The sequence below is a fragment of the Brachionichthys hirsutus genome, chromosome 2 (assembly GCF_040956055.1).
Source record: "Brachionichthys hirsutus isolate HB-005 chromosome 2, CSIRO-AGI_Bhir_v1, whole genome shotgun sequence".
Classification (NCBI taxonomy): Eukaryota; Metazoa; Chordata; class Actinopteri; order Lophiiformes; family Brachionichthyidae; genus Brachionichthys; species Brachionichthys hirsutus.
The window spans coordinates 8,836,864-8,900,894 of NC_090898.1; the positions used below are offsets into that span (position 1 = coordinate 8,836,864).

General features: G+C 42.5%; 2 protein-coding genes across 2 annotated transcripts; both read right to left on the reverse strand.

Annotated features, from left to right (window-relative positions):
- Positions 1-622: 622 nt before the first annotated feature.
- Positions 623-36,596, reverse strand: huwe1 (HECT, UBA and WWE domain containing E3 ubiquitin protein ligase 1). The gene is made up of 81 exons (XM_068754178.1): positions 36,500-36,596; positions 35,371-35,417; positions 35,147-35,216; positions 33,603-33,701; positions 32,492-32,698; positions 32,226-32,378; positions 32,075-32,137; positions 31,823-31,900; positions 31,586-31,636; positions 31,335-31,503; positions 31,150-31,250; positions 30,834-30,984; positions 30,605-30,732; positions 30,135-30,275; positions 29,913-30,018; positions 29,692-29,796; positions 29,500-29,601; positions 29,300-29,380; positions 28,873-28,979; positions 27,784-27,961; positions 27,607-27,698; positions 27,320-27,522; positions 27,136-27,193; positions 26,878-27,054; positions 26,267-26,512; positions 25,999-26,132; positions 25,803-25,915; positions 25,534-25,716; positions 25,201-25,417; positions 24,977-25,099; positions 24,619-24,856; positions 23,942-24,304; positions 22,601-22,723; positions 22,418-22,513; positions 22,046-22,315; positions 21,715-21,867; positions 21,501-21,628; positions 21,294-21,375; positions 20,975-21,151; positions 19,949-20,500; positions 19,439-19,634; positions 19,127-19,294; positions 18,865-19,013; positions 18,710-18,776; positions 17,981-18,204; positions 17,687-17,898; positions 17,393-17,575; positions 16,859-17,031; positions 16,631-16,770; positions 16,357-16,432; positions 16,153-16,251; positions 15,429-15,556; positions 15,186-15,345; positions 14,722-14,950; positions 14,419-14,597; positions 14,244-14,333; positions 13,727-13,887; positions 13,576-13,618; positions 12,436-12,798; positions 12,061-12,271; positions 11,515-11,639; positions 11,192-11,412; positions 10,160-10,551; positions 9,374-10,019; positions 8,548-9,268; positions 8,359-8,450; positions 7,843-7,999; positions 7,621-7,753; positions 7,214-7,416; positions 6,895-7,133; positions 6,194-6,296; positions 5,667-5,816; positions 4,891-5,136; positions 4,687-4,804; positions 4,202-4,342; positions 3,821-4,108; positions 3,550-3,655; positions 3,211-3,328; positions 2,617-2,798; positions 2,304-2,494; positions 623-2,203 (listed from the first exon to the last, which is right to left on the reverse strand). Exons 3-81 carry the CDS (start codon positions 35,189-35,191, stop codon positions 2,101-2,103), a joined length of 13,719 nt encoding a protein of 4,572 aa, XP_068610279.1. The 5' UTR covers positions 35,192-35,216; positions 35,371-35,417; positions 36,500-36,596; the 3' UTR covers positions 623-2,100.
- Positions 36,597-40,062: 3,466 nt separating this feature from the next.
- Positions 40,063-49,332, reverse strand: phf8 (PHD finger protein 8). The gene is made up of 21 exons (XM_068744742.1): positions 49,235-49,332; positions 48,995-49,080; positions 48,780-48,906; positions 48,281-48,441; positions 47,944-48,085; positions 47,619-47,805; positions 47,342-47,504; positions 47,147-47,234; positions 46,732-46,838; positions 46,393-46,484; positions 46,057-46,146; positions 45,651-45,932; positions 45,456-45,541; positions 45,183-45,352; positions 44,056-44,141; positions 43,229-43,350; positions 42,739-43,070; positions 42,526-42,621; positions 41,950-42,059; positions 41,492-41,849; positions 40,063-41,403 (listed from the first exon to the last, which is right to left on the reverse strand). Exons 1-21 carry the CDS (start codon positions 49,330-49,332, stop codon positions 41,315-41,317), a joined length of 3,072 nt encoding a protein of 1,023 aa, XP_068600843.1. The 3' UTR covers positions 40,063-41,314.
- Positions 49,333-64,031: the final 14,699 nt, after the last annotated feature.

Below are 64,031 nucleotides of genomic sequence, written 5' to 3' on the forward strand. Positions count from 1 at the left end.
TGTTGCAGATCGAGTTTATTCCTGCTACGTTTAATTCAGCAGAAATTTACATGCATTCTATGATAAAAAAATAAAAAATAAAGCAGATTACAGAACAGACAAATAATATTAATTCTTCAAAGTCAGAGTCTGTCACGAGAGCGTTCAATAACTAACACCCAAGGCTGACAGGGGCGTGAGGAGACATGATCGCCACTCAGTGGAGAGGACTGCACGGTGCATCACAGGAGAGGAGAAGAAGCCGTCAGATCCTCCTCCAAAAAGAAGACATCGAGAACCAAAGCAACATTCTGCTGCAGAGGTTTCAGCTTAGACCAAAGGCAGAGCACAAAGCATGCCTGTTTTGAAGCTTCTCCAATGTCAATAAAAATAATAATAATAATTTTATAAAAGGTACCGGTAACTTTGCGCCACACAGGAACTCGAGATAGCTGCTTCTCAAAACTAAGGCGTTCAGTGATCATCGCTTCATAAAATATTTTTTCGTCAGTCATTACAACTTCAAGTGCTGTATTTTGTGCTTTGGGAAGTTTACCTAATTGATCCCCTCATTGGAAGTAACAGATATACAAAAGTTGTACCATAGAATCCCAAGTATAGAAGAAAAATAAACACATAGGGTACATGATTTTTATTTTTGATGGCCATTCCGTAACTAACGAATCTCTTTAGGTGGGGGAGGCTTTAAGGAAACAGGCAGTAATGATGGTGGGGGATTAATTTCCAATACTGTAGTAGGTCTACAGGAACAAATTTGAATGCTAGATCAGATTAAAGAGGAGGCAGCTGCACGGATGAGGCAGTGCATATTCTGTCCGGGCGTTAAAGGTCACCAGGTATTCTTACACCTTTGCGTTCCATGACTATGACAGGAATCCTGCATGCATTTCACTGATCTGGAATTAGTTAGAAATACACTTGAATGTAAAGTGTTGTGGGAACCTAAGAAGCACATGGACACCCCCCTAAACTATTTACATACTGGTGTGTTATCCTTAGAATTTAGTCATCGCTTCATTTTGCTTTTTATTAGACAAAAAACGAACCCCAATCAAGGCCTGAATAAAAGGAACGTTTGTTTACAGTTGCACACACGCTCAGTTGGAACACCGACGCAGTGAGACGCCCACTGATCAGTTCTTACTCCTGGCAGATCATGAAACATCTTCATGGGCTCCAGGATCACTTATTTTGCAAAGAGGGACAATTTGATTGATCTATGAGAGGATTAAGGGTTAACTGAGGGACCGCTCACCCCCCCCCCACAAAAGCGTAATTGATGAATTACAAAATAAGTGTAATCTAACTTTAACAAAGTATTTAGTGCAATTACATTTAGTGAGTGTTTAAAACACTATTCACAGAGACCATGGATGCAATTTTTATGCATTTATTCATGTCGTTTTTCTAGTCCAATTCAAAGGCTCAAGGCTCAGTCAGCAATTTAATGGGCAAAGATATGCTAGAATTTGTGTTTTTTAAGCGCCAGAGTTTCTATCCATTTTTTTTTGTACCATCCTTCCTTCCTTAAAAATGCCACAAAACTTTAAAAAGTGCATTTTTGTGAATATCAAACCTATTCAAGATATTCATATACCTCTTGTAAAAATTGCTTGTGAGGTCACGAATTTGCATCAAGAAACCACCACCATTTTTCCCCAAAGGTTTTATAGCCATCCTTTCAAACAACATTCTCTTTTCTTTTTACACAACCAGAGAACAAAAAAGATTAAACATAAACTCCCAAACCGTTTGTACAGAGAACTCAAACTAAATGAAGAAAACATCTCTTATATTAGTCCATGTTTTATGCTCTCAATCCACTCTTGCATTTGTCATTAAATTGGAAAGGGAGACACATTTGTGTGTCAAACATGAGGCTCTCTGTGTTGTACGCAGTTAATCAGTTCAGCTCACTCACTGATTTCATCTGTTCTATGTGGAATAGAAACCAGTAAGGCTAGGCCATTCAACAAGTAATCCAGTAATGCCTATGATCATGTGTGCGTGCGTTGAAGATGTTCAGTGAAAGTGTGAGGAGTAGGCAAACCAAAATCAAGTGTCTGTATGCATGTTTGTGTATTTTGAGAGTTTTAACGTTTAAGCCAGTCCGAATCCTTCTGAGCATTCCTGAATGGCCAACAGCAGCATGTGTCTCAGCTTCTCATAGCTCTCATAAGCTGGGAGGTCAAGCTGGTTAAAGCTGAAGGAGAAAAAAAAAGAAAAAAAAAAACTAATGTTAGCGTTGCACAACTTTGGTAATTTATGGTAATAAAGCAACTACGCATGTCTGGTAAACTTACCATGTATGAGCAGATGGCAGGCGGTCGGTGGAGCGATCGTCACGGTGGATCTGGAACTTCTGGATGCCGTTCATACCCTCCAGAGCAGCGAAACCCTGGAGCGGAACCTTCGATGTGCCAGTGACAAACTGAAGGAACTTGGCCCGGTCTGCCTGGTCAAAGGAACGCAGGGCCCTCCAGAACCACTGGATCTGAAGTGCAACAACGTGGAAGACAAAAAACAGCTGAGTTATAAATACCTTTCAATAGAATTTCTTGTAAACCACCTGGATATTTTCTATACACACATGCAGCAGGTATTAATTGTGCATACCTGGATGGAGCTGGACTGGTACTTGTGATATTCAGTGTTGGCCTTGAGATCATCGATATCTATGGTGGGCAGACCAGAGATAAGCAGTTCCAGCTCCTGCTCAGTGAAGATGGAGATCAACCTCTTGGGAATAATCTCGTAGAATCCTTCCAGAAAGGCTGCCAGCTGCTTACGGATTGCGCCTATAAAACAGACAGACATGCTCACTTGGGGGTCCGCCCCGCTCTGACTCCCAAAGAATAACCCGTCTAACACTGATGTCTGGTCGGTCTTGGGTTGCTTCTTAGCAAGATGACACAAAAAGTAGTTTGACAGGTAGCAAGGAAGAAGCCTAACGAACGAGTCCCTCGATTGATTAGACGCAATTCTGATTGAAATGTACCTACATTTGGTCGGCCTCAATCAAAGCCAAGCAGTCTATATATATTGATTTTACTTTATTAAAAGCACTGCTGGGTAGAGGTGTGCGTTTTATTGACCCCCCCCCCCCCCAATTAAGCATCCTTTGTGTATATCTTAAGATTTTTCCAACTCTCTCAGCATCATGACTTTTGTTGTGAACATTTTATTTTGGTGAAATAGCCACAATCTCACCTGTCATCTTCATCTGGCATACCAGGTGCACATACTCTTTTTTGTTTTCCTCCGTTACCAGGATATTGGCTCCATTAGGTTTTAGGTCTCTCACTTCACACACACCAAACTCCTGGACCTGTACAGACAAGTGCGCACAAATAAATAAATACATTCAGTGTTGACTGAATATCGGTCTAATTCTAGTCTGTGACGCATGCGTGTCCATGAAGAGCATTTTAAAAAGGTTATCAGAAATACAGCGCGTTTGGGATTAAACCTTGAGCGGCCCAATCCAAAGATAAAGCAGTGAAGGAGAGACTTGAAAGGAATTTAAATATCTAATGAACAGACAGAAACCTCTGTGCTGAATGTCAGCTCGTAACCCAGCGTGGACACGTCATTCTCCAACAAGTACACCAATCCCTGGAAGAACGGGTAGTCCTCACTCTCCATGTCAGTGTACCTGGTCAGACCACAGAAATACAGCCATTATATTCAGTCATGGAAAAATACAGCAAGACAATATTTCGTGTTCCATTAATAGGATGTTGGTGTAACTGCAGCATGTCTGGAACATTTACGGTACGCGTCTGAGACCACCGACAGCGCGACGCTCGGCATCACGTACCTCACACTCTTGCCAAGGATATGCTTGTAGAAGCTGCGAGTGAAGTAGCACTCCAGTAGCCGGTTGTCGTAGACGGCTTTGGCCACGACGCGACCCACAAACTTAAAGTAGCTGAGATGGTTGGGATTGCAGTGGGATGAGGGATTGATGGTGTAGGTGACACGGTCGCCTGGCGACGTGCGAAACAGGGCGTACATTGGGTTGAACATCTCCCGGGATATAATCATGTACCACTCCCTCAGCAGGCCCCCCGCGTCCTGACCCTCCTCCCCTTCAAACACAATGTACCTGCAAAGGAAAGGGAACAGAAGACGGACTCGGGTTGAGCAGGCGCGAATGGAAAGGACGAACAATCTAAATGGAAGGCGAAGAAAGCCTTACAGCCTGTTCTTCATGTCCTCTGGGCTCTTGCGGTGCAGCTCCCTGTAGGAGTCCTCAAAGACATGATCTCTCCTCACATGCACAGCCATGTCCTCCTTCCTCAGGCCTTCGTCGAGTCGCTCCAGCTCTTGGCGGAAGTACCTGCAGAGGCGTCAAGAAAGAAGAGCATGCCGGTGAAATAAGAAAACGTATCCACAGGGTCGCATAACCCCTGCTACAAGAAAGGAAAGAAAGAAAGTGAATTAAGAGCAACTGTCATGAAAACCACAAAGGGCATATTTAGGCACAAAATGTTAAAGCAAAATGAAGAACTTAAAGAGAGGAACACCTTTATGGCTCCTACAAAGCAAGCATCAATGTTTTAGTTGAGACAGATCGACTAATTCTGTTACGTATGGACAGAAAATGGTAACGAGATGCGCCCACTGTGGTGTAGGCAAAATAATATAGTAACCGTATAATACAAAGCAGTGTGATCCCCTTACTTTCTCTTAACGTCAAAGTCCAGGATGCGTATGTAGTCCACGAGCACAGCAAAAGGTCCGTCAGCCAAGTGAGTGGTGGACTGGCGCAGGATCTGATTAAGAACCGTGCGATGGGTTTCTGAAAGAAAGAAATGGGTCTCGTTAAGACACTGGACCGCACATCACAACAAAGCTGGATCAGTTTTGTGAAATCACTTGGCTCACCGGCAAAACGGAGAAACTTCTGGGTGTCTGGCGGAAGGTTGGAGGAGATATGCATTGAGGATGGTTCCCTGGAGAAGAACGGGTCTAGGGACGACGGTGTTGCTGGTGTAAGGGGCGCCGGCGACAGCGGTGGCGGCTCGTCTTTGATGTGAGAAAGCTGGCTCTCCCGGGTGTCCCTCACAGGCGGCTTGCTCTCTCGCTCTGTGGCATGAACCAGGAAGAAGGCCTCCACAGCGGGCTGTAGAACTGCAGAAACACATTACAATTGAGCAAAAGGTTCATTTTTTCCTCCCATAATTTAATCCAAACAGTGAAATTCCAAAGTGATCCACAATCCAGGATCCAGGATTTCCTGGACACCTCTGTGTTGTGACTCTTGATGCTCTGACGCCAGTTTCAGTCCACTGCTTGTGAGACTCAGCAAAGTTCTCGAATCGTCTTTGACCATCTTCAAGGCTGCGGTTATCCCTGTTGCTTGTTCACCTCTTCCTAAAACGCTTGTCCTTCCACTGAACTTTCCATGAACAACCAGCTCTTTCAGCAATGACCTTTCGCAGCATCCTCTCCTTGCAGTCTCGCCCATGATTGTACTCGTTTGTACTGAAACTGACTGAGACGTCCATTATATTTATACTGTATAGTGATTTACTAAAACTTAAACATTCTAATTTTGAAATGCGTTTGTTTTCATTTAATTTTTTTTTTATATGTACCTTTCTAATATAAATTACAGAGATACTTAAGAACAGCTTTCTTCCTATAAAGATGCCACTCACCCAGTACAGCATGCTGGTCATGGGACTCCTCCAGCTCTTTCAGACACTCCCCGAGCATGTCCCACAGTTCATCCAGCAGCAGCTGCTCGCTCAGCAGTGGGAGGTCTGGAAGTCTCTCGTCACACTCTAACTGACCATTACCTTCTTCATCTGAGACGAGACATGACAATAGTCGGATTCATTACATTATTCATCTATACCCATTAATAGACTAAAGCAATAACAACTCAAAGAGTTTCCATCAAAAAACGCTGCAACGGGATGCACTTTAGTTACTTTCTCCTATGTGACATCACAGACGTGCACATTGTGTGGTCAATGCCAGCCTCGTATCTGGCAGTGGAGGTGTGGATTCTCCTTTGACTAGTTTTAAAATGTCATGTCTGCACTTCTATTTCATTATATGCCACCACTCACTTTCAGTTTTTGTGCCAATGCTGGCCTACATAAATCAAAGCACACATTGTGTTTAATGATGTGATCTTTCTCTGAATTTTAATCAAGTCATCAGTGAGTGCGAGTCATACCCAAAGATGTGGGGTCCTGGTCTAGAGGAGACGCCTGGTCCACATCCATCGGAGAGTCATCTCTCTGGGCCGCCTGAGCCTCTGACATCGACTGCACTTCAGCCTACAGAAAGACAAACAAGGAAGGACGAGCAAGGCAGAGACGGACAGACAACATGGAAAAAACATTAGCAATTAAAAACACGTATAACCTCCTTGACTGATGTTGTCATGCAAGATGAAATTCCATCGCACAAGTGAAAGGAAAGAAACTCAGAGTAAGGTGGAAGCCCAAAAGCACGAAGCCATGTCAGCCAGAAAATAAATACAGTGGAAGAGCGAGGTAGCACACCATTTAAAATGTAAAATGTCAATGGGAAAAGAATGAGAGAATGGATCAAAGGTGTATGTTTATCTGACTGGGTGCCTGATGACTGTTAGTTATTGCAGATGCAATTTATTCCAAATAAGACGGATATGCATGAGAAGTAATGGGTTAGCTCATGATTTACCAAAATGCATAAAGCCAATACAAGCAAAGCTAAATTACAAAAGCCCCTGGATCATGTTATGCATTTTTTCCATGCTGACCATCACAGTAAATGTTGAAACAATTATACCGAAATGATCATAATATGTAGACGACGTGCTTTTTCAGTTTCAGATGGTTTAACTTTGAGTGTGTGAATAGTACGCCTGCTGTCAGAGCAGCCCATGCTAACCGTGGCGGCAGGAGCAGCTGCGCCAGCAGGGGGAGCAGCACCAGTGGGGGCATGGGGGGCAGCCACAGAAGACCCGGCAGTAATGGTTGCAGAGGCAGACGGGGCGGAGGGTGGGGGTGCCTGCTGTAGCCGACGTGCACGCTGACCCTCTCTCACCATTTGGATGATTGCATCGGCCTCAGCCTCGAGCTGACGCACTGCAGCCTGAATGCTGCTGGCTGATCCTAAACTGGTGGAGCCTGGAGGACAGAACCGTTTCATCATTCAATACTATAATTGGTATATTATGCATCGTGCGGCCTTTGTGACGTCTTCATACCTAGTCGCCCCGTCTGTTTGGCTTTTTTGTTGGCTCGTCGTGTATCTTCACGGAGCTGGATAATGACCTGCAGCACTCGCAGAAAGAACTTCTGCGTCGACGTCTTTGAGGTAAGTGAGCTCATGCAGGGGAGCTGAAGTTCACGTCCGCCGAGAGTCCGCTTCTGTGCTGCCACAATCACGACATTCTCCGATCCATCAAACCTTTGCCCCAGCCAACAAACGCAAACAAAGTAAAGGGAAAGACTATAAGCTAAAACATATCCTCAAATGCTACAATGTCATATGGTATGACAATATATAATATATATATTATAATACATAAATAGAGATTAGACTTAGCACCAGCCACAATCTCTGCTTTGTGTATTTACAAGGCTATGTTGCCCAAAGCCATCACTGGCTAACCTGCTAGTCATCTTGCCCTTGAGTCTGGATGAGATGGAGGAATCCTCGGGAGGAGCATCTGGGGAATGTGAATCAGCCTGCGCCCGTCTCTGCTGCTCCAAATTGTATTCTCTAAGTTCAGACAGCAGCATGCCTAAAAAAGATTTTAGAAACGCACGTGAAGAGGAATGATCTTAAATAGGAGCATGTGAGCAGGCATCTCTGTACGAGCCCAGCACTGACCTATCTGTTTGCAAAGAGTGTATCCGAGGTGTCGAGCGCCACTGAGCAGCAGTCTGAGCACAGTATCTCTGGTGGCGCAGTCTCCTCTAGACAACTGTAACAGAATGTTAGCTGCATCCTCCAAACCCTCCTCTGAACATGAGTGAGATGTCAAAACCTTGAGATAGAAGATAAGAAAATAAATACATGTTAAACAATTGATTAATGTACATGTGCTTAAAAACAATGTATAAAAATACCTACGAACTCTCTTGACAAAAGTTTCTAATTGAAAAGTGTCGTTCAAAAATGTTCTAAACAATTCTCCAAAACGTTAATACTTCGACTTCCAATCATCATTAATATCGGGCAGTCTCAAGGAGACCTTTTTGCACTGGATTGGCTTGAACGGATGGCCGATCCTTCAGACCAATAGTTAGATGAACTGAGTTTTATTTTCTGTTTTCCCATGAAATGCATTAGATGCTAAAGTTTTATGACGTTAGAATGAACAACATTTAATTTGGTCTTCCGTACCTCCACAGAAAGTTGAAGCTGTTTCTCCGTGAGTCCAGCGGAGGCCATCTTGGTGTCAACCTCTGCACTACAAACAGTGACCTTCGGTTTTCCTGTTTTTGCCAAGAAACACACATCATTACATCATCCTCTACTGAGAGCGCATGCAAGTGAATCGCTGACACATTGCTTGGGCTCAATTAACACTACCTGTTGATGTCGTTCCAGTGGATGTGGGTATAGAGATCGTAGTCGAGGATGTCTGAGAAGCTACGAGACCCGTCCCCGAGGACGTCCCTTGGGCTACAGCTCCCACAGATGTGCCCGGGACCGCCACAGTAGTCTGAGCGGCGCCTGCTGACACAGTGCCCTGTGTTGGAATTGGGGCTGTGGCTCCAGTGCTCGGTGTCATGCTGGGGTTGGCGGCCTGTGGGGTGGGGTGTCCAGCAGGCACCTCAGTAGCCTTGTTGTCAGGCAGGGCAATAGAAATGAGGGAAAGCAGGCGCAGCAGCTTTTCAGTGAGCAAGGAGCTCCTTCTGATGACTGGGTGGGACAGCATGTTCATCAGCTGCCCCAGAGGGGAAGTCTCCAGGCTTAACTGAGCCCCTTCGGCCTCCGCACTCCCCCCAAGAGGCACCGTTTTCATAGACGCCTTGCCCTTGCGGCTGACATTCATATTGTCCAGCTTGACTAGCAGGTCCCAAAAATCAGTGGAGATTCCTAGAGACTGGAGAGTAGCAGCAGTGGAACCCAATGAGTTCTGGGTATTGGTGGAATTCGGGGTGGAGGTATTTTGAGACTGCAACATTGACCTGGAGCCAATTCCTCCACCACCTCCTGCAGAGGAGACTGAACAAAGACGAGAGTCCAGATCGGGGGCGGACGCAGACAGATCCTTGCAGCGCTGCTGGGTGAAGTGGCTGGGGAAAACCTGCGGGGACACAAAAAAAAGAAAACAGATGCGTTTCCACTAATTTTCACTTCAATGACTTAAAAAAAAGAAAAGGAAAATCTGAACGTTGATAAGCAGACTCACCTTCGCTAACTGGATGAGGGTGTCCAACACGTGCCGACAGACTACTGGAGCCGCTTGTGGGTGGATGTGAACAGTGGAGCCTCCGCCCCCAGCACACGTGACACTCGCAGCACCACCTGACACGCCTCCTCCCAGTGTCCCTGACCCCATAGAGCCCCCAGCTGAGTGACGGTCAGCGTGCTTTCGGCCTGGTACTCGTTGAATCTGAAAAATGTTTGTCCGGCAACCTAATGCTGCATCCATGGAAACGGAGAGCCAAGAAAGCTGATTGGAACTACGGGACTCAACCTTGTTCAGTAGCTCTGAGGAGGAAGATGGGGAAATGGAAGAGAGGGAGGAGGAAGCGGATCCTTTCCCTCCACAGCCGCCCTGAATGCTCCTCTTGATACGGGAGTCTTCGAGGCGCGAGGTCTCCACACACACCTCACTCTCGCTGCTGCGTTGGAGGATGGACAACAGGCTGCGAATGACCCAGCCACGCGTCTGAGAATGGTAGCAGAGGTTCCTGAGCACACGGTGCAGACGGCTCGTGTTGAGCTTCGGCTCATCCACGAACAACAGAACCAGCAGGCAGGACAAGGCTTCGTGGTCCAACAGCAATCGGCCACGCAGACGCAACAAGGAGTCCATGTTAGAATTGGATGGTCTAGGTAAACAGAGCAACGACACAATCTGTTTGCAATCCAGGAGCACAACACAACTTCCATTTTATAATTTTCAAGCAAAACTAAATCAAAAACAAACCAAATGGGAAAGAATGTGAATGAGATCACCATCTCCACTCACCTGTGGTTTGGTCCGCCTCCCATTTGAAACGTGCCCCCTCTCTGCACTGCTAGCCGTGTGTACTGAACTCCACGATTACTCCCTAAACGACTAGTGAAGGCTGGCGAACGCAAGATGGCCGACAGGGCCGACGATGAGCTATGACCAAACAACCTCTCGTGCATCAGTTGCCTCTGACGAGCCTCTTGCTCGCGACGCAGCGCGGCAGCTTCAGCGGCGATGTCTGGGGGCATGACAGCCAATACGCTGTCCTCCATGTCTTCGAGGACACTGCGTCGGAGCTCTGAGGGCAGCGTCTGGATGAAGGTGACGGGATCCAGAGGGGTGTCTCCCTGCGTGGGCTGTTGGGCTAGCTCCCTACGTTGCTGCTCTGCACGTTGCTGAGCAAGAACCTAAGATAAACAATGGCGTACCGTAATTAGTAAAAGTCTTTAACTGATTTGCTTTGAAATTCTGTTTTATATTGTTAAATTTGTTAGGACTATTAAAGTAATAATGGAAATAATGCATCGGATGTATAATAGCGCTTTTCTAGGCACTCAAATCCATTACAATGAAAACATTATTAATTCACTCCAGTCACACCAAAGGTGGGAAACTACATCTGCAATCACATCTGGCCTGAAGTACAGTAATACCTCCAAATATGAACAATTTTATATACGAGTATTCAAAGAAATGAGATCAAATTTGAGAGTACATGGGGCCCCACATGCAAGAGAAAACTCCAAGATACGAGGCCTACCTCCGAATGCCATCGCTAGGTGGTCGCAGCTTGCAGCTTCCGCAAGCTCACTCGCTCAGTTTACGTGTTCATTCCGAAATAAACGTAGTGCGTTTTTGTTATTTTACATGTTTATTTACCTTATTTAGGGTTACTTTCGGGATGGTATCACTCGTAGGGTTTTATGTTAATTCATGGGGATAATCGCATCGACACACGAGCATTATTAACATACGAGCTGGGCAAATTAAACTCGTGTGTAGGGGTATTACTGTAACTATATGTAGTATTTTTGTGGAGTCTGTCACCTCCTCCTGGATGGCAGGTGGCAACGCAGCCAGGAACTCCGGGCTAACTTCAGTAACTCCTGGCCCTCCCAGTACCGGCACTGTAGTAGAAGGCAGGCTGGTGGTACCAGGAGGACGGGAGGGTGGTCTGATGCCAAGTTGATTCTGCAGCACCTCTCGACGGATGTCCTCAGGAAGCGCCGCCAGGAAAGAGGGATCCACACCTTCTGGCAGACTAATACCTGCAAAGACAAAAACGTCGGCTGCTTCATGAGACGACATTTTAGTTTTCTCTTTCGCTTTTGTCAATCTACACAAAAGCCCAGTGCAGCTGTTCATTTTACCTGCAAGTGGATCTTCGTCCTCATTGCTAGTGGATGGGAGGGGCTCTTCCTGAATGGCCTGAGATTGGCTCTCGGCACTATCACTCCTGGGCATCGTTTCCCCAGGCGATAAGACAAAAGTGGCGCTTTACATAAACAGAAAGATTTATGATCAGTCAGTGAGCAGAAATGTGTGGACTGCCCAGAACCAAGACCTGCAATGTTTAGAAAGGTATTGTGACCAGGCAGTGTTGCGAACGTGCTAATTAGAAACAATTGATAAAAATATCTAGCAATAACCTTCACACATATCGTCAGTGGGTCAGAAACAGCCACTTCTTAGAAGTTTATAAACGTGTGCGCCGCACACACGACTGAAATGATGAGAATAATAAGGAGGTTTTGACATTCAGCTCAATTTTGTTTTTGGGGCTGAACTGGATAGGATTTTGCACACATGCATAAACATCCTTCTATACTTCCTTCTTTTATTCAACCTTTCCATTTGGTAATTTGGTCAAGAGCATTACGGTCTTTTGGTCAGGGATGATAATTGAAGCTACTCACTCAGCTTCTGCCTCTGTTTGACTGTCCGTTAGCCCGCTATCCCTGCTGCCAGACAGTTCTTGAGAGAGCTGAGTGGGCTGTGCAGGGTTGGGAGCCGGGTCTTCCTGAGTAGCAGAGGCAGGGCTGCTGGTGTCCATGGGCGACCCTTCCAGTTGGGACACACCTATCACCGCAGGCTCCGAGGTCTCCACAATGTCTGGACTCAGTGACGCTAAGAGGGAAATGCGGGGGAAAAGAGATTAAAGTAAAATGTGTTTATCAATGCACTGTAGCAAAACTCCTTCGCTATCTGATTTATAATTCACTATTAAATATTTTACGACAGATGTGTGTCCTTGTGGTTGGCTGTTTAAAAAGTCCCCAAATTTAATCTACCTTCCCTGCCTTCATCCAACGCTCCTCCTCCTCCTCCGACTCTCTCACCGATTGTGGGCGCAGGGGACATTTCCATCTGAGATGCCTCCGCTTCACTGTTTGACCTGTCGGCAGCAGACAAGGCTGGGTGGCCTGCCCCTGCCAGAGCAGCCAGTGAGCTCGCATGCGACTCAACCAGTAGTAGATCAGCAATTGGCTGGTGGACCTGCTGACTGATGGCCGTCTCCAGGGAGACAAGGGCCTGTTCATGGGGAGCATTTGTGGTGGGAGTGACTTCTCCAGATGGGGGTGCAGTAAGGAAGCCTTCTGAGACCCTTGGCGGGTCGAGACATGACAATGTACCACCCTGAGCCTGTTCACCTTCTGCAACATCCAGAAGAAGAAAAAATACTAGAGTTTTAGACATTTTAGAATAAAACATACATAAATAGCAGCGTTTTTAAACAGTTAAATAGCCATTCTGACGTGCCTTTTTTCCCTTATGGTTAACAGCTACAGCTGCTTACTTGTTTAATAGTCCCAAAAACTATTCTAAGATCATAGACAAACATCTTATCTACACAATTGTAGACATTTTCCCCCTCAAAAACATTTAAAGATGTCAGTGACTAATGTCCAAAAGGAAGAAGCTTGAACGAAGAACACAGACTAGAAACAGGAAGTAGCTGTTAAGTTGTCATTTTCTACAGAGATGGCGAGGGCCTTCACTGAGGAAGGCAGTAAGTTGTATGGTTATCTCCTGAATGGGGCGAACAATCCTGATCCCTAACAACACAACTTACTACCTCACCACAGCAAAACCAGCTGCAGAATAGGCCAAACGTAGGAACGTGGAACAAGGTCCCAGTGAACAGATCGTGAAAATTAACTGATCGTTTAAAAGTTACGAGTTGAACTTCTTTGCAGTGGATGACGACGTTGTGCTGATATAGCATTGCCATAGGAAAGACAGTAGACTGTATAGTTATCTCCCAGATCTGGTGTGATCCTAAAACTATACAAACTACTACCTCATCCCACAGTACGCTCTGCTCGCTCCACTCTTCTGAGTACCGGTACCCATCTCTGAGGCGTGTCCTTGCAAACAAATGTTTTTACATTTAGGCAGAGACCAAAATAAATCCACACAAATGGCAGTACCTGCAGTGTTCTCTGCACCATTAACTGCCCCAAGGCCTGAACCCTGTAGGCAAAAAAGGTTACAAGTCAACAACAATAAAAAACATGTCTTAAATAAATTTTTAAACCTTCTCCATAACAAAATAAATAAATACACTTATTATCTGCCCACCTGCAGGCTCTGTTCTCTTGCCTGTTCTGCTCCCGAAGCTCTCCTCTCATTCTGCTTAGACTCCTCTTCTTCAGCCAGCTGTTTTCTCCTCTTCTCCCTCCTCTCTTCAAGCTCCTCATCCCGCAGGCTCTCCAGATGCTGCAGTATAGGCACCTTTACCACTGGAAGCAGACAGATGTCAGAATACACTCCTTGGCTGCGGTTTAATTGAAAGATGTGACAAGTCACAAAGTTCAATTAAAGTTTCTGTAAGCCATTAGTCTTCGACGTTAATGATGACTGTGTTCAACCTCCACTGACATTGGGAACAAAGGAGAGCAACAGAGTAAATATGCAATAAAGTAAAATACTTCAGAGTGCAAGTGCTGCCATGATTAGTACATTCTGAGACAACAGGCCCGATTATTACTATTGATGCACCGTAATGTTCACCACATTATAAACCCTGAAGCAATGGGGGGGGTCCATGAGAAAATGTTAATTTGTTCCAGTGAAAGTCTCCAGTCAGACAACCTACCTGCTACACAGTCGTGCATGCTCTCAGCATCCAGCACTTTACACTCATCTGTCCATCTCGTTAATGCAGTCGGAATGCTGGAGAGAGTGCCTTGGAACGGAAAGAATATTCATGCTCACAATTCCAATCATTATTATTCTAACGGACCATTACAATTACCAATGGGCATTACCACCTGCTTGTCCTCCAGTACTGCTCTGTTCATGGAAAAAGTCATCCAACAACTCGTCATCAGAGCGAGCGATGATGTGCACGTCCTCATTTCCCACCAAAAGGCGAGCACGGCCACGAGATTGTAGCGGCAGGGAGCTGGATAACTGTAAAATATCTGCTGCAGCACTGGGGCCCAACAATCTGAAAGTAATCACAAGAAATTCACATTTTAGTTAGCGTCCCTGCTATAAACAAATTTATTTGTCAATACATGCGTTATGCAGAGACAGCAAGCACACACCACTCAACCAACCCATAAACTTACCGTTGCAGGATAAGCGGCGGGTTGGGCTGGCGGTTGCCGGGGTAGTGCACATGGATAGTGTGTCCACTGTTGGCAGTGAGCTGACGCAGCGTTCGTTGGCTGCGCCCCATGCCCTGCGCCAGACGGCTGCTGGTGCCAGTCACACCGAGGGTGAGGGAACCGTGGTCGGCATGCCGCACCATCAGTGGGTGGGAGCTGGGAATGTTGCCTGGGGAGGGTGGGATGTCAGCTGACGGGGAAAAAAACAACAACAGAAAATAGTAAGCAGACATTGGTGGGGAAATAATGTAGTGTTTAGCAAACACTAAAAATAAAAAGATCTGCATTTGAAATAGTAGAAAATGAAGATAAACCTGTTGTCAATACAATATCTTTAAAAACTCATATGGAAATTGCAAGTCACCATTCTAACAAATAAAAAATTTGACTTTAGAAAATGTTAGTAACAAAATGTTCCTGCTTACCGTTGTTGGAAAACATGTTGTCAAACTCTATGATGAGGTCATCATCCCTATCAAACCTTTCGAAGCGAATGTGCGGTGCAGCATTTATGTCTGGGAAGTCCTCGTCTAACTCCATCTCTGAACCTTCGTCATCATCATCCTCATCTCCTTCTTCATCATCCTTAAAGATAAATACAAGCAATGCGTGTTAAGAATAAGCTAACAACAATCAGGTTAATTTAGTGAACCTCAATGAATACATGCCTGATCCTCTTCCTCCTCCTCTTCCTCCTCCTCCTCCTCATCCTGACTGTCTTCATCATCATTGCTGCCACTAGAATCTTCCTCCTGTGTGTGCTCCTCGTCCTCTGGCTCAAGGATATTCATGGAATCTAATGGAAGTGAAAAAACAAGATTCCCTTTAGAAGACGAGAAAAGCACTGAGCACAAACCTCAGTCAAGCAGCTCATCCTCCTCGGAATTGGATTTACACCGTCCACATGGTGATCTGGATCATCACCAAAAGGTTCTAAATTGTTTTTGGTATCTTGATACACCAACCATGAAAAGTAAAAGTGAATCGGAGTTGAATCCATAAATGGGGTTTTCAATGTAAAATGTTTATATTTGTTCCTGACCTCGTTCTGGATCAGATCCAGACAACATTTTGCCTGATAGTCCATATCGGACCCCTTTATGGCTAATTTTTGGTGAATGAATTGAATACATATTATACATGATTATTTTGAAAGAGCCTCCATTATGAGTATAAATGGGACATTCTGGATTTGTTTGTATTCGTTTATGGGATCTCAGTTAAACCAAGACCCACTTTCAGATTATTATTTGCCATCAAGATTCATGCAGCAAATTTCCAAAAGCTGATAAGAGTGTTGACTACATACACAAATCATTTTAATGTTGTCAAAACAAACTTTAATGCAATGTAACCAATGTAAGCACAAATTTTACAGTGCTAATGTCTTACCTTCCCGGTTAGCCTGAAGAGCAGATGCCTGGCTAATACTGGAAGGAGCCTCATCCATCAAAACATCCTCCTGAGATTCATCTTCACCGCTGCGTCCCACTGTTTGACAGAACAGACAGGTGAGTGTGCAGAGAATTACTCAAACATTTTCTTTTTCAGTTCACACCTCCCCAAATGAATTCAATCCTAATGAAAGTGGCTTACCTATAATTGTGCTGTTCACAGTGCCAGCATCTCTCTCTAGCAACTCGTCAATGAGATCCACCAACTCATTCTCAACCTACAAACACAGGAAAAACAAACAAATACCATTGCAGTGCGAGCCATAAGGTGGAGGAACTGAAACTAAATCCTCCAGAGCTTGATTATCCATGATTGTGAATACCTAACTTCTATTTAATAAGCACTGATTATAGACGGTCAGTGCAAAGTAACAGCAAAATGATAGTTGGGTGTTGAGTAATTCAGCATCAATCACCTGCATGGCCTGAGTGCTCAGAACCTCTGGCTGACCAGCAATGACCACCGTATCTCCCTCCGCCTCTCCATCCATGAGGTCGCTGTCCGTTCCCTGCACCCTGTGGTTGCCCTCTACTGGTTCCGCCTCTCCGGCCTCTCCTGGATCAGATACCACACACCCCAGAAAGGTAAATATTTGGAGCCACCACTGAATCTAAAGCATTGAAGTGCATCATCTTGAACATACCTTGGTCCTGAGTGTTGCTATTACTGTCCCTGACAGTGCCGACAGTGTCATGTTCAGTCTTGCTCTTGCTGGATGCCCCTTTGCCCCCAAACAGGCTGCTGGGCTGGTTGACGATGCGAGACAGCGTCTCCAAAGGCTTCAGAGCGGCATTTACTGTGTTGGCCATGTTAGGACTGAAGCAATTGATGTGGAAATAACACAATGTTGGTTTACATATAAATACAGAGAAGCATAAATATTATTTTCTATAAAATATTGAACCCAGTTTAAGTTGAGCCAGATTGATGAAACTGTTGTCTTGCCGTTTCATCTTTGTTAAAGTTGAAGATTCACCGAGTTATTTTTGAGGAGCTGCAAACATTGTCTGTTTAAACTTTTGAAAAGTGGTCTTGGTACTATTTTCCATTACATATGGGGTTTAAATTATTTGCACATCATTGCATACATTGTTTACCTTTTACAAAAGGCATTTTTGGAAATAGGCTTGCACAACAAAGACAGACAAAATGAGAATTATGTGATGTAATTGTATACCTAGACAAATCCAAGCTGTGGGGAACGCGGGCCAAGTCATTCACCAGTCCTTTTTTTAGAAAGAGCCTGATGATGTTGTTCATGCCGTTGTGTTGTGTCTTGGCAGCTGCTGTGCTGTAAAAACTGGATGTTGAGGGGCACGATTCCATGATGGTGCTAATGATGCACATCACTGCCTGAAGCCTATTAAAGAAATGGACCAAGAATGAAAATGCGATCATAGTCTTGTAAACTCTATAATTAAAGGGTTACAGGATCAATGATAGGTTGGGTTTAAAAAACGTTTTAGGTTACCTGGCATGTTTTTCAGCACCTTCTGTCATCGCTAGCGCTCGACTTAGGGCAGCCTTCACCTCATTGACCAGGGCCACCTGAGCATCGGTGCCTGTGCCAGCAGCTGCCAGGCTGGCAAGGAAGAGGCGTGCCAAGGCTGGGGTGTCTTTGTCTTCTGAATTCTGGGTGTGTGGCAGCAAGTGGTCGAGGACAAAGGCTAGAACACTGCAATCCTGCCAGTCAAAGTAAAATAAATATTAGATTAAAAGGCATTCTATAGAGATACAATAGGCCGACTGTTGTCTAGCCACCCACCTCCTTAATGAGCTCGGACTGTCCAGCAGTGTAGCAGTAGGAAGCAATGAGAGTAGCAATCCCTACGTAGGAGCGCACCAGTTCAGCCAGAAGTCTCAGGATGGTGGAGGTAGGCATCAAAGGCTTGCTGGCCTTTACCTTAGCCGCTTTACCCTCCTCTGAGCCAGAACTCTTATCGCCCTCCTGTGCTTTCTTTTCTTCCCTCATCTCTTCTGGAGTAGAAGCTAATTAATTTCATTGAAAACATTAAGGATGCAAAGTTAATACAGTACACAATCTAATACATTGAACTGCTTCAAAGAAATGCAAGTCATGTGAAGGTGATCTATCCTGCCTGACAAAAAGAACATACAATAAATACATTTATCAGTATTAACATTTCCTCAATTACTTCAGTGAGCAGATATTTTAATGTAAAATAAATAACCAATCCAAGGAGACCTTGTAATCATCTCACAATAAACTAAAAAATATAAATGGTAAAAAAATATATATATATATAAACATCTTAGCACACCAAATAATCACAAACAAGACAGCGCCGTATAATTTCCAACATAACTTTAAGGTAGCACTTTAATATTAAATAATTTCTAACATTATTTGTGGGTCGAACATTTGAACTGGTACAGACTACAATTAGACTACAAAGCTGTTCTGACCAAAAAAAACAACTAATATACGTAAATGAAAGATATTCTTAGCCGTTTTGTGAACATTCTTTCTGACCTTCTCCTTGTGGTGTCCCAGATTGGGAAGACTCGGCTCCACCTCCATCGGCAGCAAAAACTTGAGTCTGTGATGACAATACGCAGCACTTAACTGTAGAGATAATATTGAATATTTCAGGATTCAGTGTGTAATAACTTGTCATGGAGACTCACGTTGATATGGAATGCAGACTGGGGGTCAAAGTCACTGCCCTGCCGAGTGAGTCGGTACTGCTGGTAAACATCATCACCAACATCCTGCAGTATCTGACAAAGGTCTTGACCACCAGGCACTGCTGCTGTACGGTCTTCTGCACGCTCAACTGTCCCACAAACATGTACAACAACTTGGCTGAATTGCTTTGATATGACTTCCAGAAATTACATCCAGAGACTTCAAATAAATTGTTGTCAGAATGCTCTAAACATATCTTACGCTCTTCAGGGGCATGATAGGCAGCCAAAGCGTTGAGCATGTCATAGATGACTTCCTTGATAGTGTCAGGAATAGCAGGTAAGGGGGACAGTTTCAGAGGAGTGGTCTTAACCAGCTGCACAGCATTGGGCCCCTTGATTCGCAGATTCTCAAATTCGTCATCAGAGGCTGTAGAAAACAGGATTTTTAGAATCACATTTCTCGGGAAAAATACAAAAAACTAGATAGGTGAATAAATGTACAGTAATTACAATTTCAAATCCAAATCCAAACAAATGATCACACCTACTTAAAAAAAACTTGAGCACTAACCTGTGCCAGCTCCACGTGGTGCAGGCAGAGCAATACGAACACAATTGCTAGCAGTTTCAGCAAAACATTCAGGGTTACGGCAGGCTGCAGGACCCAGGACACGAAGGATATAATTGATTTCCCTGGAACCAAGGCTGCCTGATACCACTCCTGAGGTTGTGCTGCCTGCGCCGCTGGTCACAGCAGACCTCACGACCTATGGCGACACATTAATAATTTGGGTTTGTGATATCAATGCAACTTGGAAGCATTATTTAAAGACAGTATGATTAGCAAAAGTAGAAAGCCTGTCTGTAATAATGGGAAAACTCAACTCAGTCATTCTCATGGTAAATGTGTGCAAATGGAATAAAAATAGCATCTTTTGAGGAGACATTGGCTACGTATGGACGGAGAGAAACATTACATGCATGACAAAACATTCCTTTAACAATGTAAATAAAACTGCCGATGCAATTATTTGTGAAGATACTGTGAACTTCAATTAAATAGCGCAACACATATTCTCACCTTCTCCATTGTGTGCCGCAGTGTGGCTGGATCTTCTATGATGTGTCTGAAGAGCAGAGTAACAAGTGGCGTGTAGCCATTGAAGCCGGAACTCTGCGTCAGCCCCAGGATCATCCGTGTACTCTTTAGCTCAGCAAACATCATAGCGTACTGGTGGTTGCGTGTGAGACGCAAACAAAGACGCAGTGTGGCGTGGAGGGTGTCTGGGTCCACGGGAACGCTGATCATACTGACACAAGCGCGGATGAGAATAGTTGTCATGTCCTCAGTCAGGCCTTGCACGACGATACCGGCACCCTGGAAGCATTCGAGCTCCAGGCAAGTTGACGGGCCAGGTGTCGTCTCCTTCAGCTGGCTGGGATCATCCTTAGGAGCGCTCATCTCCACTGCTGCCCCCGATTCCAAGTCAGTTTGGGTTTCCTCTACTTTGCTCCTGTCTACTACGTCTTCTCTCTCTGTGTCAGTAATGGCAGTCTTGGCAGGCTTGGGCATGCGAGGCACCCTCTGGACAGTCAGCATCACCGGTCTCCTGTTACCGGTCTCTTCATTTACCTGTTCAACAGAATTGTGTCAAATCAAATTCTAGTTAAAAAAAAACTATAATTTGGTCAAACACCATCCTTTCCGGTCAAGAACTGGTTGCTCAATACAGCATTGATAAATACGCTATTTCTGAGTAAAATCAAAACTAGAAAAGCACTCAGAGCTAACAAACAAACGGCATCAGAAACAGCGCATCTAAAAACATTTTTTTTAATAATCCTAAATGATCTAAATCAATTTCCTCAATCCCCGAATGGAAAATACAAAAGTCTCGGAGCATTACTTGACACCCAGAAATACACATCACATGGGAATGTTACCAGATCCATATTGTTCATTCTACCCCGACAGAAATGTTGGCTTGCTTATGAACGTTGAGTGGGAAAATATTCTGGTAGCATCTACATAAATAACTAATTTCATAGAGTACTTAAATCCAAGTTGCTTAATCCTCGAGAAGTGGGGTGAGATGTTTGTGTATACCTGCACCATGGTGTTAAACTGCACAGTATATCTGCGCCGTCCTGCTGTGAAGCGGACGCTGCTCTCTCCGGCCCTCCATGCGGAGTCAATCGTGCTGTTGTTTGATGCACTGTAACTGCACCATCGGCCTGATCGGTCGTCAAACCAGCGCCAATTGTTTCCATTAGGCTGCAGATACTGAAGACAGAATACAATTGAATGGAACACACATTTATTGAAAAACACATAACAAAACCCAAAATTATATTCTGGGATGTCAGAGTGCATCTATGCATGGAATGCCACTGTAATGTTACCGGCTTGCAATTGTGACTTTTACCTTGTTCATTTGTTCCCTGCGCTTTGAAGATACTGCCATCTTTTCGTAGAAATCAATAATCAATAGAACTGGTGTGATCCATCTGCAGGAATGCAATTACCAGTCAGAGACGACACAACACATCATTACCATATGTGAGCTTTCAGAAAGAAACCTGGAGCTACACTTGTAAGAATGGAGTAATTGGTAAGACTGTTCAAAGCTCACTTTGGTGTCTGGATGTCTTTCTGTTCTTTAGCGGCCTGCAGGCAGGGCTGTACAACCTCCAGCAGCTTTATCAGCAAATCAAGAATCCCACTGTTCTCCACCACTCTGGCGCCCAAAAGCTTCAGCTCCTTCCGAATTCAAAAGCAACATTAATGGGACATGCAGATGAACGATGAGAAAGCCTAGAACTCAAAATTCATATGTTCCCTCTTACTTCAAAGAGCAATGTGAGCAGCAAAATCCGTGTTGCCAACTTGGAGGCTTGGGGCAGCGTGGCCATCTGCCTGGTCCACTCGGACACCGTCTTTGTGTCACTGGTAGTCAGGGGCTCAGCCGCCTTGATCAGAATATCTGCTGCGTCCCACACCTACAAGCAGCATGTACACAGCCAGACTAGTGAGAAAATGCTGTTTCTTTGTCTACACTTGTTTTACCATACAAGAACGAAAGACGAAAGACTTCATTCAAACATCATCCATGCCCAGCTACATCACTGGATCTTTATTCTGCTGAGAAGACTGCAGTGGAAACATGCATCCTCTGACCTGGTGGACAACCTGTCCAAGGATGAGATCTCTGTACTCTGGGCCACTCCTCTTAATGGCAGTCATCAATAGATCGCAGAGTCGGTAGACTGTGTCGGGCAACTCGTCGAGAAGATGGAAGCAGCCAGGTAGCATGGAGTCAGTGAAGCTATGAAGCTCTTTCGGGTCCAGTGGCTCAGCCTCCATAAAACGTTCCAAGCAGCGAGCCTCCTCCTCCTCTGCCCGTTCCCTGGCTCTCCTGTCTTCTTCCTCACGCCGACGAGCTGCTTCCTAAAGCAGAAACAATCGCAAGAGTTGCTCAAGACTCGTCTTTCTGCAAGAGATTATGTGGAGTATCTTTGCCATGTAATTTGAGCAGAGAAAATTACGCACTTCAGGGGAGTCAGATCGCTGCTCCATGTTGACCTCTTGACCAAGCGACATGGCAATGGCTCGCATCATCTGGTCCTCCTCTGACATTGTCATGTCCTAAGTGGAAACGGAGCTAAAATGTCATTTGTCTGAAAACTGTCTCATCATACAAACAAAGTGTTTTTTTGGTTTGCGAAGCCTTACTCTGACTGTTCCACCAAGAAGGGGCGGCGGGTGCGTAAGTAGATACTCAGTCGCCTGCTCCATGGTGCTGGTGTTAAGAAGGGCCTCCATAGCATGCTCTCGTGAGAACCCCATATCAATCAGCTGAAAAAACAACAGACAGATGTTTTACAAGGGCAACAGCCATCAGAAAAATGCACATCCTCTGACACTTCAAACATGCGCAAGAACAGTGCATACATTTTAAACTGTCAGAGCAGGAGATAATATCAACCTTTACATGTGAAATACAAACAATTTAGCAAAAAGCTGAAACAACAAAAGGCAACTTCTGCATTAAGTGAGAAAAATAGTTTTTTTCTGATATGCATCATCAAGTAAACATTAAACAGCAATTCAAGATTATTCCTTAAATAAAGAAAGAAAACAGGCTTTAAAAAGTCCCAAAATACCACAATAGTCAAAGGAGTCACGCCCATTCTCCTCTCAGACCAAGTTAAATTATCTTGCATACGTCAGAATTAGGAAATATGTTGCAGAAACCAAATCGCTGGACATGGACGGAGGTCGATGGACATGCATATTGCTAAAGAGATGGTTTAATGAACAAACAGGTAGAAAAAGAAGAGGGTACTACAATGCTTAAATCACAACATCTGGAAACGATGGACACCAAAACACTTACTATGAAGGAAGCAGATGTTCGTTTTCCTTTTTATGAATGTGTGAATAACCCATCTCAAAGAACATTTCCCCATAAAAAAAACCAAAAAGAAATCCTATCCTGATCATCCGCGTTTAAAGGTTCCGATTCCCAAATTCCTCACTCATTTTAATATGCCTCTCTCTCCAACCTCTCTCTATCCCTTGCTCTTTTCCTTCTCTCCTGACTAATGTCTTCCCCTGTCCCTGATGGCTCTTATACCTGCTGGAGATGCTGCTGGCGAACCTGTGCAGGCCTCTCTCCACCACTGCATCTTTCCTGTTATAAAACAAACAGTAGCCCAGGATTCAGTGCATGCAGAATATAGGGAGGGAAGATTGGTATACGCACTAGCGCCGTTTTCTGATCTTTCTTCGGTGGCCTCCTAGATATGCAATTATGTATTTAAACCAGTGCTGTCAAAACCAAAACCTTCTGAAAATACTGACAAGACTTCAGAAACAAAGCCCAGGTAAGAAGCAGAAGGAGCTCTCAAACTACAGATTAAACCAAGATTCATTAAACCTTTTTCCAGCTGTTCCTTACCCCTAGTCCAGAAAGGTGAAATCCCAGAGAGTACAGTGTTAAAAGTATCAAATAAAATAAAATAAAATAAAAAATAAAAATGTACAGATTTATCAAACGGCTTTCTGACATACTTGTGTAAGCTGAGCCTGGTTAACCTGGGGGTCCCTGCGAGGGGTGGAATTAGTTGAATCATCAGCTGATCCTCCTGCTGGATTTGCAGCTGTTGTTCCAGCTGCTGCTGGTGGTGCTGGGGGTGGTGGTTCTCCACTTGTTGTAGAAGCTCCAGGGGCAACGCTGGGCACCAACGGACCGGTGGGGGCCACCTCCTCATCTGGGCGCAGCGTTCCCTCTCTCTCCTTGGACAGGCGCTCCTGAATTACAGGCTCCCCTCTCAAAATGTGACAGAGAATCGCCAGCATCGATTCAGCCATCCTACCGCCATACATTTTGAGCGGCTTTCTATTCCACAGACTGCGAATGCAGCTGAATGCAGCCTGTATGAGGGAGAAGGTGTGTTAAAATGACAAAACACCCAAACTGCAAAAGGAATTCTAAAAGAAAACGCCCCAAATAGAGCTAAGGTAGGGAAATATAAATAAGAGCATGAGCATCAAATTGTCTTGTATTCTTTAGATTCAATTCTGATATTAGAAAAAAGCACCTATATCCATGACAACAGTATTAGTCTTAAAATTACTTCAACACCCTGCTTAAAGATATCACTTACGGACTTGAACTAGTGTAAAGACAAAAAATAAGTTATATCCAAAGGGAGCAACGGCCTGATGACTAATCTGAGGACACTGACCTTCTGGGTGACGATGAGGAACCGAAGGGCACTGAACTGAGGCATGGTGGGGGTGACACCAGGCATTTTAGCTGGCAGGGAGTGTGGAGAATCGAGCACAGTGCTTGGGTTCACCATCTTCTCAACCAGCATTAACCAGGCGTCCAAGAATTCCCCCGTCCCATCTGGCAGATCAGTATGCTCCAGCCCCTCAGATACTGGCACCTTCCCCCCCATCGAAAGGGCCCAGTTAAATGTCCTGCAAAAAGACGCACAACCAATAAAACTCCTGATCAGTCACAAGACGATTATAATTCACAAGCAAATATAATGTGGCACCATTCTTGGCATCTTTTCCAATTCATTGGGTGGGACTTACTCAAATAAAGCATCGTGCCCCCCAGAGCAGAAGAACTTTTGCAGCATGAGGTGGTAGGGGTACTTCCTCTCATCAAATAGCATGGGAGATGTGAAGCCAACCGAGCAAATGAAGAAGGTCAGCCTGCCAGACAAATGAAACACAAAAACAGCAACATTCCATAACACGTTCATTTGCAACAACTGTTCTAAAAATAGAATATGATAAGTGCAGCCTGCATTTACCTAAAGCGGGGAGTGGGTGTGTAAGGTGGGGGCTGCCAACTAAGGCCCTTGGTCAGGAGCTTTGTAAGGGCAGAGGCAGTAGCGCGGGCTGCAGGAGTAGGGGTGGTGCCTGTGCTGGTAGCATGGTGGGAGCGGCGTTGGCGCACTGGGGAGCCCACACACAGCTTCACCAGAAGGCCAAAGAGCTCAGCAAGAGCTCTGCCGAGTCGAGATGAAGCTACAAAGACAAGACGCTTCATGAGAGACAAGACAACTACAGATATTTCTAGTAATTTAAGACACTTTGTTGAATTGTTAATATACATACACAACTGTCAACGAAAAAGATCTCACCAGAGAGCAGTGGCTTTATCTGTTTTATGCGTGTGGCCATAGCTGGGGTAAGTTTGGACTTGGCCTTTGGGTCAGTAGCGGTGGGTTCATCCGTTTCCATTGGAGCCAAGGTGTCGCCATCCAGCCCCATGCCTTCCAGCAATCCACCAGACGATGAGTCCACAGACACTGCCTCAGACTCTGCTCGAAAAAGGTAGAGGTTGTCGTTGTTGAGGGATGCTTTGAGAACCCGGCGCTCTCCAATTGACCAAGTTAAATGGTTTCATCACCATTTCGTTTGACGCCAGTTGCTGCAGCGACTGCAGTGCTGCCAGATGGCTTCTCCTCTTTGGGCACTAGTTTCTGCATGTCAGTCTGGCCAAACTCGCATCCTGGAGGCAGACTGTTTGGCAAAGGAAGACGCGTTACAGGGATAAGACTGATCACACCGTTAAAATAACTGGGTTAAAGGAAGAAGAGCTTCACCTGTTCGGCGTGCAAAGGGACAACAGCACTGTGCTCTCCCATACCAGTGAACAGTAAAGCTGACTGAGCTTGGTAAGAACACTCAAGCCCAGCTGGGAGCCCCACTGATTGACTGAGATAGCTCTGATCTCACTCTGTTTACAAAGAGAAAAAACACACTCAAAGACCTCCATCTTCTTTAACTACACCAACTTAGACTACCTCACTTTATTTTTTTTTAAATCTCTTATATAATCAAACTTAAAAGGAAAAAAAAAAAAACATTTACCTGTCCGACTCTGCATGTGTGAACAAACATGAGGATGTAGGCATGTGCTGCAGTGAGAGCATGCAGCAGTGGCGTGGCACGAGCCGACAATGTGGCGTCTGTGACATGGCCTGCGTTCGCCAGTTCTCTCAGAAGCACAGACCCCCCAGGAACCTCAATGGGTCTATGAAGTGGCTCCAAAGATGCGAGGATACTGTCCAGTTGGCACAGGCCCTCCTGGAGTACTTTAGGCTCGTGTGACAGAGTCTAAGGGAGGAAAACACATCAGCATTAATTAATCAAAATAATTTTTTTTATGACTCGTTATCCAGTCACCTAGGAAAAGCAGATTAAACTGTCTTTCTGTCAAACGAGGACCCTTGTCTGGTAGTCATAAATTTAAATGCAACAAAAAACCCACTACCCCTACAGTGAGAAATACTAGAATCAAAATAATCCAAATTTATGAAAATAAATAACTCTCTTCTAACCAGATCATTTGTGTTCCAGGTCAGCTACCAACAGATCCCCCCCAGCAAGCCAATCCCATATGCCCAAACGTAACCTTAAATATCCATGGTAACAAGGAAATGGAAATCGCAACAATGGGTTTCCTTTTGTTTTGCGCTCACCAGTATGGATTTGCAGACACCAGCTACAGCTTGGCACGCAGCAGATGTAGGAAAGTCTATGGGCAAGTTGGGGAGGCCCAGAATCGAAACCAGAGGCAGCAGCCCTTTCTGGTTCACAAACTCTTGACAGTGGTCATCAGTGGTGTTGTTGCTCAGAATGGATTCAACAAACTTCATCTAGAAAGTATGTGCATGTTTATCAAATAGAGTGATGGAATATTTTTTACTAAATAGCTAAAACAATCAAAAACCACTTACCACATTCAAAATATAATCCATTAACGGAATGGGTATCCGCTCTTCAGTGCCCACTACCCTGAAACAAGCAAATCACCACCACTATGACATTCACCAACTATAATGCTTGACAACTGATTTCAAAAGTTTTTTTTTTTTTTTTAATCTTAAGAGGTTTTTTTGTGTGTTATGAATTGGTACTGACTGTCTGTTGCTCTCTGGTTCCCCCTGCTGCTGACTGAATGTGTGGAGGGCTTCCTCCTCCTCTTCGTCCTCACTTGAAGCTTCTTCAGCAGCATGGCTGGAGCGTGCTGGTGGCACGGCCACAGTGCCGTCTGCTTTCTGGATAGATGGCTTTTGGCATATGTACTCAGGGGCTCGGCCCAAGTTGCAGATCTCTTCCAGTAACTGTAACATCAGTTAGGTTTAATTTTCCTGCCAAGACCATGTGATGACATTTGAAAGAACTCCTACAATCCAAGTCACCTTTACCTTAATAATGGCAGTAGTAGCATCAGTCTTCAAAGTGGGTTGGTGCCTCATGAGTTCATCCACAGCACTGCCCAAGTTGGATGCAGTGTCACCTGAAACCAAGCAAAGAACCTGTTAGTCACTCCAAGTTGAGCAAAGACCCAAGTCGTATAGCCTCCCTCCCACAGCCCAACCAACCCAACGGGTCTGAGCTCCTTCGCCGTCGCATGGCAGGCAGGTAGTCGGGAGACAAAAGCACTTTGAAGAGACGCTCAAACGGCTGGCACTGAACAAATGAGTGTAGGCCTCTTGCATTCAGGCACAGGGCGCTGAACACATTTGGGAGAGAACCCAACACCTCACGAGTAGCAGGAACCTGGAAAGTAAAAACATGTAAAAAAGAAACAAGAAAACAAAAATATTAGAAAGGTTAACTGTAATCCCTGCATCAAATACCCCAAATAACCATCTTTTTGAACTGGTGAAAAGGCTATTTGCAAAATTTGGTTAACAGCATATCTGAAACAAGTGCTTCTCATAAAAAAAATTAAACACACAAAATTAAGAAGTAAACAAACAAAATGCTTTAAATCTCCAAAATAAAAAAGCACTACCATATGTCATCAGACACAAACTCCTAGTTCAAACTGTAAACATGGAAACTGAACAAAAAAAAAACATACAATTCCCCCGCATAGAAAAAGGTGCCAAATACCAAGTAATTCCTGATTTATGCTCCGTAACTGAAACGAGGTGGATACAACCCATTCCCATATGCCCCTCCTCACACCTATCTGGTGTAGGATAACAAGACAATGGACTAATGTGTGCTTTGTTTCGTCACTTACTTTCATAAGAAGAATACATTTTGAGTATCCCTTTTCACTAACCTCTGATGATAACATGTATGCATGGTCTCATCTTAAGAAATCAACATGCTTTGAGTTACAGCCTCACAGTGGCCGGGGCTTAGATGGGAGAGCGGGTCGTCCAATGATCCAAAGGTTGGCGGTCCAAAAGGCTTTGACCGTCACATGGCGAGTCACTGAACTCTAAATTGAACCCGGCAGCAGCCACTCATTGTTGTATGAATGTGCATGTGAATGTGCGGCACTTTGTGCAATTTACTATTTACCATCCCGGCCAACAACCACGTCCTTGAAAATATGTTGAATCTCTTTACAGTGTGTGACAACAGATAAGTGCAACAAACACTTAGTTGTTTATGGGTACTTGGTTGTTTGCATTTTGTTTGTTTGCATCCATTTCCTAGTTGGCAACTCTCACATCTTTGATGAGAAGTGCATGCAGCATGACATCAGTGAGCCCGTTATCCTGCAAGGAAGACAGCAGTGATGGCTCCTGGAACACAAACACCGTCACAACCTCCGTGGCTACGAGTCCAGAAGAGAGACAGAAAAGAGAAGGAAAAAATAAAACACTCGTCAGAAAAACACACATAACAATAATTATACATAATATAAAGGCTGGAGTTAGTTTGAAAGTATCCAATAGAGAAAATCTCAAAGCTCTCTAAACTACTCCTAAAACTAATCTCATGACGTTGACTGCCCCCGTGGTTCCGGTACGAAACGCATTCATGCAGTGCGACGGCCACATTCAACAAATGTTTGTGACGAAAGCTACATTTCCGAAGTCGATTTAGATTATGTTTCTATATTAGGTCTATTCTGAAGCAATATTGTGAACTCACCCAAGAGGAATAGAGAAGGACCATAATATTCTGCATTGCTGATGATATGCTTCAGTGAGGTAGGTAAGGATCCATCCATTACTGAAAAGAAAATGGATGGATATCAAGATATAAAATTAAAATTAAGATTTTGTATCAGTATTAAACCAATGCTCTTAGATTCATCAATGGTACTACCCAAAGAGATGCCAATGACTCACCGTGGCGGATACCATCAGAGAAGGCAGGGTCCTGAATGGCCTTCTTTAAGAAATTTAGCATAGACTTTAACAGAGCTGCCCTCTGGGGGATACACTGCATACCTGGAAAGAGAGCGTTATAGCAGTGATGAGTGCAATATCTACTTTCGGGGGGTGTGTGTGTGTGTGTGTGTGTGCATTTGCGGCGTGTACCTGCACGAGGCGTACTACCAGTGCTGCTCTGTGCTCGGTGGTCCGGCTCTGCTCTGGAACAAGATGTGGATGGTCCAGGGCTGCTTTCCATGGCAAGTTCTGACACTAAGAACATATAATACGTATAGAAGCTGAAAACAGCCTTACTTTATGGGCTTGAGCCCATTTGATGGTCGTAACATTCCATAGGTCCATATGAGGTGTCTGGAATTGTGACTTACTCTCCATATCTGTATCCATGTCCTCAGACTCCACAGCTGTACTGGGCCTCTGGATCTTTGGCTTGATGACAAAAGGGCACTCTTTCCTTGACAGGTCCACCTCATGCTACATGTGCAGAGCAGACGATAAAGAGATAAGGAGGTTTCCCCAAAGGTTTTGTGACTTTTGTGTTGAAGGCTATGTCATGTCAAAATTAACAATGAAATATGTCAGTGGCCAACCTCGAGCCTGCTGATGAAAATCGAAAGGCCGCTGTGGGACTGAAAGGCTGCCATGTCAAGGTTAGTGATGAGGTCCACAACTCGCACAGCTCGTGTCACGAAGGTGATCTGATCCTGCTCATCCCCCAAGAACTTGATCACCTATAGATGAAAAGATAAACAGAATCTCATTCAGCGTACGTACGAGACCCCGGGGAAGACCCAGGGCACGCTGGGGAGACCATGTCTCTCGGCTGGCCTGGGAACGCCTCGGGTTCCCCCCCAGAAGAAGTGGCCAGGGAGTGGGAAGTCTGAGTTTCCCTGCTGAGGCTGCTGCCCCAGCGACCCCACTCCGGATCAGCGGTTGAGGAAGAATGGATGGATTCAGCATTTCATACTCGGCCATAAACTGATTCAGATCACAAGTTGTCTTTTCCTTTTAAATAAAACTATGATTAGAAATGTACTATAGGTAAGATCAGCATAGAAACCTTCAAAAGGGCTTCCATCATGCCACAGGAGACGAGGGCTTCACCTCCAGCATCATAACTAGCCAGGTGATAGAGGAATGAGAAGAGTGCAGTTGCAAACTGGTGTGGATAAGGTTCCATCAGAGGATCTGGGTAATAGAAAGAAAAGTTAAACAAGTTTTTATACTTTTAAAGTTTCCCATTTTCTCCTGCATCACAGTTCCACCGAAGGTTTTGGCCACATCCTCACCAATCATTGCTTGTATGCAGTTGCGAACCAACACAGGCAAGAAGCCATGGTAGGAGGCAGTGCCGGTGCAGTCGATGATGTTTGAAAGCTTGGGTGTTCTTTCCAGATGGACAATTGAAGTTAAAGTGCGCAAAGATGCTGCCTTGATATCCTGAAAGACAATTTAAAAAAACAGAAGCTATTTAGTAATACCGCAGCATTAATACTGACGAACATAAATATGATAAAAGTATTTCTACCTGGACCATACATTCATTCTAAAAAAAAAAAAAATGCCTTCATAGCTAGAGAGGCTAAGGCACTTATCCTCGCTCACCACAAGCTGTTTGTCTGTTATCTGCAACACGTCCACCAGCTCCTCTATCAAGCCATTATACAGAATGCTGTTGGCAGACTCTTGGAGCGCATTTGAATACACTGCAAAGACAACGAGAAAGTAAAAGTTCAAACTTAAAGCTAAAATGTTAGTCATTTAACCATTAGAAGGAGACTTCGCCTCACCTAGAATAGAGATAGCGTGAAGTCGGGCCTGCACAGCCTGCAACCTCTTCTTGTGATTTGAGAAACCATGGGCCAGTCGAATGTGTGTGAAAAGAAGGGTTTGCTTGTCTTTAGGGATGTTGTACATCACCGTCAGTGACTCCATGATCTCAGACGGGCTCTCTGAAATCTAAGACAGATGATGAAGCGCAAGCTAAAGAACCTATGCTACTGTTACACAATCAGTCACAAGAATTCTGATATGGCTGTACCTTGTCAAGCTGCTCAATGTGAATATAATGTAGTGTGTTACTACTAGTTTGCTGGGGGAAAAGAAAAGATAGAGGTTTAAGAAGAAGTCGATGTTTCAGAAACATACATTTTTATAGTAATAATAATAATAGATTTTATTTATAAGGCGCCTTTCTAGGCACTCAAGGTCACCACACAGAACAAAGTTATTTATTGCATAATGCTTGAATAAGAAAATAATAATTCTTGGGATTTACCTTCCTTTCTACTTTGACCTCAGGGCCTGGTTCAGCGTAAAACTCAAAGTGCAGTGTGGTGGCACTAGGAGGGTACTTCTGCTCAGATGCCAACAGACGCAGCATATCAAGCACAGTTTTCAATCAGTCTCATTTCACAACTATTTATGCAACAGTCCCACAGCTATAGTCAGTTACTTAACCAACATAGACATATAACTTCCCTCTGGGATTATTAAAGTATTCTGATTAACATTAAGATAACATTCTTACCATCATAGACAGATCCCTGCAGCACTCAGCCAGACCAAAGCCATTCTCCTTCCCTCCCCAGCTCTATGGAAGACAACGATACTGAATAATACAGTTGTCTTGCAGCAAAGCTGGAAACATGGCAGTAGAAAAACAATGGCATTCACTAAACCTCAGCTAGGTGTTGCAGACGGGCCAGCAGAGGTGACCTTTTGTCTGATCCCAGCCTTGTGATGTAGTTTGAGCGCTTACTGAACACATAGAGCAGGTTCAGCACCGACAGGACGACCTGCATGTCACACGATGCTAACAAGGTGGTTAAATGCTGGAGAGGGGAAAAGATAAAAGATTTCAGTTAGTGAGCTGCTTTACATTTTCACCAGCGACACATGCAGTCCAGAAAACATGAGAAGCGGTTAAGAAGGCACTCCAGCCTACCTCTATGGAGCTGTACAGGTGCCTAGAGAAGCTATATTCAATGAGAAGTGCGGTGAAGTTGAGCACTGCCAAAAGCAACGCTTTGAGCTGTCCATTGTCGGGACGGTCACACACCAGCAGCCATGACATATTCTCCACCGTCTGGCCTGCATCACATAGAATGCCATCGAAGCGGTCCAGCAGATCCACCCAGTGGTACAACTCGCACTGTTAAAAGAAAAGAGTTTTCAGTAGTCAAACAAGTATCCCAAACCTCTGATGTGATCAAAATTTGCTTTTGGGATCAATAAATAATGATAATTATGTGACAAAACATTTTCTTTTCTCTCTGTTCTTTCCAGGAGCCACTTTTATTTTGGGGCGTTGTTGTTGAGTAGAAGTATAATGTGAAAACAGGGAACATTACTTCTTAAATAATCAAAGCGTCCTTGTGAAGAAATAAGAGTAACTAAATTAGGATTCTTTTTTTTTTTGTACAGAGCATGAAGGAACTAAAACTGATTTATTGTTTTGACAAACACTCAATAGAACAACTGCATGGAGTGTGTGGGGGGAAAAAACAACTCTCAGTGAACACCAATTTTACACACATAGCAAAGCATTCACCGTTAACCAGTATGTCATTTGTGAGAACTACCGAATGACGCAAATGTAGAATCAAAGCAGTATTTTATAATAATTCCATTAATCTGAATTTTACTTGACTGTGTCAAACAATGTTGGGACAGCAAAACAAAAAAGGTACCAGTTAATAAAATCATCTTTAATATTCATTTTCAAGTTGCCATGTCTGACAGTAGGTTAGCTACGCTGCAGAAGGACGAGCTTGTATTTAAGCCTTAATGGTCATGCGTGGAGGAACAGAATGCACCTACCAGCACCTTAGAATTACCATTCCAGTGGCCATCAGTTTCATTCATTACTGAACGTGATATCACTTTAGAGTAGTTGTTAAATCGATAGACTGGATTTCATCATGTCATGCAAATTATAAGTTTACAAAACATGTAGGTTCAGACGCATTACAGTTCCTTTTGATCACCCGTTTCATTCACAGTACTCCTTGCAATCCTGTCAGATGTATAATGCTATCAGTATTTTCATTTCTCACCTTGCCAATATTCCATGTCTTGATGTGCTGCAGTTCAACCAGCAGCTGTTCATCACTGCATGCCTTGAGCTTCTCGATAAGTATCCTACAGTCGGCAGGCTGTTGGTTCAGAGGAAGCAAAAATATTAAAGCATCATGTAATGACCAACAAGGGCACTTTTCATCGACAAATTACACGTTTAGCTACACTGTGTCATGACAAGATGTTAAAATTTGCGTCTCAGAACTCACATTAGGGAGCAACCACATTTTGCCACACCATTTTTCTCAGGTTTAGGAGCAGAACCAAAAAAAAACCACGACCATCTCCTGAGAAGTGTGTAAATCTGTTTGACAGCCCTTTATTATAGGATTCCACTTTTGATTTTAATTTAAATGACTTTATTTTCTGACACACGGCCTCGAACGAGTGGAGGAAAGTATCAGGTGTGCTATGTAATAGGAGAGTGTTTAGATAGGATGAAGGGAGAGGTCAGCCGTGATGTACGGCTTGGAGACATCGGGTCTGAGGAGAAGACAGATAATGAAGATGCTGAGGTTCTCCTTAGTAGTAGGGACGTCCCGATCCAATCACGCGCTTGCAGACTCGATCGAAATCAGACGTTACCTCCCGATCAGGACTCGGGTATATAGTGATAGTTATTTTCATTACTTTTTATCAGATCTGGAGTTACGTGTTGGAACAGAGTGAGCCCTCTCTACACCACACAGATAAGGCAACGCGTGCGGCATGACATCACTTACTGTGATACCATTGGTTGAACGCTGGCAAAACATGGAAGAAGCTTGAAGCTCGTCGCGCGAGTACATCTGCGGTGTGGAAGTATTTTAAAGTGGATGACAAAAACCTTGCGATTGAGGTGCTGCTCATTTTATTTTAAATATTCGTATTTCATTTCCTGTTGAACGAGTCCAAGTCCAAAGTGGAAAAAGCGACATCCTGGATCCGTTTCTTCACTCTTCTTATTTATTCTTTAATGCATTATAGAAGTATCGGATCGGGACTCGGAATTGGTTTAAAATAAAAATAAGACAACCTGATCGGGACATCCCTATACAGTAGTACTCCGCTAATACTGGCGTGCCAAATCACTTACGTGGACACCACGGTCACATTTCTTGATGATTTCATGCGTCATTGTCAACATGCGTCTGTTCTTATCACTGCTAACCTTACAGCTCGCTTTCTTTGGACCCCTTTCACTTATTATAAAGAATATTCATAGATATAGCGAAAATCTGCCATTTAGCTTCAGCATCTGGAAGCATGCTCGGCGCTCGCATCTCAAAGCAAAAGAATACTTGCAGGCTGGCTCGTATCTCGGAGCGCTCGATGTCAAAGCACTCATATGTCGAGGTATTACTGGATATGCAAAGCTTTGACAGTATGCATAAAACTACCAGATCACATACAAGGACCATACATCCATTATCTGCTCAAATGACAAGTGGTTAGCGCAAGGCTCAGGCTGGGCATCCCAGCTTGATTGAAATTAGGCACTAATGAGGCTAGGAATGATCACATTGCAAGCATGCATACTCACAGCTTCCGTAGGAGTTTTCTTTAACTTGCTTCTATCGACTTTCATTGTGGATGATCCCTTCTTGTTCCTCCTATTCATGTACAAGAGGAGGAAAATGGAAATTGTATTTCCATCAGAAAGCAATATATGATGCTGATCTTTAATGTGTTATGGTACATCGACACATTTGTATTAAGAAATTAGACCTTCGTGTCTATGCACATTGAAAAGTTAAATATACTTACAGAAAATTGGACAACAACCACTTAACAGCATGTTCCAGTCACGTTACCTGCAAAAGGACAGAAAAATCTTACTGACAGCATTGCCCCTCGCACCAGAACAGAAACAAAAAGGTGTAGATACATCAATCTCAGAATGGTGTACTAAATAGCTTATAGTAAACTGCATGGTTTAATAAATGTGTGCATGTGATGCACTCTTATTAAAAACAACAGACAGCCATCAGTCTTCATATTTGACCAAAGCTCACAACTAATAAACAAGGGCTGTAAACATTTTACTTCCAAGCGACTGTAGGAGGATATAAATGAATACAAATCATTGGATTAAAGGGTGTTGAAGATGGTGCGTGTGTTTAAGTTGCCTCAGGACTGAGCACACAAAGCAGGCAGCATTCGTGGCTAGTTACCAGCATACGACACAAAGTTGATTAACCCGGTCTGGGCCTTCATTCTTGGTATAAATATTTCAGCGTGTTGTGGCTTTGGTATTCCAGTAGCACAGACCGCTGTCTTATCGTACACTTGCCATTAACAAACTTAAGTCACAAAACGATGACAGGTTAAAGTTGAAGCTACTTAGCTAGCGTTAGCCGTGCTAACAGCGTAACGCTATTTATCCCGTGTTATCAAGCGAGGATACACACTCCGGGCTACAACCCACGAAAACGATTGATTTATAAAACATTTGACCAATAAAGACCGGATGAGTGTCTCAACGTACTGAATAATTCGATCGGTAACCTCGGCTGATGCTAGCCGCGGACCAGCTAGCTGTAATCTCCCGGTAACATTGGCAGACGTTCTTTCCTTAAAACAATTCAAAGCACCGGGATACCAACACACCTTTAGAAAGTTACTCAAGTGAGAAAATAAGCGCACAGCTATCGCTTTACGTCTGTGATGTGGCCCACCACGAATCCCTAACGATAGAGCCATTTGTGCCACAACTGTCAACCCAGTTCTCATAAATTCGCCATGCTTCCCTGACCTTACTCTCAATTAATTTAGGTCGGGGCTGTACAGGCCGCGTAAGAGGTCCGTACTCCATACACTCGCACAATCTCAGTAGAACGGCACGCAGAGTACCACAATAAAATCCAGCAACAATCAAATGTTATGTATCAAATACCTGGAACCGGATAACTTTCATCTGCTTATTCTCTTCTCCCGGTTCCTCGGCTAGACACTCGCACCACGCGCTAGCTAGCACGCTAGCTAACGTTAGATGAGCAGCAAGCAGGAACGCATAATAACGCGCTGAATCATTGCTCCGCGGCGTCTGTCGTGACACTGTGAATTCTGATTCGAGTTTTCCTTCAAACAAATCGACCGAAGGCTGCACGCTCTATGAGGAAACGGAATGATCCGTTCGGGGTATTATTTTTCAGAGTATCCGCGCATTTCTCCATAACACACAAGCACTAGCTGTTGGCACAGTCACCGTGGCTCTGGGTAGTGTGCAAAAAGTGAATAACGTTATGTGTAGCCACTCGCTATCGATGCGGTGCAGTGCCAATATGGGCCAGTTCGCTTAGGAAGGAGTCACATTTAGCATGAACATGCAAAGGACAGAATATTTTTATACACACACACACACACACACACAATCACGCATATATAATAAATAAATGCATAATAAATATGACTATATGATATTCAGTTGTTTCCATTCAAATCTGTTGACGATTCTCTCCCACACAGCGTATGCCTTTCAATGTGCATCACATGTAATAAAGATGCTACCGGCTATGAAAAGTGAATAATTGAAGCAGGATTTAGCTACACAGCACAACCCATCAAGGTAAAGGCTACGTTTTGGTAGCATATTTCTTTTCTGACCAAACTAGCTGTTAATGGAGCAGCAAATGGGCATTTGGAAGCCTAGATATAAGCTCATTAGTGTGGGCAGCTGCACTGATGAACATTCAATGTTGGAAAGTCATCATTAAGAAAATAAATCTTTTTCAAGGCAGCCTCATTAACACAGTGTGTTACACGTGTCAGACTAATACTGCCCCTCTTAAGAAATAGTGATCATCTTTATCAAGAGGGTCATGTTTTCATAGCTGTTGGTAGAATATTTAGTAAACTTCAATGACATATTGCACAGAAGTGGGCCTTGGGCTGGAGAAGAAGTGATTACATTTTGTGGTGGAATGGGATCAAGATAAATTAAAAAAACATTGAGCGCTTGATTAATCCTCATCAAACATCAGAAAAACATTGGACACTGAATATTTTCAGACTTTTGTGGGTGTTACATGCTAATACTTGAAGTAGTTTTCTTAATCAGACCCCATCATTCAAATTGGTTATTAGATTAAAGTAGAAATAACAGAGTTAGAGACCACGCAGATTGCGATATAGTGCTGCAAGAAAGACCCTCCTCTGCACAACCTTTGTTTACCGACATTGAACAAAAACAAGAGTGGGATAATGCTGTTCCAGTGTGACTTTTACATAGTATGTTAGTGTTCCACAAGGAACAGAGGTGACCCAGCAGCATCCACATCTGGTGTGAAATATTATAGCCAGCAGCACTTTGTCAACCACAAAATATTCATTCATCTTCTGAACCGCTTTGTCCATTACCGGGTCACGGCTCATCATGCTGGAGCCTATCTTAGCAATCAACGGGCAAGAGGCAGAGTTCACCCTGGACAAGCCGCCAGTTCATCGCAGACAGACAACCAGTCACACACACACACACACCTATGGGCAATTTCGTGTAGCCAATTCACTTAATTTACATGTTTTTGGTGGTGGGGGGAAGCTAGAGAACCCAGAGAGAACCCAGACAGAACACAGACCAGGGGAGAATATGCAAGCTCCTCACAGAAAGGCTGCAAGTCAGACTCGAACCTGTGACCTTGTTGTGTGTGATCCAACATCGCTTACCACTGCGCCACAACCACAAAATAGAATGACAAAAACAATAACTTACTGTCCCGTTAGATCTTTCCCGGCAATGTGCAATCTACAGAGAATAACGTAGCGATACGACCATCGCCAGTACATATAAACACAGCAGTCAATGTGCTAAATAGGTTATAGCAATACATACCAGAAACTGATTTAGTTCAATAGTTCCACCATTCTCATCCTTTGCTTGGTTTGCGGTCTCTTTAAACTATCTGAAAATGCAAAACAATCATTTGTCCTGTTCTTTGAAAAATGTATTCAATAAAAAAAACACAACACTTGTTCAGTGCCACACAAGCGTGGTTTAAATTATATTATCAGAGAAAGTGATTACAGACGTGCTGCAATAAAAGTTATACTTACTTACTTAACACTAACCCATAACAAGTTTTCTGAATTTTAGAACACCAAATTGTCTCATTCTTAATTGAAACACATGCAAATACACAGAAAAAGTTCAGTGCTCATAAATTGGGACAGAATGTCATCATCATAGACTGAAGATTAGAAGGACCAAAGGCGATCCTGACAAGCACCCCAGCTTTAGTTTTAACTTACAAATATGGGATATATGAATGGCTTCTTTTTGACAGCGTAATGTTCCAGCTATGACAGAATTTAAATTGGACTCTCTAAGAACTTAGTAAAAATGATGGATGGATCAACTCAACACCATGTAATAGTCACAAAACGTTTTTGCATAAGGTGACCACGCCACACCCTCTCTTATGTTAGCATTAACCACGTACACTCTGCTCACACAGTTTAATAGTGGAGGAAACGTGACTACTTAATGTTACAGAGATCAGTCACAAATAGCTGTGGAAATGGGATCAACGATTATTATTTTTTTTAATCTGGTTATGTGAACAATAACTATCCCCGTTGGCAGATAGAGCCAATGCTGATAACATTAGGTGACTACAAAAAGCAAATCAACACCCTTTAATACATAATTTTTTTCCCGGTGATTATTTGATTTATCATTGAGTAACCATAAGCACAACAAGTATACCGGCAAGACTAGTAGCGGTACAAACGCACATATACACTCACACAACAAGCACGAGTGTACAATCCTCGGTGGCGTGTAAATTCGTGCGTTCGCACACGCTAACAAGCTAGCAGTGAGCGTAAAAGAGCTACGTCAAATGCTTTATCACTTTGATCACAGCTAAATTAAAAATGGCGGTTTACACAGCATATACTTTACCCGGTAAAATACACTAACTCTGCGGTTCCGGACCACAGTTATGGATGTCAAACATTGATTTCTGAACCCAAACCATAGTAAATATATGTCACTATTTTGATAAAAACCCATATCAACCGTATAGAATAGGTGTTTCATCTTACCTCAAATGCGCGTTACACTAGCTTCTCCATCTTGCACTAGCAAGTCGTAGGTCAGCTTGAATCTCGCGAGAGTACCCGATCGTTAGCGCCGGGCTAGCTCTAATTACTGTATTACAGAAAACACGATTCCAGTATTATACCAATGTGGTTAAATTTCAAATTTAGGCCAGCTTTAGGAATGCAATGAAATTGTTTTATTTTTAATATACATTTTTAACATTAATTAGTATATTAATATTTAAAAGATTTTTTGCATCTTAATAATAGTTTTCAAATACAGAGAACTTGAGGAATGCAATGAAAACTGAGCTCTAACAGACTGTACCAGCAAAGAGAATACCATTACCGGTACTCTGAATCTACAAATCTCACTTGTGACTTCAGTAAATGCAATGAAAAAGACATTTTGCCCATGGTATAACTTTATCTGTCGGTTGCATTTTAACACATTTAAAACACACACGAAAGAATACAAACAATAATTAATGTAAAACTAGATGGATGAAACAAAACAAGGGCATTTTTTTCCAGAACAACTCCACTATTACGCTGTGAAGACAACTGACAAACTCAGCGTGACAATTACTATATACAAATATAAAAAAACAAACTATTTCAGATATTTTCAAAATACACCAATGTATCATGTACAAGCTGTGTTAAGAAAGATTTTAAAACTTTCAACTATAAAAGAACTTAAATTACAACATATATTTACATATCAAGTCATATTCTTCAGCTTCAGAAAGTTTCATACATTTAAATTTCTGCTATTTTATCACTATGACATTGTTTGGAAAGCAAAACACATGTCACGCTCTGTCCAAGAATGCTGCCAACACAGGGAACAAATTGGAGCGATCCGAAAGACGTCTATTAGAACCCTTGTATTTTTTTCCTGCCCTTCTAACGTATCTATATAAATTACAAATATTTACAATGGCGACCAAACCTTCTTACAAAGCAATGGATATATTTTTTGTACAAGCAATTAAATGTTGTCAATTTAAGTGAGGAGCTTGAAGATGAAGTGGTAAACATATCAATATGTTGTAAATAAACAATTATAATAAATGCAGTTGTATGTTTTTACTCTTGGGATTACTATTTAAGTGCTTTCTATGTCATGTGTATAACTCCAAGGGATTGAAAGAAAAGTTACATAAATATGATCGACAGATTCCCCAAGAGAAAATAAATATGTGGCTTACTGGGTTTTGCAGAATTGACGAGAATCCTAAAATATTAATGCCTGAAAAAAATGTATTTTAAGAACAAAAAAAAAAATACAACTTAAATCAAAATTCTATATCACCTGGTTTAGTTAGTTCAATCATAAATCACTTCATTCTTCATGCTTGTTGTAATATTCCATTGCCAGTGTTAAATGATATATAACCATTAAGACCTATTTATCATATAATACGTCTAGCTCATTGTGGTAATCGTTTGTAGAAGTTACAGCCGTGCGTCTGAAAATAATTGTATCCAGAAATGTATAAACAAAATGCCAAACAGGCTCATAATTAACTTGGCAGAGTAAATAGTGTAGTAAAAAATATTGTCAAGTTCAATAACAGGTGAAAATGTTAAACAAATTTATATAGATTATAAAATATAGATCACTATTCTCCATTTTCCTCTTTAATCACACTTCCAAGATCCCTCACAAGAGAAGTTTGCCATTGCGGTGAATTTTCAGAATTTTTCCAAGTCTCTGTTTTGCAGTTGCAAGTCCTTTCTTTGGCCGTCTCCCTAAATGAAGTTGAAGGTAAAAAAAAAATAGATTAGAAAACATGTTTTCAACAACGTGCAACAAGTTAACAACGCTTTTTTGGCTTACCTTGACCGACTCCTGTTGTTCCTTGGCTCGCTAAACCAGCAGGGGATACAGATTGAGAGCTGCTGCTCTGCGGCGACAGTGAAGGTCGGCGTGAAGTGAGGAACACACCGGGTGCCATGGCTCCACTGCCACGAGGGCCTCCAGGGCCAAAAGGTCCTGGTCCTGCTGTGTATTCATGGTCCAACAAACTAGCAGAGAAGTAATCCACCCTTCTTTCTGGGCTGAACTCTCCTGCAGACTCTGACGCAGGCGGTGGCGAGGAAGGAGCTGGCTCAGCTTCAACGGGGGGTGGAGCGACTACAGGAGCGGCAGGTCGCTGTTTTTTGGTGTACTTCCTTTTAGCAGGCTTTTGCTGCTCCTGAAACAAATAGATTATCTTTAACTGTACAGTACAATTACTCAAGATAATTTACTTGGCACACACTTCAAAACCAGAGATCCATTGTTTCCAAACTTACTTGTTGTGCCAGCTTAGCTGCAGCTGCTGCAAGACCAGTTTCTACAGACGCAACTCTAGCACCTTCTCTAGCAGGCCGGTCTTGTTTGGGAAGGGTGGGCATCACCCTGGCTATAAATGGAAAATCAAGGTAATCAGGAACTTCTAAAGAACAAAGTACTCAATACCTCCCTACATGAGTCAATTTCATTCAGGAAAGACATTTTGAAAGGAGCGATGCACGTTTTGAAATTTTGTTCATTATATATTTGAGAAAGTTCAATTTTCAAAAAGAAATGAAGAAAACTAAATTCTTGCAATTCCCAATATATAAAAAAGGGTAATTAGATATTTTTACATTCAAATAAATGGAAATAAAAGCAAAAATTCCTTAGGAGGAAAACACAATCCACTACTTTATGTGTAGAATGTTTAGAGAAAGAATATAAAACCATTTGAGTTATGCAACAGAAACTAAACAACCTGGGCAGATAGCTAAAAATGGAGTTCCTTCCTAGAATCCCCCTCCTCATCTTATTCGTGGTTTGGTATAAAAGGCAAACATGATATGTTTATCATCTATGTACAAGACAGGTACCTTTTGGGCTCCAAGGTGTGTCATCCCAGTTTTTCTTCCGCTTCATCTTAGCCTTGTTAGCACGATCCTCCTCATCAGACTCCAAAGATGGGTAAACTTAAAAAAGAATGTTACATTTCATTCAAAACTGTCTTAATGGAACAAGCTACTTTTGTGCCATGTGCAGCCTCAATTTTCAAAAACTGCTGCAAGTGTTTTGAGTGAAAACCTCACCATAGTCTGAATCTTTAAAACACGTTCCCAGAGTCTCTTGCTCATCTGGACTTTCCTCGTCACTAAGGTGACGGGCTGGCCGTTTAATTGGTCGTTTTCCAGGTCGTACAATGACAGGCTTTTTGTTGGGACTTCCGTTCTTTTGGATCCCTGCAGTCACCCATACAGCCCTGCCACCTTTTTCCTTGACCTTTCCCAATCCCTCGGTCAAGCCTCCAGAAATAGAGAGGGGAGATGAAGATGAGGAGGACGAAGAGGAGGAAGGGGGGTTGGCCATGGACAGCATACCCTGAATGGCATCACGAGTACTGGGAGAGGCTGGGGCTTCCTCACTGAGAACACAGTTTAACAATAAAGTATTACCTAAAAAATAACCTCCTATAGTTTAGAATCAAAGCCACAGTACATACAGAAATTATACATTTTAAAGGTTGAAAGATATTTTTTTAAATAACAATAAATCAGTCACAGCTGATCAAGAAGTTCTAACCTAAGTGCTGCAGAGTCTAAGCCTGCTACTTGTTTGCTGGCCTTCAATAAATCCAGAATACCCCCAGCTCCACCCTTCACTCCGTGGGCGGCTAGTGCCTCTTCATCAGTCGTGTAATCCTCCTGAAGCCACATGGACAAAGAATTCTTTACTATAAAACCAACTTTTATGCTTGCAGCTGCCACATTCATTATTCCTCTCAGCATCTCACACACACCAATATGGCATTGTGAAACCTCTGGTTGTCAAATTTCAAACCGATTCATACTCCAGTATAACTTCTGGATTATCACCAAGATTTAATCATCTGTTCCTGGTAACATTCATCAATATCCGTCTGTAATCATTTAAGTTATGCTGCTAACAGACAGACAGACAAACGCCGGCAAAAAGGTAATTACTGCTTGAAAACTTTGTTAATGAAGCAATGTGAATGCAATATGAATTTGGAGAGCGACTACCATGTGCAGCTTCTCAAAGTCGGTGTTTGTAGTGCGAGAAGCTGCAAACAGCTCAAGGCAAACCGTGAATTGAACTGCTTCCACAACGTCGGGCTCCAATGTCCACTGACTAAATGCACCGGTATGTTCAGAGCAACGCTTTCTATCTTTTTTTTGGTATAGAGAAACATTTCTATTGACTTGAACTACTTAAACTAAGCCTAGTGCGTTTAAAAACAAGCACACATAGTAGCAAAATGTAAAGTGATAAAGAGTTTTATGTTCATGTCATCGTCTGATATCTCTGAGTGTTACGAATATCATCATCTTCATCTTTGGGACCAACTTTTATCTTTCACTAGCGATTTAAGATGGTCATGAACTCACCTCGATGTCAAAGTCCACTTCTCCTGGCTCCCTGATGCGATTGGGATCAGAGCAGGGTTTGGCTCTGGGCAACTTCCTGGGAAGACCTGCTTGCACATTTTAACACAATCAGGGTACAACAAGAAGGTCGGTTTTGAAACTAATACTGCAGGTGATAAATCCAAAGAAAGACCCGAGGTGGTTCAACAACAAATGCAGATCTGCAAAGTTGCACTTCACGGCATGCATGGTTATAGCTAAGGTATATGCGTTTTCTGTGCATTTGGTTGGTTATAAGTTCTCATTACATTCCAACACTAAGGAATAAATCGACTTAAGCAGCAACATATGAAAAAGCTTTGATGGTGCTGTGTTCGGGACCTTATCCATCTCTTTTATTAGGCTGTCCTGTCATGTTTATTGCTTATGGTTCTAATGAAGTTAAGTGTTTTGGGGCTTTCTTTGGTTTTTTCCTGTAAATGAGACAAAAGGCCGGACATGGTTAGCAATGACAATGATGTGGGCTCCTCTTGGTGGTGGATAAAAGGAAGTGGGACAATACATTTCATTTAACAGATGGACCGTAATGCTATGTATCGGGCTCATTGGGTAACCACTCATTACAATAGAAGTTCAATCAGACATGAAAAAAAATACGATTATTGTAGGAGATTAATAAGTCATAAATACAAGCGGGTGAGGGCATGCATGGCATCCAAGACATTGATAAAGGCTCTAATTTTTCTATGGGGGACTTTTTGTTGTTGTCTTCGATTGTGTTCAACTGTCACTGCGAAAACGCAGGCACTTTCATCCTATGACGAAAGACTTGCGTAGAGAAATGTGGTTTCCTCCAGTTTAGCAATGCTTCCAACCATAGATCAAAAGGGGTTAGCATGAAAATTAAGTGAATCATAAGCTACAGTCTTTGCAGTGACCGGATCTCAATAAAAATGTGTGGACGAGTATGTCGGATGTGATTTAAGAGATGCATGCCCATACAAGTCGGCTGTTTCTGGTAACATTCCCAACATTTTCTGAAAATGTCGTCGAGATCCAGAACGTTTTGAGTTATCTTGCTTAACAGACGGATAGAGCATATCCCCCACCGCGGTGGAGGTAAACATGGCACAAAATCAAATTCTCACCACTTAGTTTCTTTTTCTTGCTCGAGCCTACAGGTTTGCGTCGTGGAGGAGGGGTCTCATCAATATGTAGCTCATCCTCTGACTCCAAGTCAGACAAACTAGATCCCTCCAAGGCAAGATGTTTGTAGTTTCCAGCACTTCCTGCACCATTCTTGCTGCCATTTTTCTTCCTAAAGTTAAAGAATACCAAAGTAAATAAAGAGAAACACGTGGAAGGACCACACAATCACTCATATACAATATTATACAGACAAAAACAGCAACACTGCCCACCCTTGGATTTTTCCATTGGACAGCACAAGTTTCAGTTTGCTTTTATTTTTCAGCTTCCCTTCAAACTCTTCTAAAGGTAACTCCAACTGAAAGACAGAAAAATTAAAGCAACCATGAGACTGAAATAGTTACACACGTAGAAATGTAATTAGCATTCTATCTATGATGGTGAATGTTGTCATAAAAGTCACATACCTTGCTCTTATTTCTGGATTTGGCAGGCTGAATTTTTTTGAGTGTATGTTTGGTGTGAATCTCAATCAGGTCAAGTTCTCCTGCTTCTGCTTTAAGCAGCCCCTTCTGACTTTTCTTCTTGGTCCCTTGGAGCCCAAGACCCCCACTTGCCTCCTTAGGCTTGGGTCCTTTCTTTTTTCCAGGGGGGCGTCCCGAAGTCTGAGATGTGGTGAGTGAAGCTTTAGCGATTGGTGAACCAGGAAACTGAGGCCCAGTGCGCCCTATATTTTGCTGGAAGATGTCCTATTAAAGAAATTAAGTTCCTTTAAGTTGATGAACCCTAAAATGTAAACACTGTTTTTCTGCATATACATCTTAGAATTTTCAAAGAAAGTATAAAACACTCATCTCTGATCTTGCTACTTACCTCAACCAGACGAATCTCCTTGGCCAGGTCCTTCACCAGTATCTGAGTGTTGATGGTTTCCGGAATTTCCACTTCATGATCTGCTAAAGCCTGAGTATAGGGAGATAACTATGAATAGCGTCAAATAATATTTTTCAGTATGTTCTTGTTAGTGTTCACAATTTTAAAGGAATAATTTAACATTTTAGAAAATGTGCTTTTCTAAAAAAAACAACTTTTTTTATTTGCTGTTGTACCTACATTCCCATTCTGAGATTGCATTTTCTGTTAATTTTTTTTTTTTTTTTTATGAATGAGAAAAGTTAAAATTAAGTCATTAAATATTATTTTACACACCTCTTTACGGGTCCAGCTGCGAAAAGCATTGTTCAGGGCCTTAGCGCCATGAACCAGGTAAGTGGCAGGGTGTCGGCGGTTTTCTCTTAAGCCTGCGACAAAAAAAAGTAAAAGCTTAATAATATCATAATATGAAGACAAGTCCCACAAGTAAAACTTCATTCACACGGGACCCCCCCGCTCCCCCATAGCAACAAGTTTACTTTAATATAAACAAGAAATTGAGAGAAAAAAACCCACTTTGATGCACAGTGGGGGGGTGGGGGTCTGGTATGTATGCAGTTTCACAGCTAAAAAATTCAAAATAGGAATTCTATGAAAGTCAATGAGCTTTCTTACCCCTGAAGGTATCAAGTAGGTGCTTTCCAACATACCAGCAAACTGTTTCAAAATTGGGAAATCTGAACAGGTCAGCTGTGCTTAATCTCTTCTCTATTTCATATGCCCTAAAACCACACAAAAAAATCCAAACATTAGTTTCGGTTTACCTCTGCTAAAGGCAGTTTTTGACCAAACAACTTGACCTAGATCTAATTAAAGTCATTAAGGTACTTAAAATTACTTAAGCATATTTTGTTTCAGTGCCCATCATGTCTGAAGATTTGTTAAGATGTGGCAAAGGAAGGAGATAAGACCAAAAAGAGGGATCTGCTTTTTGTTTTTGTTTTTTAACAACCAAATGGAGCAATAATACAATCTAAATTAAACATTTTAATCCGTATTTTGCTAGGGAAATAGTGCTGCTGAAACTAACCGCAGCTGCATGTCAATGTTGAGACTATGCAAGAAGTTTCCTCCAAAGGCAAGACAGTCCACTGGAGTGAGCACAGAGTGAATCCACCCTGTAATGCAAGCAGCGTAAATCAATACTATTGCTTCAGACTTATTGGACTATCACAACACAGCTGATAAAAAGGCGTTGGAGGAACAAACCAAACAGAAACATTACCTGTTGGTATGAACAGGGTGTTTCCTTGTTTGACAGAGCACTTGTAACACATATCAACTTGGTCTCCGAAAAACATCTCATTCTGAGTCGTTGAGGAACTCCATCGCTCGAAAAGCGCCAAGTTGGCTGGGGTGGGTGAAATTAGATAGAAGATTTTCTCACCCTAAAAAGACATGAAGTGTCAAGATACTGAACTAAAACGCATTTTCATCTAAAGGCCATGATATTTTCTGTGGTCAGTGTAGTCGATTTAGTGAAATTAAATTACTCTCCTTACCCTCAGGACATGATACCATACTGATGTGCCTCCAAAGTCAATGTGGAAATCTGTGTAGCTATCCTTCACTCCCATCAGACAGTACTTCTGCACATTTGGACGTTCAAAGGCAGACTCTTCAGGCCACAGGTTTTCCACCCACGACAGTTTCCTCACAATCTTTGGCGTCTCTACCAAGTTTGACAGCCTTAAAAGTTCAACACATATCTTTAATATTCAACATCACATAACACAATTTCAGTTCAATTATCAAAATCTCATTTATGCAATTGTTTGATACGTTAATTTGATAGAAATGTAACATTAACTGATTATGTTTTTATACCTGGTTTCAGAGAACTCCAGGCTAATGACATTAAGTACTCTGTCTCTATTTGGGCTGTTATAGTATTCAACAAAATCTCCCAACCGCATCTTCATGTCAGATTGGCGAGACACATCAATCACATCAATCTCTTTGTCTGCACCTGCAAATGGGACAAAATGAACAGGTCTGAGAATAAATGAATGAATTAACTTGTTAAATACAAGAGGGAACACGTCAATTTCTATGAACATTAAACAAAATAAAATAAAGAACCTCATGAAGGTCTCTATTCCTTTCCAAATAACAGTGAAGAGTCGCGTTTTAAAATGTAATAGCAGATTTGTCATTGCTTTACCTATGTGGTGCTCTATATCACTGACACTGAATGATGATGGTGGAAGGGTCATGCCAAGGCCATCCCGCCTCAGCACCATGACTGGAACACTAAATGAATGCTCCTCCAGGAATTCGACTGTCAGCTGGGCTCCAGAAGGTTTAAGCAAGACTTCATCCGCACTGTCAAGTAGAAATACAAATAGATTAACGGACAGAAATTGATTATTACATACAGACAGAGAGACAGACAATAGTAAAAAAAAAAAGAGTTCGTTTACTGGAAGGCATTGGCAGGATAAGAGAAATTTAAAAATAAATTTCACACCAGAAAACTCAAAATGTATGTAATTAATTAATATGACAATACAATAAAACACAGCACGAGAATAGATTTCACTTATGGTTATTGATAACTTATCAGATTTTTAATTCATTCTGTACATTATTTAATGCAAATCATGGTCTTATTAAAACTTTTGAAAAACAAATCTCTGTATTTGCAGGATGCTGACCCTTACTTTGGGAAGGTACGGCTCCGTAGCTCTCTAACAAACTGTGGGCTTCCAGTCTTAACAGGCCGACTTGGATCTCGTGCTCCAACAGCGCTACTATCTATCTGCTTATTACCCCCACGGCGTTTGCGCACTGAGAAAAAGCAGAAACAATGAATAACATTAACAATGGATCACAACAATTTAAAAGAGGTACGTACACGTAAGAATAAGTAACTTACTGACGGAGGGCCCATGGGTCACCTGACAGTTGGGGCAGTGATACAGGTCAATCTCAGCAGCTTTGTCCTCCTCTACTCCAACACAGCTACAGACACAATATTCACAGATCAAACAGTCAGATGTATCAATATAAGAACAACACATGCGTGTATAACCATAATAACCATGCAATTAAGCAAACACAACGTACTATTTGAATCTCCATATAAGCAAGAGTCTTAAATTTTAAAATGACCTACCTTCCATGAAACCAGTCTTGACAAAGGTCACACTCGATCATGAAACGTGTCACATCGTATGATAAACGACATAAGCAGTACACTGGCACTGATGCCATATTGTGTGTGTGTAAGATCTCAAGATGAAAAATAGATGCGTTATCGCAAACTAAGTCCGGTTAATATCGATGTTTAGCAAAAGATTTAAATTGATAACTTCACATCCAGATTACTGTTCCTGACAGATATATCCATCCGGATTCACTTGATTCCTGTTGAAATATAGAAAAACAAGAAAATAAACGTTAATATTGTATGATGTTAGCGTGACTGCTTTGCAAAATCATTAGTATGTTACTTTTTGTGAGTACAGAAATACGTTAAAATTTAAACCTGATCCTGCAACTTATGCTGTCTGTAAACTCAGTCCAGTAATGTTCTCGGATTTTTGATGCTCAAAATAAAAATCCGTTAAATAAACCGAATTAGAAACATTAAGCTTCTGCGAACAAATAACAATAGTGTTATTTAAAAGGATGGGCGAAACATTTATTCGCTGTTTGTAAACAAGCTCATCTCCGTGAATGTTGGCTTGCTATCATAACACAAACATGTTTAGCAAGCTAACTTTAGCCACGTTAGCAAATGCTGCACTAATCTCATGATTTGAGAAGATTTTAACTTTATCTTACACATCAAAACAGTGAATTCAATTATTTTAGCATTTAAAGAAGAAGCAATTCTAAATATATCAAAGACAGTTAATACATTTAAGCTAAATTAAGAGCCGTCGCCTGCTAGCTAAATTGTTATTTGACGCTAGCAATGTTCTGACATCTGGCTGCGACCGTTGTAAAGCCTTTGTAAAGGCGCTGTAATCCTCACGAAAACTCGGGGCTAGCTCCGGCCTTATTACGCAACGTAAATTATTAGCTGTTTGCGTTACCAATTTTTCGTTTGATGAATCCGTAGTGCCCAAAAATAGATTCCACGTCCAGAAATGTTTGGAGAAATACACTAAAACGCGAAGCGACCCAAACGAGCATAATAACTACAAGAAAACGGTGCACTGAAATACATCAGCGCCATTTCAAATGCAGTGGAGCGAACTCGTTCTTCGTCGCTAGATGCTGTTGAAAGAACAATAAAGTTGCAGCCATTCAAATGTAGAGTTGCGTTCACGAAAAAACTAAAGTTGTAGAACGTTGCTGCTATACAGTAACAAAGTTTGGCAATCAACAAGCCCCGTACCAGCTTGGAATTTTCAACGGTTCAAATTGAAAATGTAATGGGCATGTTTAAAATAATCATATTTTACAAACTATTATTTTTTTAATAGTTTCATACAGTGTAACCTATTAGAATCATTTTTGTGTTAGTTGGGTCACTGGGAATAACCTATTTTTAACCCTTAACAAAAGCTGACAGTCATTATCACTTAATGGATCCCTATGTAAAAGATCAAACGTTTATAAATCAACTTACACTTTGTGCTGCAACAATCCAGTAATTCCTGGAAGGATGGAAACCCCATTAAAATATAGGAGGTATGCCTATTTTAGACAAATAAAATTCCAAATACAACATTACAGGCAGTTTACTGCATAATAACCAAACGACTCTGCTATCTCTGCACTAATTTTGTAACGGAATCTGTGTACTGGTAAGTCTGATGCATCACCTTAGGGGTGGAAAAAAAAGCTTTTTGGCATACAAGAAATCACAACAATGTTGTAATGTGATGTTTAACATCATTTATTTTGATTAGTTACAAAACATAAATAAAATAAACAGTTGAATTAGTTACAATTTACAGAGGCTAAATCACTTACTTTGTTTTTCTCTTCCCAGATGATCTTTTATCATTTGTTCTCATTAATGCCATTTGAGACTCCCTGCATTTATGCTTCATTAAACTTCAATCTTTTCTAAATCGGACATGCTGCCTCGCAGGGAAGGCTCATGTCATTTTCTTATTTATCTTTTAGATTGTTATGATTCAAAACTACTATAAGTTGTCAAAAATGCTGAAAACATTTCTGAATGTTATTTCAACTGATTCTGGTCCATTAGAATTTAGAGAGGTAACTTCAAAGGGAGTCCCATGTAAACAGAGATGAAAACCAGATTCTAGATTCAAATAACCTTAGATTTAAAATGATGTGAACACAATTGTACAATATGTACAACCCCGTTTGAAAATACAAAAATAATCTTTATCTTTTCCATAACATTTTGGTAACACCTCAAGGACAAAGCCAGCTCCAAATCACGATTAATGATCAATAAGCTGTAGCTTGCGGTCAGCAGGTTAGTATCAGACAGACAGTATCAGACAATATAATCAATTTGTAGTTTCTGAACGGCTATACCCTTTGTCACTTGTCCTCCTTAAGAATGTATATGTTAATTATCTTTAACTTGTGTTCAGAAGCGTTTAAAACACAATCGCTATCATTATTAAAACAGAAATGCTGCTTTGTTTGTGGACTAGTGAATTAATGCTTGACCACTGATAGTCAAATGTGTATGTGATTAAGTTCAAAGACATATGGTCTATAGTACTTTTCACTTATATTGTTTCATGGTAAAACTAAAAAAGCACTCAGACAGCACAGACCTCCACCAAGCAGCTCATTCCCCTCCAAATTGGATTTACGCCGTCCACATGGTGATCTGGATCATCATAAAAAGGTTATAAATTGTCCTTGGTATCTTTTTACACCAACCATCAAAATTAAAAGTGAATCGGACTTGATCCGTAAATGGAGTTTCCAATGTTAAAATGTAATTTCTTTCCTAACGTTATTCTGGATCCGATCTGGATGACATTCGGTAATGAGATAGAGGAACCCCACCCTACATGACTGTGTCAAATTCCATAAACATCAGTCAATAATATTGAGATATTGAGGAACAAATGTCAAAGCTCCATCGACTGCAATGTTAATGAAAATTTCAAGATGATCCAGAATCCAGGATCTCTTCTGGCTCATCACCAAAATGTAATAATCTATTCCAGGTAACATTCCCAACATTTAATGTAGCACTTTGAGATTGTTTCAAATGTGAAGCGCTTCACAGATATTTATTATTAAACGCTGGCGATTACATAACCTCCACCTCGCCTCGGCGGAGCAAACCTTTTCAGTTGAGTTCCGTGGGATTTGAGAGGCCGCTATGAATTAAGAGAAAAGAAAGCAGGAATGCAAATTTTCAGAGGACTATCAGTTTTTCATGCAGGCCAACAGGCAAACAGTCACACAGCCGCAAAAATGCAGTCATTTCAAAAGGCAATATGGGAATAACCTGAACGGCCACCCCTGTCTATAAAGACTTAGCAATTTTTTCCCCCTTCCTCAGCATGACAATTTGATATGCAGAGCTCAAACCGAAAGTAAATATGAAAACATATCACACCAAAAAACTAATTTTTTGATGGCTGAGTATGGCTCTCAGTAAACTAGAAGTGGTAAATATGAGAGTCATGAGTCAAGCCAGAGAAAGCAGTTTACACTCAAACAAATCAAATTAGGCTTAAGGTCATTCAGTCTTTGACTGGGCGTACCCAGCTACTCACTGAACGTAGATGGAATACTTCAGTTTACCCTCCTATGAACTCATCTGAAGAAGCAGCGCCCACCGTAATGCAGACCGTTTGTGTTTTACAAGTGTGAAACTTACAAGAATACGAAGCACATGCTGCCGAATCCTTGCACAACAATGAAACAGTGTATTTTGGTTATGTTGTGGTAACGGATAACTTTTCCGTGCTCTACTGTGCAACATGCCGGTTAATTGTTTTCCATTGCCTATTAGAATGCCTTCTGCTGTTGGTCTTCAGTTTTACCATATAACAATGATGAAAAAGATTCTTTATGCATCTGATTTTTCATCAATATCTACAAAAATATTTTATGCCTTACCAGACAAATCCATACAATACATGCTGATCAAATTAGATGACCATGGCTAATTGCACTTTTATATTTGATAGTCTTTTCACTGTAAGCACTAAGAAATCAAGCCAAAAAGTGTCACACTGTCAAATCTTTTGTCCTTCTTGACTCTGCCTCGGGAGAGTTCAGGTACAACCGAGTTGGTTTCAAAAACATGAACATTGATTTGTGTAAAAGGACAAGAGGGATATGTCTCAGATATTCCAGAAACACCCACCACTCATGCAGTGAAGAATTTATACATCGCAAAACCCAAACATACCATTATTCTTAAATATTATTCCACCTGTACATTCTAATATCTAGCACGCCCTTCACATTCACGCCCTATCTAATCCAGAAGGGCACTGGAATCCATTTATTCATTACAGTCACAGCTCTCTTTAGTAAACACAGAACCAACACTCCAAATGGAGCCGTTTTATGCCCTAATCCACTCAGAGTGATCATATTTTGCACCCTCATATTGACCTCACACACAACAGCTTGCTTTTTTTATTATTTCTGTCCAAGAGGAAGAGTCGAGGTGGTGGGTGGCGGGTGAAGTTTGGCACTCGAAGGTAGAGCAGCAGTTGAGCAACAAGTGGAAGAGGTGGAAGAAGATGAGGAACAGGAGCAAAGTGTCCCTCCAGCAGCAGTTGTGCTATTAGTCGGGGCAGGGGGGTCAACAGCAGGCGGTACAGGCCCAGCCGTGGCCACAGGAGACGTGGGCATGTGGGAAGGAAGCATCAGCAGGCTTTGAGACGATGACTGGGGCAGCTGGGTGATGGGTTGCGTCTGTGGTAGTGACTGGGACTGCGTGGGAGTTTGCATCTGGGGCTGTGGTATCTGCTGGTGGAGCAGGGACTGCTGATAGGTCATCTGCTGCGGGGAGAGAGACTGATGGAGGGGTAAACTTTGCTGCATCTGTGGCACTTGAGCCGAGTGAGACTGTAGCGGTGGCGCTGAAGTGTGCAAAGTGGACAGGCTCCCTCCACACGTGTTATGGGAAGGGGCTGCCACAGGCAAGTTGGCAGGGGTCGGGGGTGCTTGGGGGGTCAGTGGTGCGACTGGAAACCAACCTGTTGGAGCCAACTGCATGAAAGAGATAAATGAGTACTGCTGCTGGTCCTGTCAGCTGCTGAAACATGCAGATCCTCAAAATCAGAATATTTCTGCCTTTTTTTGTCCCAAACTTTTTCTACTCGTCATCAGAAGCAACTTAACAATAATTTATGCATTATTGCATTTATGATAAACCAACAATCTGCGTGTATATTTTGTCCTACCTCCGCCTGCTGGCTCCAGCCTCCCAGCTCCTGAACCTGCTGAATCTGCTTGATTTGGTTGAGAGAGGGCTTGGGCACCGAAGGGCCCACTGCCTCCTTTTTCCAATTATCAACAAGTTTGTGCAAATCATCAGTAAATGTGCTTTTTCGGAGAGGACTGTGATCTGAAAAAAAAAAGAAAAAAGAATTATACTAAAAATGTTCCACTTACTATCAGTGAATTATTTGTTGTACTAATACATCAGTGACAAACTGTACCCCCTTTAGCAGGCAGTGAAGTGGGGTGCTCTGGATTGCAGCACCAGGGCAGTCTACTCTGCTCACCACCTGAGAAGCTGCTTAACTGATGGATCCCTAGATGAGAGATAAGAGCTAAAATTAATCATACAGGCCAAGTAGCAGAAGAAAAGAACGCCAGCGTGAATGAGATGATAAAAAGTCTTACCAGAGAGCATAAGTCCATTGTTATCCATGTGAGAATGAGGCCGGGGCCGGAGCTTGATTTTAGTTGGCCTGGGCCTACGGGGAGAGAGGGCTGGACCTGCTGTGGAAAAGGCGAGTGTTCGGGACAGGGAGGCGGGCAGACTCTGCCTTTGGTCCTTGAGTGAACGAAGCTGTTTGTACATTTCTTGCAACTCTCTGTTCTGCTGGGCCTGAAGGAATACCACCTCGCTGATGTGCCTAAAGAGGAAGAGATGGCAGAGAGAAAGAAAGATGTGAGGATTTTGAGTCTCTGTAAAATAATGAGCTGAAAATATAATTAAAACAACTGGCAAGAAAATACAGGAGTAAACAAGAGTTGCAAGATTTCCTTTGGAAGCAAGAAAAAGCAAGAAAAAGAGAAAGATAAATGTAGAGAAAAACATTGTTAATGCTCTTTAATAACGACTGACTTCTCTCTGAGTTTGTGAAGCTCTTTTCTGAGTTCTTCATCCTCCAGCTCACTCTCATCATCATCGCTGCTGCCCAGGGGCGAGTGGCAGTGCCCATGACCTCGAGGCGGGTGAGCCATTGATGGGGTCCGCTTACTTTCCTCTTTCTCTCCCTCTTTTGCTCGAGATCGCCTCCTTTCCCTTGCCAAATGAGGAGGCACGGGGGAGCTGTCAGTCCGCTTGTCTTCTTTCTTAGACTCGGTCTGGGTCACAGAGAAGCGTCCCACTTTCCTGTGGGTGCTACCACGGTCTAATGGCGCGTCCTTCAGCAGAGAGGACTGGGGCACTGGGGTCACCTGAAGGCACAAGATGTGGGATGTATAGTAAATAACAGCATCAAAAAATTTTTACTAAAATGTCAAAAAACAGAAGAAGATTAAAAAGAGCAGTATCATTCTAAAGAGCTACTCTAAAAGTAAAATAGAGTTTGGCCCAGTTAAGAATAAAAATGGTGGAATCATATGAACAGAAGAAGACAATGAAATAATTTCATGGGGGTGACAGCCGTTCAAATGCCAAAGTAAAACCAAAGTAAAACACGAGGTGCCGCTTACCTGAAATCGTCCTTTGCGTGATGGAAGTGGATTTACGGGTGGCGCTTTCTTCTCATCTCCAAGTGCCTGACTGCTGCAACATTCATCTGATAAACAGAAAGGGATGAAAAACAAAACGGTAGACAAGGATCCAGAGACAAGAACAGAGAGACACAGGTATAAAGAGCGCCGAAATGACAATGTAGATGCACACAAAAGCAGCAGAAGCAAGACAAATGTAAACATGTAGGCCAAGATGCAAAGACATGGACACAAAGGTACACAGTTAGACGTCGGCCGCCAATGTCACATCAAGAATAAGTGTAAGTTACTCAGGAAGTACAAATAAATATGTAATGATTGTGTGGAAAGGGGTTGTCAGTGCTCACTTCATTAAAATTATAATGAGCCATTTCATTTAAATAAACATAGCATGAGATGATTGAATGTTAACAGTGTACCCCCCCCCACATCCACTCTCACTGACTCACCACTTTCACCAGATCACCATAACAAAACTCACATTTGAAAACTGTGCTCAACTCCCCAGTGATATCGGTCAGTGTGTTTGATATTTAGGATTACTGTATTAGGTTAGCAATAACCACTGGATAATTTGAGACCAACATAAAAATACAGCCTGATACACCTGTTATAGATATCAATGCATAATTAGTCACATAACATATGTGCTCATGCATGTGTACATGTGTGCAAAAAAAAGCTCTGACCCTATATATTCGACACAAACACATACAAGATTGCTGGAAAACATGGTCATGTAAAAAAACAACCAAAAAAACCTTGTCATATGCAACAGAAACTAAAAGCAGCTCATCAGCAGTGAGTAATGTTAAAAATATACACTATATAACCATGCAAAATGAAATCAAATAGTAATCTAATTATATGCATCTACTGAAATGGCTGAATGAGGAATGCAAATTCTTCATGATCTGACATACAGACATTCTGAATGACAACTGATTACATAATACTAGTTTAGCAATTTATCCTGTATCTAATCTGTGTTATGATGCGTGTAGCAGGGTGCCGTCTACAGCGACCCAGCAGGTGGGGGGTGGGGGGAGAAGGCGAGATGGCTGCTGCTGGCAATGCTTACAGAAAGGCTAATAAACACGGGTGTCATATGAAGGGTTCACAGCTGGGCTTTTCTCCAGCGCTCATCCTACACTGTACCATTCTTCCACCCTCTGTGTTGTTGCCCCCGAGTTCCTAACCCGTGCAAAAAGAAAGACTGCCAAGAAAATAATAAGTAAATAAAATGAAAGAACAAAAAACAACAACAACATTGTATGTAGTGATGTCAACACTGATACTATTACACAAAATACACAAACAGGATTATTGGCTATAAACATTCGTTAACATTAATGTTATTAATTCCTGATGGTTAACGGAGTTATTTTACTATGTTAAAACTAGTGCTAAATATTAGATTTAGATCCATATCCCAACATCTCATTCGCTCTCTCTCTTTCTCGCTCTTTCTCTCGCTCCCTAATAGGACGCTAACCTTGCTGGACCCTGGGCTTCTTGAACAAGCTGGTGGAGTGGCGCAGTTTGCACGCCCAGTTTTTGAATTTTCGAGTCCAGGATTTCTTGCTAACAGGATTTCTGATACTAGGACATGTCAGGTTTAGGCCAAAATATCCACCTCCTGCATTGTGCCTCTGCTGTCCGTGCCGGTGGAGAGTCAGGTGCTGATTGTGGGGCCACGACGTGTCTCCAGCGGTACTGGTGTTTGAGTTTGGGGGTACAGCCTAGAACAGTTAAGACAATTAAGACTGGCTGTATAGTTGAGTTCTTTAAAAGGAAGATACTTTCAAACATTACAAATATCAGACAGCTGAAAAAGACCATGGTGGAAATGTTGTTTACACAGTTTGACAGTGAAATAGAAATATTGCAGCATCAATAGAATATATAAAATAACGAACAGTCAAAATCTAGAGGATTGTTTTCACTCACAAGAATGATTGGTTCTCCTGGAATAGGTGGGCTCTGGGGCCCAGCAGAGTCACCCTGACTGGGAGGCAGAAGAGAAGTAGGTGGGGTGGATGAGGCAGAGGGGAGAATGGGGCCAGGCTGTTGCTCTACCGACCCCAGCTCTGCACAGTTGTGCACTTCTGAGGAAGGTCCCTCTGTTACTTCATCTCTCTCCGGGTCAGGGGAGGTGGAGGAAGATTGGGAGGTAGTGGAGGAGGTAGTGGAGGACGAAGAGTGACGGGAGGTATCTGAGGAAGAGGCAGGTGGTGGGAAAGATAAGGCGTGGATTGACTGTGGCTCAGATGACTCCTCTGCTCCTCCTGCTGATGCAAAGGCAGCTGATGTAGAGCCAGAGGCAGCTCCTCCTGCCAGCGCCGCCCCGCTGCTGTACTCCTGATACAATAAGTTTCTCAGCTTTTCATCGAGAGTCTTTATGCGGTTGTCTCCAAATTCAATTTTGGGGGGACCCTCGCTATCTGACTCAGCCACAGAGGAGGGCTGAGCAGGTGATGGCGTCATTGTGAGGGAGAGGGCAGACAAGGCAGTGTCAGAAGTACCTGTATGAAGAGGTGGCAGAGAAGCATCTGAGGCAGCGTGAAAAGGGGTGAAGGATGCGTCCTCTGTGACACTTGTCTCTCCTGTGGACTCGGATTCGAACATTTGCAGAGGGGGCTGCTTCTGCAGCGTAAAATGCGGCTGTTTCTGGGGCGTTTCTACGGTTACAACCATCTCTTGTTGCTGCTCAGGTCGTTGTAACGGCCTCTGCTGTTGTGTGAGTTCAGCAGAGACCTGCACTTGCTGTGGAATGTTCTGCTGCAGTACGGGGCTAATATTTAGCTGTTGCTGAAGAAGCTGTTGACTAGCTGACAGGGGAAGCATATCCGGCTTTAAAGCCCCAGAGCCTACAAACTGCTGCTGCTGCTGAAAATGTACCGCCTGTTGTAGGTGAACCTGTTGCTGCTGCTGGTGATCAATGTGGGTCTGCTGTTGGGGCACTGCAGCAGCTTGGGATGCCTTAACCTGCTGTAACTGAGTCTGCTGTTGCGATTGTGGGGTATACTGTTGCATTTGCTGTTGTGGGAATGGCTGTTGTGTCTGCTGCAGGGGCATTTGGGGCAGAAATTGATGAAGAGGCAAAGACTGTTGTACCAACTCCGTACGACCAGACACCTCAGTCAGTTGTTGTTGAGCTGGCATTTGATTCTGCATCAACTGCTGATGTTGGAGCTGCTGCATAGACTGCTGCAGCGCTCCTTCTGGTTGCAGCTGAAGTTGATCTTGATACGTTTGATGCTGTGTTTGTAGATGCTGTAGCTGGACTGCCTGCCGTATCTGCTGTGCCTGTTGTTCGGGCTGCATTGTCTGCAGTTGCTGTTGAACTGCAGGTACCTGTTGATGGAGTGCAGGCTGTAGCTGAAGCTGCGGCTGAGCCGTTTGGGGGAGTGACTGCTGCTGCTGCTGCTCCGTGCAATGCTGAATCACTGCAACACCAGCCACTCGAGGGGAATGTAATGAGATCGAAGACCTTTCCGCAGGAGGCACACACGACCGTGCGTCCTCAGATATAATCGCACCCCCTCCACTTTGACCCATAATTGGACTGCTGGTTCCAGAAACAACAGCTGGCAGAATAGTGGATGGTGTGGGAGACACAATAGTAGAAACAGCCGACATGGGGGGAAGGTTAGCAGCAGCTGGCATTGAAATGGATGAAGGAACAATGGGAATTTGGTCAAGGGAAGCTGTGGTGAGCTGTTCAAGACCACTTGAAGCAGCAGCAGGGACAGCGGCTTCGTGAGTAGAGGATGGGGCAATGATGCTTTCAGAGGTATTCGTGTTAGGAACCGGAGCGGTGGGGGCTGAGGGGGCCACGGAGACAGGGGCTGAGACAGCGGACACTGGAGGGGAGGTGGCAGAAAGGATCTGGCTAGAGGGATAGGCCATGCCAGCCAACGGCTGCATACTCTGGGATCCTTCCGTTTCTACGGCTGCAGAAAATAACACGTTGTTAGTAATGTTAAAGAGTTAACTAGTACGTTTACACACATTCTGCAAATACTGTATGTTCTTGAAGAGAACAATGATACCACTAAATGAACAAAAATCCTCTTCTTATTTACCACTTGTCATTGGATTTTGCAACTTAAAATCGGAACTTTTCAAAGCATAACTAAAAATGGCAAAACAAATTGAGCATTAAAACTAACCTGGACATGACTCACGTTTCTCTGTCTTCGGAGACTGGGGAATCCTTGTCTCTGAAGTGGAAGGCGATGCCTCTGCTCCCTGGCTGGATATGGAGTCTCTATGGCGGATGGTCTGGTTGATAAAAAAGCGCCAGCGACCAACCGGTGAAGAATGGGGCGCCGAGTCTACTGGAAACCAGAAGGATATTTTACTACTCATGGAAAATTTGCCTTTTTCATTGTGTGGTGCAACTTTTTGTGGATAAACAAAGAAATATGCAAAATTGTATTCTTATATATACACATATATTTCATATATAAATATAAAAGAAATCTATATACCATATATATATATACACACCTGTATATATAATGCACATATATATAAATAAAATCACCTGAAGAGCTTGTAAGACTGCTCATATGCAGCTGGTCAGTTGCTCCAGTCTAATATAGAAATACAGATGCAAATAAATCAATATGCACTTAAAAACGTATAAAAGAAATTAAGAACAGGAGGAGGCAGATTGAAAGTAACATACCAGTGAATGTGTCAGGAGAATTTCCTGAGCTCTCTTGACTATGGCTCTCAGCTCTTCAACAAATTTCTCTTTCTCTTCATCAAGGACAAAGTCCTCCTCCACCTTAAAAAAAAGTTCCCAACAAACCAAATAGTAATTATAAAAAAAAAATGTTTTATCTATTTAGAGCCAGGCTACGATAATAAATGAGTAGACCTACCATGTAATCTGCAATGTCCTCTGGTGCATCCCCTTCATAGTCAAACTTAAATGTCACCATCTTGTTACTATGTGTCTCCAACTGGCATTCCACCATGTTGTCCCCACTGCCAGAAACCTAGCGAAAATAAGACATATTCTTGTCCTTTTCAAATCCTATAGGTACAGTATAGATACAAATGTGCGATTCATAGTTGCTGTGAAAGACCTGCAGCATGGTCAGCTGAAACTGATGCAAAACTTTCTCAGGCTTCTGGTAAGAAGGTCTTCTTTGATTCTTTATTTTTTCTAGCTTCCCATTGGCCAAGAGATGAAGAGTTTCCTCTCCATTAACTGGAACAGATCTGCGGAAGGTAATATAGAAGTGTTGTCACTGCAAAGTCCTGCAAAAGGACCGGTCCCAGTGCAAGACACTGATCATGTCCTGTAAATGCTTTGTGAGCCACTGAAAATACGAACAAAATCAAACATGTATATATGCACTAACAATTTATATTAAAATGCCATTGATGAGATTATTTTAAAACACACAATCTTAAAAACAAAACACAAGCATATGAGCACAAGAGACTCTTACTCACATTTAAGGTATGGGTAGTAATACATACAAAGAAAAGGACTTGTGATTTAAGAATTGGTAATATTCATTCTAATCCTATAAACATGTTCTTTCAGTAAAGTATTAATCAAATTCATGAGTGGTCCATAAATACTGATCATAAAACTTCAACTGATTATTGGAGTTCGAATATGAAAATATTTACCGGTAATAGCAAATAACATGTTACAATAGTTGCAAGAAAGATTCTATCAGTCAAATGCTATCAGGCCAGAAGGCTAAATACAGCTTTTCTTTTTATTATTATTGTCTGTGAGAGGTTGCAAACAAATTAGTGCAAATGTTATTTGCACATTATAAAATCATGCTGCATTGCAGTGTTCATAATGTAGATGCTCCAGTATGCATTCCGTCTCAGTATAATAAAGTTGTTTCCTATAGTAGTACTTTGCGTAGCTATAAATGTCAACAGTAGCATCCTTGCAAACTGAGCAAGAAATAAAAGCTGAGTCAGAGGAAAGACCTTTTGAAGAGAGCTGTACAAGTAAATACATGCTTGTGTTTAATAGATACAAGCTGGTATGTTTTCTCCAACAAGGCAGTGGCGCTCCCATTGGAATGTAATTTATAACTACAGCCGTATTTTGACACACATTCCAGCCAAGAGAGTTTGAAAATCCAACTCTGAAGAGTTTTAAAAGTAAAAAGAACAAACAAATACAGAGTTTAAGTTTGACATAAGAATCTGAATTCATTTGTCTTACTAGACTTGCTTTGTATGTTCTTTTATCTTATCAAGCCGTTTCCAAATGAATCCTTTCAGAAGCTCACAGTATCACAAATCGAATAAGTTTTGTTTGTGTGAACGGACATACAGCATGACTACAAACTATTTCTATCAGACATGACATCAGACGTACCCTGACGAAGAATGACCCTCTGTACTTGACAGGTATGGACCACCCTGGAGAGTAACATGAATACAGTCACAAAGGAAGTGTAAAGGAACAAAGAACAAAAAACACAAATAACATTACCAACATGAAATGTAAGCAAAATCTCTAATATAATAATTGATGGTGCTAAATTTAATAGCGCATTTAATGCTGTATGAATATACAGTCAAACCTGGAGTAATGAGCACGTCTTACACCCTGCTCACAACGACTGCTTTCTCACCCTCCTGTTTTACTGAGCAGCAACTTAATCTTAAAGTTCAACATATTATAGGAAATCCAGTAGTCCAACACAACCAGCCCATTAGGGGACCTGCAGGTAGGAATCACTGCCAATATTGACCATGCACCACCGTTTTCTTTTTCAGCATTCAGCTAAACAGTGCATGACTAGCTGCACAAAGTGGAACCTTACTGGACAACATTTCATCGTTTACTCTCACAAGAGAAAGAGAATCAGCTACAAAAACAGAACTCCAAGCAGCAGGAAGAAAAATACTTGAATGAAACCAGGCAATAAACTGACTGATGTTCTTCTGCAACTCACTACAACAATCCAGCTACAGGGGGTCGTCGACTTACGACCACAATTGGTTCCGAGGGTTTTGTTGTATGCCGACTCGGTCGTAAGTCGGCCCATGTTAAGTTACCGTAAGTATATTATGCTGCGTCACGATAAGGGAAATATCGGAGTAGAGAGAGACAATTTCCTCTCGGTAGACATCGTGGGTGAGACGGCAGAAACGGCTGCACACTCGATTCGCTCGCTCGCTTTCTGGTATGTCGTAAAAACACCTCATAAACAGACAAAAAACAAGACGAGTTCGGCCGTAAAGTGAAACTGTTGCGACACACATAGGTCGTAAGTCGACGACCCCCCGTATGTATTTTGAGCAACAGGCCCTGAAGCTCACTGAGGGCTATTGTAAAGCCACTGCAAAGCTTCCAGCGACTGGCTGGAGACTTGCCTCAAAAATATCTAGTATTGCTTTTAACAGCACAGTAGGAGAAAGTGTGATGATCCCAGACACATTTACCAAAAGGATATAAACGGAGATGTTGTTTGTAAAAGATGGAACAGGTTGCAGAAACCTGCGGCATCACAAGATAACACTTTTGAGGTCTGGGATGATTTTCAGAAACCAAATAACTCAAATAAATCTTAAGATTAGAAATAGACCACCTATCCCATGTGACCACTCTTATCAATCTCTTAATTGGTCTTTGTAGAAAGGTATGACTGTACTCTTATTTTACATAGTAAATATTGTTAGTTTTAATTGAAAAAAACATGGTTAAAGATTGTTTTTTACATTTTTGGATAACATTATTGTCAGGTAAAAAAATAATAATAATTTCATTACCAAAACAGTTTATAATCTTCCTGTACCTGAGCAATAACCAGCAAGGAAAGGCCACAGTCTTGCAGGAAGGCTTGGGGCAGTTTGGGGGCATTAGAATCAAACGATTGTAGAATAGTGACAGGCGGAGGGGAGGTGGTTATAAAGTCGGTCTGTGCTGGAATGGTTACCTGGGTTTCTGGAGTAGTTGAAGGCAGGTCTGGCATGGGGGCAGTAGCAGGATTATGGGATGATAAGGATGGAAGAGATGCTGAAGGACAAGAGGTACAAGAGGGGCTGAGGGGCTTTTGCTGTGTGGGGAAGACAGTGTGGGA

Bases quoted from the DNA above. Each gene is read 5' to 3' on its own strand.
- huwe1 (XM_068754178.1), bottom strand. From the start codon at position 35,191: ATGAAAGTCGATAGAAGCAAGTTAAAGAAAACTCCTACGGAAGCT. The intron at 9,269-9,373 runs GTGAGTCTGCTT...GTGTCCCCGCAG, and splicing joins CCCTCATCCAGTTAGCGAAG to GTTTTCCCCAGCCACTTCAC. The intron at 8,000-8,358 runs GTACGGAAGACC...TTCTATCTCAAG, and splicing joins AGCTTCAACTTTCTGTGGAG to GTTTTGACATCTCACTCATG.
- phf8 (XM_068744742.1), bottom strand. From the start codon at position 49,332: ATGGCATCAGTGCCAGTGTACTGCTTATGTCGTTTATCATACGATGTG. The intron at 48,907-48,994 runs GTAAGTTACTTA...GCTTTTTCTCAG, and splicing joins GACCCATGGGCCCTCCGTCA to TGCGCAAACGCCGTGGGGGT. The intron at 48,442-48,779 runs GTAAGGGTCAGC...TCTACTTGACAG, and splicing joins CGGAGCCGTACCTTCCCAAA to TGCGGATGAAGTCTTGCTTA.